This window comes from Hylobates moloch, unplaced genomic scaffold, assembly GCF_009828535.3.
Source record: "Hylobates moloch isolate HMO894 unplaced genomic scaffold, HMol_V3 SCAFFOLD_1, whole genome shotgun sequence".
Taxonomy (NCBI): domain Eukaryota; kingdom Metazoa; phylum Chordata; class Mammalia; order Primates; family Hylobatidae; genus Hylobates; species Hylobates moloch.
Genome location: NW_026652276.1, coordinates 216,922,109 through 216,994,197, shown reverse-complemented (window position 1 = coordinate 216,994,197; position 72,089 = coordinate 216,922,109). Strand labels below are relative to the sequence as shown.

Sequence of the window (72,089 nt, the reverse complement as noted above, 5' to 3'; positions counted from 1 at the left end):
TCAAAGACTATTCATCTCAACCAGAGATGTGCCCTAAAATTCAGGTACTGCCAAAAGTGACTAGTGGTGCCTGGCACCAGAATCCACATAGCTGTGGTTAATAAAAGAAAAACCAGCACACTTTCCAATTGGTTCTATTCTGTCTGTGACAATACATTTGCCTCTATAAACCAAGGCAGTAAGAATAAACCAATAAGACATGATCAATGTTCCAGGCAATGGATATCCTAAATACCCTGATTTAATCACATTAAATCACACTGCATATATGTATCAAAATTTCACATGTTCCATGTACGAATACATATTAATTTAAAAATAATTAAAAATTTAAAACACCAAAAAAGTGAAATATAATTTACAAAAATGAAGAAATTCAAACATCTTGGTAATGTTCTGCTCATAATAAACTTTACAAAAAGTCAGGATCCCCCTTATCTTTAAACTAAACATCTCTGTTTCATCAAGTTCACTCACCATCTTCCTAAAATGATTCATCCTCTCTCAGCTAAGCCAGCCATGCTCTGAGTCTGCTGCTGCCACCAGGACCCAATCCTTGGTAGGTAGTTTCTGAAGGATCAGAGCTATAATTTCAAAGCCCCTCACGGTCTCCACCTTCCATAAATTAGGCCACTGAAGCACAGCCTACTCTTGTTTTAAACATGAAGCTGGATCCTTTGAAGCAGAGGTACCTAGGCAGCTCTAGCTCCACATTTGATCATTCCAGTTGTTTGTCCAGCCCAACTGTTGTGGCCTTCCAAATTCGTAGCCACACACACACACACCAGCTCATCCCACCCCCAACAAACGCACACACAACATGGCCTGTATGCTAAGATCTCTGACTCAACTCAGGTCTTAGACAATTACTGCTCGCTGACTCAGCATCTGCTGCCTAGAACTCAGTGCTGACACTGTACCTTACTTTTAGAGAGCTTAATCAGCCATGGTGAAGAAAAGGGCTCTTTGAGATCTCATCTTGAAATTGTTTAACTAACTATGGCCAGGTGTGGTGGCTCACACCTGTAATCCCAGCACTTTGGGAGGCCTAGACAGGAGGATCCCCTGAGTTCAGGAGTTCAAGACTAGCTTGGGCAACATATCAAGACCTCATCTCTACTAAAAATAATTTTTTTAAAAGAAAGAAGCTGGGTGTGGTGGTATGCACCTGTAGTCCCAGCTACTCAGGAGGCTTAGGCAGGAGGATGGCTTGGGCCGGGCATATTGAGGTTGCAGTGAGTCACGATCACACCACTACACTCCAACCTGGGTGACAGAGAGAGGCCTTGTTTCTAAAAATTAAAAAAAGTAACTAACTATAAATGTCTTGGCTGTTCATGACACTGAATCTACATTTAGATTATGAGCAAACAAAAAAAGGAAAACAGAAAACTGACTTTTATACTCATGTAGGCTTTCTGTGTGGGTTTCTTGTTTTGTTTTGGTTTGGTTTGGTTTTGGTTTTTGAGATGGAGTCTCACTCTGTTGCCCAAGCTGGAGAGCAGTTGCATGATCTCTGCCCACTGCAAGCTTCACCTGCTGGTATCAAGCGATTCTCCTGCCTCAGCCTCCTGAACAGCTGGGACTACAAGCGTGTGCCACCACGCCTGGCTAATTTTGTATTTTTAGTGGAGACGGGATTTCACCCATGTTAGCCAGGCCGGTATCGAACTCCTGACCTCAGGTGATCTGCTCACATTGGCCTCCCAAAATACTGGGATTACAGGCGTGAGCCACCGTGCCTGGCTTCTGTGAGGTTTTAATACCATTTTAGCACTGCAGTTGCTCTTGCCACATTTGAAAACTTTGTCAATAATATTTTATAGGTCATACTTTTTCCTCTCAAGAAAATCCCTGCCAAAAGTGCAGACATTTCAATGTGTGTAACTACCATCCATTCAACAGGTTCACATTACTATCAGGACTTGCCTTCACAGATTTATGCCAGCTGAGTCCACCCACTCCCTGAATCAACCAAGCCTATACCTGCCTTGGTTTTTGCAACAGCTGTTTCTTCTGCCTCAAATGCTCTGGCTGCAGAGCGTTTAGTAGGTTGGTCCTTCGCATACAAGTCTCAGCTCCGAAGGCCCCAGAGAGGCCTTCTTTGACTGCCCTGTCTCGCAGATTTTGCTCCCTGACAGCATGTGCTATTACCATGCCCTTCTTTAGTTTCTTCATAGCATTAGATATTACCTGAATTATCTTATTGATGTATTATTCATAATCTGCCTCCTTTGTGACATATTTATGTCCATGAGAAGAGGGATCTTACCTGTCTTAATCACCATTTTCTTCTTAACTCCTAAAACAATGTTGGCACTGAATAGGTATTTATTGAATTACTTGTAAATTCTTCTTGTGTTGACTGTCTTGTAGGCCTACCTCATTACTCTTTCTTTGCACCCGACTTTTATAAAACTTTTTACTGCAATGACTTGAAACTCCTTCAATTGAATTGGACATAAATCCTGCTCTACATAAGTATAAAATTAGCATTTTTATATAGAAAACTTAGAAAAGCATCAGGAAGAAAGCAAATGAAAACCATAATCCCACAATTCAGTGAATGCCATAATATTTGATTCCTTCTAGCACTTTCCTAAGTACACATGTCTATACAATACACTTATAAAACAATTTTTGTTATGTTTTTCCTATCTCACATTAAGAGTTATACCATAGTTCATCAGTTCTGCTGAACGATTTCAGTGGCTATCTATGGGGAGATAAGTGGGGTTGTGCAAGGAAGAGATTGCGGACTGCAATAAAGGATATTTTCACTTTTTACTCGGTGTACAATGATGTTTTCCTAAATTTTTAAAAAATAAGCGTGCATTCATGCATTACTTTTGTAACATGAAAATAAAAGGACATGATCCCAGCTATAACTGTCATGGCCATCTTTTAAGAGAATTCTCTTTTTTTGGTGTTTTGAAGCAGACCTCAATATTCTTTGGGTTTGAGTAATATGTAGATCCTGTTTGTAGGTGTTGCCTTGGCCCATTGCCATGTAAAGGTGGAGTGACTGAATATTCAGGCATGAATCTTGATTAATTCACATTCTTAATTATGCTGAGGGAATTCTCCCAGGATACCTACAATAAGCACTCCCATTCAAAAAGGGAAAGAATGAGACACAGACAGCCATCATTACTCTGTGGCACTCGGAATCCTGCCCAGCAGACATTGCAAGGGTCCTCTCAACCAGGGTGGGAATGTTCCTTGATTAGGCCTCAATCCTGATCCATGGTACCCCCCCCAGCCCCACCCTCACCACTAGCACATTGTTTCCTGTGGTCTTAGCTCTACCTTCTACAGGGTTTTGTAGGGTTTTTTTTGTTGTTGTTGTTTTTTGAGACGGAGTCTCGCTCTGTCATGCCCAGGCTAGAGTGCAGTGGGACAATCTTGGCTCACTGCAACCTCTGCCTCCTGGGTTCTAGTGATTCTCCTGCCTCAGTCTCCCAAGTAGGTGGGATTACAGGCACCCACCACCACGCCCAGCTAATTTTTTGTATTTTTAGTAGAGACTGGGTTTTACCATATTGGCCTGGCTGGTCTCGAATACCCGACCTCAGGTGATCCACCCACCTCAGCCTCCCAAAGTGTAGAGGGGTTCTTTTCCACTATGAAAAAAAAGTAAAACGTGGGGCCTGATTTACTATGCCAAAAGAGAGAAAAAAAAACTTAAGCTGAAAGCTGAGTCATGCAAGAAGCTGCCTTTCCTGTTGTTCCTAAACCGATAGCTACAGACAAAAGGTTGAACATCTCCACACGTAGCCGCTCTATGTTCACCATATCTTATATAAAGTGCTGATTTACTGACCACAAGACAAATACACAATTAACTATTGCCACATCTGCTTCTTTTCTCTTGCAGCATGTGGACTATCACACACTCCCTCTTTCCCTTCCAACCACTTTTCACCTTTAAATACTGAAGCCCTCAAAGTCATCTTTGAAGAAAGGCACAGACCACAGACTTCCTGTGATTCCACGTTTATTTATTCCAGGTATGTCCTTAATCTTGGCAAACTAAACTTCTAAATTGATTGAGACCTGTCTCAGATACATTTTGGTTTAGAAATTGGTGACCAACATGGGAAACTCTGAATGGAGGTGGCCCTGACCTTTAACAAATCTATCAATGCTTGGTACCAGCTTGAACTATCTTTATTGCTCAAACCAATGGGACAATTTGCTGAGGTGCAGAGCTTTCCTCTCCAGAGAATCCCTGATCTCCCCAAATTTGGTTGAGATCTAAGGTTTATCTTGCTGTACAACTCCTTTTCTGGAGTTTCACTCACTTCCAACAAGGAAAGTTGTTCTGTTTCCATGTGGATGGAGTGCAAGCAACTCCTTTCTGGATTTTCAGCTTGCTTCCAAGAGGAAAGGCAAGTTTGAGGTTTTTTTCTGCTTCTAAGATGGTAGAAAGCAGCCTTGAGCCTGGGCCGCACTCCTAGTAAGTAGCTCAATTGGGATTTTGTCTTGAAAATTCTCCTTAATGACTAAAAGTTAAGATTGACAACCAGCTGGTCTTAATTCCTCTTTACCATTAGAGCGCTCAGTAATTATATTATTTGGTTTGTTCTCATTGCTTCAGTCTTTCTCCCATCAGATTTGACCACCTTTACCTGACTTGGTCAAATCTGAAGGAGAATTACAAATTATGGGAACAAGTCCTCTGAATTAGCTAAAATTCCTCACAGCTGAAAAACAAACAAAAAAAAATCACTTTTTCTGTTTGCTTCCTTTCTCAAAAAATTGTTCTTTTGTTTCCTTTTCTTCAACCCTATTCCTTCTTCCTCTTTTGTCACCTTCGGTAAGAAGTGGAAAAAAAATCTAGACAACGCTCCTAATGACTTGGACCTCTTAAAGAACTCAGAATAAATGTGCCACTCACCCTTTTCTGAGGTGTTCTGCTTTCTTTGTGGAGTTTCAAGAGTCATGGACAGATTATTCTCAGGTCTAAGGTTTTGCTTTCTTGTATGGCATTACTTGACCTCTTTGGCTTTTGGGGGATACCGGAGATTACCCTGTACTGTAAGAGGATTTGACCTTGGTGTGTGTAACAGTGGACAAGAGCTACAATGTTGGGAGTAGCTGAGGATTTTACAGAAAATGACCATTACTACAGCGGACTGCTTGTTTCTTTGAACATTCTTGAATATAAGAAAGTTGTACATGCTCTCTTGGCCCTGTTCCTTAAAAGGCTCCATCCTAAAGCCAGTCATCTAATGAAGCTACAGTTAAAATACCACCTATCAAACTAAGTTATTTTAATAAAGGAAATTTTTCTTTTTTTTTTTTTTTTTTTTAAACAGTCATTCCATTACCCAGGTGAGTGGACGGCAAATCACCCTGGGCTCAAGTGATCCTCCTGCCTCAGCCTCCCAAGTAGCTGGGACTGCAGGGATGAGCCACCACACCCAGCTAATTTTTGTATTTTTGTAGAGACGGGGTTTTGCCATGTTGCCCAGGCTGCTCTAGAACTCCTGAGCTCAAGTGATCCACCCACATCAGCCTCCCAAAGTGCTGGGATTACAGGCATGAGGCACTGCACCCGGCCAAAATCTTTTTTTTAAGAGCATCTATGTCTCTGCAACTAAACCATTAGGAATTTTAACTAAGGGGAAAACAATGGCTTAAAGTTTATATAACAGACCTTGCCTTTGTTTAGATCTAAGAATGTGCTTTTGAGATGTACATTGTCTACCTTGTTTTACCTAAAGTTAGGTCTTTGGAGATCCAAATTTCGTTAACAATTGTGTAGGATGTGGAAGAGGTAATCAATAAATTAATAGTCTAAAGTAGGGAAGAGAAAATTTTTGAAAACAGGCAAATGAAAAACTTTAAATCCATAAGATCTGTCTGTCTGAGTCTGATATGCCTATATGTTCATGTATAGCATGTGGAAATAATATTTCACTACCAATTATATAAAAGAGCTCTAATTAATTGGCCTAAAGAAAAGTAAGCATTTATCAGACTAATAGAAACTAATTCAGAGGCTTTTCAGTTCACATGACTTTAGTAATCTTTGGTAAGATTAATTTGGTAAATATAGTCTCAAAATTCCCTCCAATAATTTAAAATCTTAAAGTCATGTCATGTTAAATTAAGTAATTCTAGGTTTTTTACTGGGAGTAGGGTTACTAAGAGTTAGAATAGACCAGGCGTGGTGGCTCACACCTGTAATTCCAGCACTTTGGGAGACTGAGGCAGGCAGATCACGAGGTCAGGAGATCGAGACCAGCCTGACCAACACGGTGAAACCCCATCTCTACTAAAATACCAAAAAAAAAAATAGCCAGGCGTGGTGGCACACACCTGTAGTCCCGGCTACTCAGGAGGCTGAGGCAGGGGAATTGCTTGAACCCAGGAGGTGGAGGTTGCAGTGAGCTGAGATCATGCCACTGCACTCCAGCCTGAAGACAGAGTGAGACTTGTCTCAAAAAAAAAAAAAAGAGTTAGAATAACAGGAGAATAGGATGTTTTTGGTGAAGTTTACAAAAAAACATGAATATGTGGTTTTTGCTTAAGAAAATGTAATTTTTTCTAGTTTAGAGGACTTTTCTGTAACCAAAACACCACTTCAGTTTTTCACTGCTTACAGAGTCCAATTAACAAGCGCAAGGCCTGGTATAAAGAAAGTGACTTTTTATTCCAAAGCCAGCTTAGGAGAATAAGCTTCCTGCCTTAAGGATACCACTTTGCTTTTGGAGGCAGAACACAGACACTTTTTAAAGGGGGCTTGACATGAATGGCACACAGGGAAGAAAGTGAGCAGGTGGGGGTCCACATAACTCTTCAGTGCCTTATCTGCTGGGTGGTTGAGCTGACAACTGCTGGCACCTTCCTGGACAGAACTAGGTTGTAAAGGTGCCCAAAACTCTCCAAGTGAGAGAGATTTTCATAGCAGGTATACTGGGTTGTACATTGACCGTTGTCTCTCCAGCCAACCTCCTCATGGGTGAGAGTTCCACCCTGAAGCTTCTAAGCACACAGTTAGATGAACTTTCCCTGCAGGGAATGTCTGGTGAAAGGAAGGTAAAAGGTTATAATTCCATTTCTAAAGGGCTAAGCAGAAAGTAGAGGGTGGGAAAAATGGAGAAAAGATAAAAGAAGAGAAAAAAAAAACACAATAATAATTCATTCTCTTTTTCTTAGAAAAATGGAGATCCTTGATTGCATTGCTACTGGTGTGGAGATAAAAACCACTGTTCACATCCAACCATTTTTTTTTTTTTTTGTAAACTGGTGAGTTTGTATTGATATTTTATGGTTAGAGTTCCAAAGTAAAGGCTATAGGATCTTTATTTGTATGGGTGTGTATGTGTGCTTAGGTGTGTTTACATGCACATACATGTGTTTTGTTATGTGTTGTGGCCATAAGGTACCAAACTGGTTTAAAAATAAAGGAGTATTCATTAAGTAAATAAGCCCAAAGGATTCTCAAGTTTATATAACTTAAGTAAATCTTTAATAAATAGGCAGGCTTTAAAATTATTAGTAAAATAATAGTAGAAATTTCTTTAGAATTGTCTACATACATTATTGCAAGCTTGTCCAACCCACAGCCCCTGGGCTGCATGTGGCCCATAATGGCTTTGAATATGGCCCAACACAAATTCGTAAACTTTCTTAAAACATTATGAGATTATCTTGTGTGATTTTTTTTTTTTTTTTTTTTGGTCATCAGCTGTCACTAGAGTTAGTGCATTTTATGTGTGGCCCAAGATAATTTTTCTTCTTCCAATGTGACTCAGGAAAGCCAAAAGATTGGGCACTCTTGCATTATTGTTTAGATTTTTTTGGTCAAGTGGTTGTGTATTTATCTCTGCTAAATATTATAAGGTGTCAAGATTTTGCATATAAAGTCATAAATGCAGCCCAAAAGGGAATTATCTTTGTACAATTTTTTTGATAAATAAGGCATTTAATATTGTTGGATTAATGAAAACAGCTAAATCCTGAGTTGTTTGCAAAACACACACACACACACACACACACACACACACATTTATTTAACTTTAAGGTTCTTACTTAGGTATAAACACCTGAAATTCACAGGTTATAAAAATGGTTAACAGGGAATAACTTTAAATGATGACTATCACAATTTTCATAAGTAATCTAGGTAAACTACTAAAAAATTAATTAGGCAAATGTAATGGAATAAATGCTTGCAAATAAACTTGTAATATACCTTAGAATCTGAAATTAAATAATAAATATGTATTAAATGTCTGGGTCATTTCTGATTTTTTTAAAAATTACATTATAGGAAACCATTTTTCTAAAAGAAGTGTTCTTATTGGCTGGGCGCGGTGGCTCACACCTATAATCCCAACACTTTGGGAGGCCAAGGTGGGCAGATCACAAGGTCAGGGGTTCGAGACTAGCCTGGCCAACATGGTGAAACCCCGTCTCTACTAAAAATACAAAAAACAATTAGCTGGGCATGGTGGCAGGCACCTATAATTCCAGCTACTTGGGAAGCTGAGGCAGGAGAATTGCTTGAACCCAGGAGGTGGAGGTTGCAGTGAGCCGAGATCATGCCACTACACTCTAGCCTGGGTCACAGAGCAAGACTCCATCTCAGAAAAAAAAAAAGAGGTGTTCTTATTAAAAAAATAATTTTTGTCTAAGTCAAACATTATTTAAAGGTTATTTATAAAACAAGGTAAACAGAACCAGTAAATAAGAGAAATGTAAAGAAAATTATGAATATAAAGGGGGGTTTTTGGTAAAAAAAAAGTTAAAAAGGAAAAAAATTCTATATGAGAAAGAATCTTGTGTGATGAATTTTTTGTCCCAAAATAAAATGACTGGTTATTAAAGAAAGTGGGATGAAACCAGAAGTCCAACCATGTTATAAATGGTTTGTGTAAGTCATAATAAAGTTTATATAAAGAAATTATGAAAAAAAAACTTTCTGTGATCAAGTTGGCTATAATTAAAAGGAAATTATTTATACTAGTCTTTCTAGGGATTTGCCTTAATATTAAAATATATATTAATAAACTGAAGAATTGTTTAGAAAAAATTTTCTTAAAGTATTAATTTATTCTTATAAAATTATGAGATTTTAACATTTTTAACCCAAAAGCTCAACTTTTATTGTGTCTCGCTGTTTTCAGCTTTTTCTCCCCTTTGAGAAGGCCTGAGATAGTAACTCTCTCCTTCAACTTTTTCATGAGCTCTTATAATTTTTTTCCTCAGGTTCTAACTGTAGTTGTGGCCCAATGCTAAAAATGTTTTATCTCAAAGGTCTAATGAAAATGTCTTCTTCCAACATAACATTCTGTGCTCTTAGCTTTAAACTCTTCTATTAAATAAAAAACTTTCACTTATGACCTAGGCCACACTCTTCCTAATTATTCAAGTCCTAGAAAACTGAGATTTTAAAAACTTAAGGTTATTACATCCATGTAATTTTCTGTATTCTTTTTAAAGTCTTTGTGCTGTTAAGTTACAGGGGTTTGACTCTGGATCTAAAATGGACACCAAGTCTTGCTAATTCTTAAGCACTGACATCAGCTAAAGCCTTATCTTCAGACCTGAGAGAATATGACAATCAAAGTAAACTGCATTCATGAGACACAGGGTCAGAAGTTAAAACTATTCAACCCCTCTAGGCCCAGGAAGTAGTGTGAAATCTCACACTGAGTGTGTGAGATTATAGGGCTGATTTTGGGAGAGAAAATTAGTTCAAAGTTTCTCTGTAAATTAAAAATTAATATCAATGGCACACTATGCAAGATGAGCATCTGAGCCCCTGTGTCAGATTGACAAGGTTTTCTTGGAGCATTAACCCACTCTTTAATTTAAAAAAAAAAAAGGTTATTAAAAGGTTTATAGAAATTGTATCTTATGGTCAAGATGATTAAAGTATAATGGATTAGCCTGGTGGGGTGGCACACACCTGTAGTTCCAGCTATTCAGGACTAAGCTACTCGGGAGGCTAAGGCGGGAGGATCACTTGAGCCCAGGAAGTGGAGGTTGCAGTGAGCTGAGATCATGCCACTGCATTCCAGCCTGGACAACAGAGAAAGACTTTGTCTCACAAAGAAACAAAAACAAAACAAAACCAAAAAAAAAAAAACACCAAAAAATAAAATTTAATAGATTTGTTTATGAAATTTGAGAGACAGATTTAAATGACTCATGCTGTCTTTATTAGGGCTTATTGTTTGCAAAAGCAAGTTTCCTTTCTCAAAGAATAAAAGTTTTTTCCTTTTTTTAAAAAAAATCTTTGAGTTATCACTTTGGCTAAATAAATGACTTCTTTTACAAGACTTGTGACTCTATTTTGTGATACCAAGAGTTTTAAACTTTTAACATCTGACAGACTTTCCAAAATCAAATGATAAATTCAATCCTTTTGGCTTCATTAATGTTTTGATATTAGGTCCCCTGAAGTCCAAAAGAGACATATTCAGCTTATTTGGTATAATAAAATCATACAGGAGGCATTGTCAAATATAAAATGGTGTTTAAACTTCTTTGGATAATATTTATTTATTTATTGACTTATTTATGAGATACAGTCTCACCTACTCTGTCACCCAGGCTTGAGTGCAGTGGCACGATCTCAGCTCACTGCAACCTCTGCCTCCTGGGTTCCAGCAATTCTCCTGCCTCAGCCTCCTGAGTAGCTGAGACTACAGGCATCCGCCACCATGCCTGGCTAATTTTTGTATTTATAGCAGAGAGGGGTTTCACCATGTTGGCCAGGCTGGTCTCAAACTCCTGACCTCAAGTGATCCACCTGCCTTGGCCTCCCAAAGTGTTGGGATCACAGGCGTGAGCCACTGCAACTGGCTTGATTATATTTATATAAATGTGTCATTAGCATGTGTTCCAAAATTGTATGAGATTCCTGAGGTTCTGATATGTCTTAGTATATATCATCAGTAATAATTATAATTGCTATGTAAAACTGTTGTATGCCACAGAAGTAACCAAATTTCCTTGTCATTTGTATCTTTACCCATGACCATTCTAAGACTTTTGTCATCCATGATTGTTTTACTTCATCCTTTTATAGGGCAGTTTATAATCAGCTATAGAACTCTGAGGAGTACTCTTAAATATAGGTTTCTAATATCTTTAGAAAATATGCCATTGGAAAAAAGAGAAAGAAAACTCCCAGAACTCTCATGGAGAGCTGATGTATTCAGGAGGATTGCTGATCCAATATCGAGCAGAACAGGAATTAATTGCACGGACTGAACTAACAGAAGATTGAAATCCTCTTTTATGGCTTTTTGTCTAAAACACTTGCTGATTCTTTCTGTTTTGTTTTCTAGAGTCAAGGAAGTTTTCTCTTCTTTAAGCTGTTTACAGCTTTTAACAATTGAGTAAAGTATACTCTAATAAGAAAAATTTAAAACAATTCCATTGCAATTGCTTCAGAATTTGGAAACTATTTGGTGAATATCCTTAGTTTATGACAATGTAGTTCTTTGCATAAATTCGATAAGAATCTATTTTCTTTTATAACAGGACATAATTGGAGACACTGGTGATTTTATCAAGACTTTGATTGTAATGACATTTTCAGATGGCCTTGAGAAAATGAGGCCGACCTATAAAGCCAATAAAAACCCCTTGGAAAACCTGGGATCATACATTGTTATTTGCAGAGTCCTGACTTGTGGTAAGTAAAGAATGTCACTTTCTGACAGGCCCAGGAAACTCAAGTTTTCTTGGGACCTTGAAAAAAGAGGAATTCACCCAATTCGCACAGGTATCTGCAGGCACAGTAAATTCTTAGCTGGGCTCAAGACTTTTAAAAAGCTTAAATCTTAGATTCCTTATGAAAAGCTTCCAGCAAAGCCAATTTTATAAAGAGAAAGAGAGAGGCTGCATGGCAAATGATTATTCTTGCTGAACTTTATGCAAATAATCAAGCCAAGTAAATAGAACTAAAACTTATCTGAAACATAAATTGATCCTACTATGATTTTGTCTTTAATAAAATTTGAAAATTGGAGACAGAAAAATTACGTTTCAAACTAAACTATAGTACACCTGTTATTAGATTCTAGTCTTGCCTAATGTTTCTGATTTTTATTATTTTCCACAATTTAGACTGAATTCTAAAATTTTTCCTGACTACAATTCTCCAAACTAATGTTTTCAATTTTTTCCCTTCTTTTTTTCCTTTTTGTCCACTTTTCCTGACTTGAAATCACTAGGAATTAAGCTGTGCTCTTCTTAAAGCCATGCAAACTGAAGATAGACAACTTAAACTTTGCAAGAATATAACAGCAACCTATTTATCTACATAAACCACTTTTATACCTGCCTACTGATGTATGGACTTCAGTGTAATATGGCCTATATCAGTTTTCCAAGACTGTTTTCACTTTTTGTTTGTTTGTTGTTTTCTTTCTCTCTTCCTCTCCCATTTTTTTTTCTTTGTGGGATGCGAGACCTTACAACCTGCTAAAAATGAGCTTTCCTAACAATGTGGGACCTGTCTTTCTAGGAATAAACTGTCCTAGGCACCAGAGATCAGACAAAACCAGAGACTCATTTTCTTCTAAAATGCTTTCTCTGAAAGATTTTAAAAAGAGAAGGGCAGCAAAACATGAAAGGAAAATAAAAACAACTCCAGTTCACAATGCTAAAAGAAAAAAAAAAATTAAGCTGAAAGCTGAGTCATGCAAGAAGCTGACTTTCCTTTTTGTTCCTAAGCAGATAGCAACAGATAAAAGGTTAAACATCTCCACAGGTAGCTTCTCTATGTTCACCTTATGTAAAGTATGCTGGTTTACTGAGTATGAGACAAATACGCAATTGACTATTTCTCTACCTGCTCCTTTTCTCCGGCAACATGTGGATTATCATACCCTCCCTTTCTCTCCTCCAGCCCACTTTTCCCCTTTAAATACTGAAAGCCTCAAAATCATCTTTGAAGAAAGGCACAGACCACAGACTGTGCGATTCCATGTTCATTTGTTCCAGGTATGTCCTTAATCTTGGAAAAATAAACTCCTAAATTGATTGAGGACCTGTCTCAGATACTTTTGGGTTTACACCACATTATGCCTGTCCTTATCTTTTTTTTTTTTTTTTTTTTTTGAAGACAGAGTCTTGCACTGTCTCCTGGGCTGGAGTGCAGCAGCGTGATCTCGGCTCACTGCAACTTCCGCCTCCCAGGTTCAAGCGACTCTCTTGCCTCAGCCTCCAGAGTAGCTGAGATTTTACAGGCACCCGCCACCACACCCGGCTAACTTTTTGTATTTTTAGTAGAGAAGGGGTTTCACCATGTTGGCCAGGCTGGTCGCAAACTCCTGACCTCGTGATTCACCAGCCTCGACCTCCCAAAGTGCTGGGATTACAGGCGTGAGCCACTATACCCGGCCTCCTTGTCCTTAAGTGAGCACTGGAAAATGTGTTCTCCTTAGAGTCTGAGCAGCATTCTCAAACAACTCTGTCCACAGAAGGTTGAAGCCCCACTCCCACTTGGAGTCTATTTACAGTTTCCTTTAGTCTTGACTGATAGCTATTTTGGCATGTCTCTCAAAAATTTAGCCAGCTTCTTACATATTTGATTCGAGCTAGCTCCACATACCATGATTGTGTGTGTCTCCACTGCACTAAGTCACAACTTTCTCTTTTACTTCTTTCTTGTGGGTACCTTGAATCTATCAAGCTCTGTCATGGGAAGACCTGTGCCATGTTGTTCAACTGAAAAGATTCATGGGGTACCACTTTAATCTATTCGGAGGTTTTAGTCATGGGTGTGACTATCACACCCGTAATTTGATCCTTGCCAAGAGGTTGAGTTCTAATCAGCCTTTGTTGCTCATCTCAGTTTTGTTTTTAATGAATAATGATGAGAATCACTTGCATCTTCTAAACGTGCATGTCTCCAAGTTTATAGCTCCCTATAATCACTTTCATTCCTAACTGCAAGCTGGACAATTATTTTCTAAACTCATCATTTCCTGTAGTATTGAGACACGAGAATAGGGTCTGGAGGCAGGGAGATTAATTAAATCTTTTTTAATTATCTAAGGCCAATTCACACTGACTTCCTGAAACTAAATCAAAAGGAAAACCCCAACTTCCTATGCCCAAGTAACAAATGGACTCAAGGCTACTTCCTTTACAACCCCCATCTTTTCTGGGTGGCAGATAAAAAATTGTAAGTACCTCCGACTGGTTCCCTCCTGCAGCCAGTCGGGCTGGTCACAGGCCAAGTCTTCCTTTGCATAGGAGTATAACTTTGTAACTTCACTTCAGCCTCTGATTCGTCACTTTCTGCAACCAATTAGTCGTTTGCATAGGGTGTAACTGTAACTTTGCTTCAGTCTCTGATTGGTCCCCTCCTGAAACCAATCAGACTGATTGCGGGCCACTACTTCATTTACATAGGCTGTAAACCAAGTAACCAATGGGAAACCTCTAGAGGGTATTTAAACCCCGGAAAATTCTGTAACCAGGTCCTTGAGCCACTTTCTCCAGCCTGTTCCCATGCTACAGAGTGTGCTTCCATTTTCAATAAATCTCTGCTTTTGTTGCTTCATTCTTTCCTTGCTTTGTGCATTTTGTCCAATTCTTTGTTCACAGTGCCAAGAACCTGGACACCCTCCACCAGTAACAGTATTTTATATAGTCAATAGTTACTGATACATGGAACCAGCTTTCCATTTTCTGGCCTTTTCCTCTAGAACTACTAGAGCTTCCCCATATTATTAGTTTTGCCAAAGGTTTCACTCCTGTGAGTATGAATCACCATCTTTACGGCTTCTCCTATCACTTCCTTTGTTGTGTACTCCCCAGCCACTGAGCCAATGCCATTTATTTAAAGTTTTTGTTCTAGTAACATTCCCATTCTGACAGTAATTTCTGTGTTAGTCAAGATTGGTTCAGTGTTCCTCTAGTAATAAACACCACAATTTCAATGGCTGAAAACAATAAAAGTTAAATTCATATTAATCCTATATATCCATTATGGGATGGTGACAGAGCTCTGCTCATTGTAGTTACGCAGGAACCCAGACTGTGTAGCCACTATCTTGCGTGTTGCTAGTTGCTGTAGTAGAAGGAAAGAGTTCTGAAGGGTCTTACAATGACAAGCCTGGAAGTGACTCATTTCACGTCTGCTCATAACTAACAGGCCAAAATTAGTTACATGATATTATTCAACTGCAAGCCAGGAAGAGCAATTCTCTCTTGTGCCCAGAATGGCAGACAAAGGAATTATTTGTTTAACACCATGAATACTTACCAAAACAGGTAAACAAAAAAAGATAATTAAAATACTTGTGATATGTGCTGTAAATGGGGGAAAAGCTGGGCTATGTAAGTAGTCGAAGGACCTATTTAAAGTGGGTGGTCTAGGAGGTCTCTCTGAAGGTTTGCATTGAAACCTCAAAAGTCAGAAGGAATGAACAAGACTTAGATGAAGAACATTCCAGAGAAGAAACAAGAAGCATAAAGGCCTTAGGGTGGAATGAGCTTGGTTTAGCTTGAAACTGACAGAAGACAAGATATTTCAAAATCAAAGAAACAATGGGGGTGGCAAGGGAGTGTCATGAGATAGGAGATACTATCACCTACCATCAGCTGTCAGTGCACAGAAGGCCATGAAGGCCATATCAAGTAGTTAGGATTTTAACCTACTTGCAATAGGAAGCCTTTGAAAGGTCTCAGAACAAGTGCATGTTTAAATTTTAAAAGAGTAACTCTCAAAGTGGGGAATTATCTAGAAAAGGATGAGTGAAAATAGGACACCAAATGGGAGGCTATCACAGCACATAGCATCATAGCAGTGTAGACAGAGATGACAGTGGCAGGGGTGCAGGATATGTGAGGGTACAGGGAGTAGTAATAGTGAAGATGGCAATAAATGAACAAATTTAAGACATATTTTGAAAGATGTACTGATGGATTGAATAACAGAAAAGTTGAGAATGGGAAGAGCAATTATGACTCCCATGTTTCTGGATTTAGTGATAGGGTGGTTGGCAGCACCATTTACAGAGATGTGTGGGGGACAACTAGGTTTAACATCTACAGGAGTCCAGATCCTATTCTGGACATGTTAAGTTTGAGAAATCCAAATGAGTACGAAGTTAAATATAAGAATAGATCACAGACGAAAAGTCTGGTTAAAGTTTTTTTTTTTTTTTTTTAGATGATCTTGCTCTGTCACTCAGGCTGGAGTGCAGTGGTGCCATCATAGCTCACTGTGGCCTCAAACTCCAGGGCTCAAGTAATCCTCCCACCTCAGCTTCCCAAGTAGCTGGGAAGGCAGATGTCCGCCACTGTACCCAGCTAATTTTTTTAATCTTTATGTTTCGTAGAGATGGTGTCTCACTTTGTTGCCCTGGCTGGTCTCCAAGTCCTGGCTTCAAGTGATCTTCCAACCTTGTCCTCCCAAAGTGCTAGGATTACAGGCATGAGCCACTGCACCCGGCCAAAGATATAAATCAAGAGCTCTCAGCATGATGTAACTCAGAAATCACACAGGTGGGAGTCTGTTGGAGAAGAGATGGAGATTCTAGGACTTGCCTAACAAACTCCCCCTTGAGATTTGTTTCCAGAAATCATATCACTATTGGGTATGTGGACTTGTATTTCTAATTATCAGGGAGTAAAATTAACAAATGACAATCTAGGGAGCTGTTAATATTTGGAGGGATTTCTTTTGATTTGAAATCTATTTGCTATTCTATTCTAAATGATAGCAAAAAAAAAATACATTTCCAAACACTACTGACATCCCCATTTTACACATGTGGAAAACTGAAGCAGAAAGGCGTTCAGTAACTTGCCCAAGATGACACAAAATTAGCAAGAAGTGGGACCTGTATAGCAAACTAAACAATTTGGCTCCAGAGTCTGTTCAGAACCCCTACACTGTATGGCAATGGTGGTAAAGTAGCTTGGTTAATGTGTTTAGTGAGTTACAAATAATAGATTATATATATGAGTTATATATATAATAGTTATATATGTATATATATTATACGTATATTTCTAGCTCCAATAAGAGCTTTTATTGCATCTATGCTCATGTGCGCATGCCTGGATCATTAGGGTTGTGAGGAACAATTCAAGTGGTAGCTGTGCACTATGGCATTACAACTAAACCCTAGGAAGAACCGAACTGACCTCACCAGGACAGTCCTGAAGTTTCAAACCATTAAAAACAAACAGTAAATTTTAAAAACGCAAATTGTAATAGACAGTTTGGTTTGCTCCACTTTATGGCATCAAACTGAATGCCTGGACGTCATTTGCTGGTCAGGAAGATGAGTTAATTTTTTTTTTCCTTGCCACACACTAAAGTTTTTTGCTCCAGGGAACATTATACATAGTGTTAACACACTCAATTTACATTGTAGTTTTAGTGTTGAAGATTTCCTGGAGGGCAGGAATAGCGTTATTCCATCGTTTTTAGCCCAGTAGTACTGGATGACGGAGAGAGAGAGGGTGAAAGGGAGGGAGGGAAGGGGAAAAGGCAAGGAAGAAGGAATTCAAATCAAACACTCTTACTATACATTTTTAGAAGCTGAGCAAGATGCCCTCCAAGATTATGTTTTTTAAAAAGTAAAGTTTTTCCCATTAATGGTGGTGCAGAAGCGTCCTAATCCCATCGAAAGTACTCTCACTCTTCTTCCATTCGCTGTCTTGACCTCCCCTGAGCCTCCTTCATTCAGCCTCCCAGTCCCGCCCACTTGTCCCCGGCTCCTACCCTCCACTCCAGAGTCCCAGCAGCCTGTACATTGCGCATGCGCATTAGTGGCGCTCGCGCCGCGGACCCAGAGAGGGGCGTTCCGCGGAGGAGAAGAGGAAGAGGAAGTTGGGGGAGGGTCCTAGCGGGGAGTGAACCGGAAGTGTAAAGATTCCTGCCTCTCCTCGGCCAGGCGGAACCTGCTCTGCTGGGCCCGGTGGCCGCAAAAGAACTTTCTTTCTCCCGCCCGAACGGTCGCCGCGGCCAACTGCCTCGCCCGCCTGGCAGCCTAACCCGCCTTCTCTTCTTCTCCTCTCCGGCTTCGCACGGCCCTGCCTCCCTCTCGCCCGGCGGCATCCGCTTGCTGCTGCCACCGCCTCCTCATCTTCTGCCCGGCCAACCGGTCTGCCCCGCTGCAGTGATGTGCGACAAGGAGTTCATGTGGGCCCTGAAAAACGGAGACTTGGATGAGGTGAAAGACTATGTGGCCAAGGTAAGCGAGGATGAGAAGAGTAGGCGAGAACACGGAGGTGGGCTGGAGATGAGGCTGAGGAAGCTGATGGGAGCTGGACTGCAGGGATGGGGGTGGGCGGGAGGAGAGACTTCCTGGGTGGAGGCGGCACCAAGGAGAGAGGGGCGTCTAGGGAGGAGCTAAACTGAAAGAAGGGTCCAGGTAACTTGGTAGCCTTCTGTGTCAGGTAACTGCTGCGTTAATACAGTCAGGCGCTACCTGACTTCCTGGCCTCTTGGGGGAGGGGAGGAGTGGAGTCTGGCTCATCCAGAGTTTCTTCTGCGCACTGATCATTTGAGTTTGGCCCTCTTCTACACCAAAGTTACTTAAACCTTTCTTTGAATGAAGTAATTCTCCATCTTGGACTTACCCATTACTAAATGAAGTAACCTAAGTAATTAGGATCAGAGGAACATTTTTTTTTAACGCTGGGCCTGGTGTGAAGTTAAAGAATTCGTTGACCGTGAAAAGAGTACCGAAAATAGAAATAGTTAAAATTCTGAAACTGAGTATCACTTCACTGTGGTGTCTTAACTTTGGGTGTGTCCTTTTTCCTTTCCCCCACCACAACAAATACATATTTGCTTCAGGTGGTAAGGTTGTCAACTGGCATCTGGGAATGTTTAAGATATCTGAATAGTTTTTAAACAAGCATGTTAACTTCAGTTATTCCATTCTTCTCCCTGATTTCACCTAAAATGCTTACACGTGTAGTAAATAGCAATGCAGTTTAGTAGCAGTGTATTTGGGGGGTAAAATCATGATGAAGAAAGACAAACTCAAACCTCAGCCCCAAGTATAAAACTGAATCCACACTGGCAGAGTGGGAAACTTAAAATTCCAAGCTAGCCTGCCTTTCCATCCTGAAACTGTGCCTTTGTAATGATGAGAGAACTTAACATGTGATTTTAATTTAGTGATAATCTAAAAATAATCTTCCAAAACAAGTATAATTTTATGACAACCACGGATGGCATCTTGCTCACCTTCTAAAAGTGTGAGAACCCAGTCTAGATTTTAACTCTTCAAAGAATAGGACCTGACCTGGGTTTTTGCTTCAGAGGCTGTGTTAGGAAGCAAGTAAGCAGAAGCAGTTTCTTAAAACTTACAGGATTGTGCAAGGCAAACTGCTGAAGGTTTTTACTTTATTTAATGCCATTACAATTTAGACTTTTTCGATGCTGCTTACCTGCTTAGTTATTTGCAGTGGAGTTTTAGGACAGGCTGTCCTCTAGTCACTGCCTTCTCAGCTGGTAGCCAACTGAAACTTGACTTATTGGCTGTTTCAATATAAAGCTAAAAGGTAGAAATTATTTGATACACTTACCAGTGGTGGGACACTGCAATACTCTGGAAGTGAGTGGGCTTTTGTTTTCCTGTCATGGTGGAACCTAGGTTGTTTGATATACTTGAAATACAAAAAGTTGATTAAGTACTAACTGAACTTAGACCTACCAAAATAACACAATTTATTTAGTTTTTTCCTGACACATTATTTTATGTCATCCTTGTGAATACTGGGAAGTAAGTCCTATTATTGGTCCCATTTTACAGATTACTGAGATGCAGGATACCTAAGAAAAGTTATGGAGATGGTAAATTATGAAGCAAGAACTAAACTGCTGACCCCAAAACCGAAACTCTTTAACTGCTCCACGCACTATCTCTCAGTCTAAGATCTAATTGTGAAAGCGTATCATACCAAGATTTCTAGCAGGACATTCCCAAGGTCCACATTCAGGCAGGTAAATTGTGCCCAAAGAATTCTCCACTACACAAAAATATTTGTATGAAAATATGTGCCAATAAAGATGGATTAATTTATTTCCAGTTAGTTTTATAATTAGGTTAGATTATCATGTTCAATTTGATTATTTTCCCTATATTACTACCATAGCCTGTTCTTCATTAATGTAAAAAATTTGCATAAGAGGGAGGGTAGACATTCGGAAAAAGCAAAAGAAAGTATTGAAAGTTGGACTATCCAAAAAGATATGACTATAACTGTAATGTAATCTGATGTACAGAGCATTGAGCTTTATCCTTTCTTAGTTTTGAAGATTTCATAAAGTATCTTTCACTTTGTTAATGAGAAATAATAACAAGCACTGAAGTTTGTACTGACTCAGCTCCCTTATGGTGCCCATTTATACTTTCAGGTGCTTATTACAGTTTCTTCTGCCCCACAGCTATCTTCTCTGCTTATTTATTGACTCACCTTTTTCATCTACCAATTTGTGAACAATCACTTTTTGAGTTTCTGTAATGTGCATCTATCTGAGTAGGTATGTACAAAGAAAATACTAAAGAAACACTTAGACCTGTCTAGTCTTCATTCTCAGGGGTGAGAGTCTATTTAAAAAAAACTCCTCAACATTCCTGTGAAGATCTCTCATATTGTTAACATAAGAATCTACCTGTAAGAGTAAGATAAGCATTTTAGTATGCCCCTCCTCCTCCTCTTTTTTTTGGAAACAGGGTTTTTTTGTTTTTGTTTTTTGGAGACAGGGTCTTTGCTTTGTCGCCCAGGCTAGAGTGCAGTGTCGTGATCATAGCTCACTGTAACTTCGGACTCCTGGGCTCAAGTGGCCCTCCTGCCTCAGCCTCCTGAGCAGCTGGGACCATAGGTGTACATCACGACACCCAGCAAATTTTATTTTTTGTAGAGACTGGATCTCACTGTGTTGTACAAGCTGGTCTCAAACTCCTAGCCTCAAGCGATCTTATGGCCTCGGCCTCCCAAAGCTACTGGGATTACAGGTGTGAACCACCGGGCCCAGCCCGTTTTTCCTTTATAAATTAGTGTTTTTAAAAATCAATAATTACACTTTTCTACCTGCCTCTGACTTCTCTATTGAAGTTTGAAGTGTGAATATCCCTAAATCATTGGTTTTAGGTGAGTTCTTGAACTTAGAAAAGTCAGTTCACAGTTCCCAAACCACTGAAAATTGTATTTTGAAATGGAAAAGATAGTATTGAGAGAAAAATTTAGATTATTTAGAGAAAAATTTAGATTACTACATTAAATGTTTCATGTATAACTTTAAGACAATATCTGAAGTAATTTTAAAGTCTTTCAACACTACATTTGGCTTCTTGACTGACTTAAGGACCACATTTAGTTAATTCATTCATTTTTACGGGGCGTCTTTCAGGTCTTAAACTCTTTAGTAGTCCTGGGATGATAGTAAAGGAGTTGGACACAGTTTTCGGGAAACATAAGCATCTATATTTAGCAGATCTACGTGAAAAAAAAATTCAGACTTTTATAGTAGTATGCAAATTATAAATAACATCTCATTTTCATAAAATTCAGTTGTCCAGCTGGAAAACAAGTGAAAGCCAGAAAATAAGGTATTCATGAGCAGCTATAAGAGATATTCATGGCCCCATTTTTGATCTGGATGTTTCTTTTGGGTGACATTATTTTTGACTTTGTCTTACATTTCTGCCTTTATGTTCTCCTGTTGGAGTTAATTCTAGCCTCACCTGAATTTCAGACTGCATAAGCTCTGTTCAGACAAATCCCAAATTGAGCTGTTTTCCTCTCAAAAACTGTTTTTATTCCTCTTGTGTCTCCATTTTGACTAATGGCATCAAGACCCAACCATTTTCCCAAACTGGAAACTGGGAAATTTTCCTAGATTTCTGAGGGTTACCAAGACTACCTTCTTAGTCTCCCTCATCCATTCCTCACTCTCCTTTCTTCTTCTTACTACTTTAGATCAGTTGCTGCTGCTTTCCAGCCTGGACTATATTTTTCTTGACTATAAGAAAATAAGAAAGAAAATATAGTCCAGGCTGGAAAGAAGCAGCAAAAATTGACCCCTTCCTGGTCAGTTTACACAGTTTAGGTGGAGGGATCTTTCTGTAACATGAATGTAAGCATGTAATCTTTTCCAGCCAATCTCCTTCACTGCCCTTAAAATATTAATACTTTTGTGATTTCTCATTGCTTATTTTAAAAGGGCCAACTCCTCCTTGGTATGGTGTACTAGGCCACTATTATCTCATCTGGGCTTGCCTCTCTGTAAGCACTCTGCTCCAGATCCTACCATCCTGTTTCTTCCTTGTAGATCTTTACATGTGTTCTTTCATCCTCCTTGACCAAGTCTGCTCACCTCAATCCCTAACCCCCAACCTGGTAAACTCCTATTTACCCTCCTAGGGTGAGTATCACCTCTTCCAGAAAAACATTTTGACTTCACATAGAGTGCTGCTTCTTTTACTGTTTTGCTCATCAGATTGCTGTGATTTTGTTTACATGTGTCTTCATTAGGCTCTGAACTCCTGGAGGGTAGATAATATATTCTTTTTCATCTTTCTGTCTCCAGCATAGCACCAAGGAATTTTACACATTAAAAGCATGTTTCTAGTAAGAAATTCATTTTATTCTTAACTTAGCAATAATTTCAACATACTTCATTAATTACAGAATAATAATTACCATTGACTGGATGACTTGCATTGTCAGGTACTAGAAAGCACTCTGCAAGATGTTTTACCTAAGTTTTTATTTGCTTCTTACCACAGTGTTTCAGTATAGGTAATAGTCTCATTTTAAGGATGAAGAACCTGAGGCTTAGAGAACTGAAGTAACTTGGCAAGTTACAAACTAAGTTGTATAACTGGAATTTAAACCCAGAACTGTCTGAATCTACAGGCTGTATGTGAGTGTGTGTGTATTTATAACCATATCAGTTTGCTTTAAAAATTTTTTTTTTTTTTAGCTAACAACACTTTAGAATTGAGAAAACGAGAAAGAGGCTTGTAAGAAGCAGGTACGACTAATTAGCTCTGACTGTGAATGAAGACAAAAATGGCAATCATTTTAAAAATTGTAAATGTAACAATTCAGAAATAATTAGTATAGAGACAAACATCTCTGTAAACTTAAACTCTCATTAGAGACTGTCATTGCTCAAGACGTGTCCATAAGAGTGACTGATAGCCTGCAGAATTTTTTTTGTATTTATAGTCACATATAATCTAACCTTATAATTTATGTTCCTAATTGTGATCCTACACAGTCCAGAAAAAGTTAAATTTTGTTTGTTTGCTTTAGGAAGAAACAAAAATAACTAAATTATTGAGATTGCTATTCATAGTTATTTAAATAAAACAAGTAATACTTTGAAAAAAGTATGTTTTTAAAATTTTATGTATTTGAGGATTGTGATGCAGTATACAGGTATTATTTCATTTACTTATCAACAGTAAGCCATGAGCATTATTAATAATGTTAACCCCATTTTAGAGATTTTAGAGGCAGAGATTAAATAACTTGCTCAAGATCATAAAGTTCTTAAGTGGTGAAGCTGAGATTTGAACTCACTTCCTTGGGTTCTGAAGGAGTTTCAAAGCCCCATGCTGTTAACTACTTCAGCATACCCTTGACCTTCATTTCTCAATAAGGCCAGAAACTAGGGGGGTACTATAGTAAATAGTGAAAATAAACAATCACAGCAGGATGATAATTATCCATTGAGACTACTAAAAGGTGAGCTTTGTGGTGGATTTTGGGGATCCAACACCCTTACAGGTGAGTGCTTGTGAGTTGCATTGATAAATAGCCCCTTATAATCTTCAGCAGGTCTGATGTATGTACTCTCTTGTTTACATGTACTTCTATTTCACTTGCTGTGAAATAGAAGCCTGGTCTCTAACTTCCCTTTCTCTGTGGTTTCCTTTCCCTCCAGCCTCCATTCTAATTACATCTGCCGTTGACACTCTAATAGGTTTGAAAAGCAACAATTTTCACATGCACCATGTGAAAGGATAGAATCTCTTGAACCTGAGAAAGATATCAACTCTAATCTTTAGAAATTCCAAGACTTATTGAGATCACTTTTCACTTTCCTAATAAAATAGCCAATTTAAAAGAGGCCCTGATTCAATCTACTTTGCATTTATTGGTTTTAGGCAGCTTCCTTTTTTTTTTCTTCTTTAAATTATTAGTTCCTTTCTTATAAAAATGTATCACTATGTGTTGCCCTTTCTACAGAAGGGCTGATGACCCATTCAGAAAGCATATGTCAGCTTGTATAAGATACAGGTGCCCTCAGTAGACAGAGAAACATTAGTATAGATTCTTTTCTAATTATTAATGCTTTTAATCATTTTAAAAAACATATAAAATAGAGGAAGATCTTTTTTTACATTGGAACATAAATGTTCATTCAGATGTACACAGGCTATATAAAGTGTTTTGGTTTGAGAGTCTAAACATTTTCCTTTTATTAGTGCAGATAATTAAAAATTTAATGAATTAAAGCTGGTTTAAATTATAAAAATATTATGTGCTTGTTATTTAGAAAAGCAAAGCTGTATTGGATAAAGTAAAATATCCCATTGACTATATTTCCTACCTATGTGGTTCCTCTCTTTAAAATATAAAATTGATTAGGTGTTTTTAAAACAGAAAAGAATAAAGAAGACAAAATTGGCCAAAATTTTACTATTTAGATAACTCCTAACTTTTAAAAAGTAAAATTAAATTAATTCAGATGTGGATTTTAAAATGCCACAGTTAGGACTGAAAGGTAGAGATCTCCCCTCCCCAGTGCCTGTGAACAAATCAGCCATTCTCAACAGGTCCATATAATTAATTTCAGAAAAACATTGAAAATTTACTTACTCATCTGTTTTTCCCGCTTAAAAAGTTCTGTAAACACTTCTGCACTTTGCTTTCCACATTGAAATGTATTTATTCTTCCCTTTTTAAATGGTGAATAGTATTCCATTTTCTGGATGTTTATTTAACTATTCCTATATGATAAACATTTTGTTTCCATGCATCTTTGCAATTAAACAGGATTGTAGTGATCACCTTTGTACATATACCTTGACAACTTTTGAGACTATATCTGCATTACTCTCTTCATGTGTTTCGTTAGCTTAGGCACACATTGGCAGACATGAGACCGATGGTTCCCTCACACCATCAACAGCACTGGGCATCATCAGACTTTTTAGATTTTGCCATTTGGGTAGGTGAAAAATGATTGTTTATGTCTTTTGTTTATTTTTCTTTTAGTTGGTTGGTCTGTTTCTTATTGGTTTGTATAAACTGTAAATTAGGGAAATCAGTTTTTTATCATGTTTTGCAAATATTGTTCCCAGTTAGTCTCTTGACTTCATTTATTTTCTTGTTCTACAATGGCCTTTTACTTTTTGTGGGGTTAAATGTATCGCTTTTTTTCTCTCTTGTGACTTGGATTTTGTATCCTGTTTACAAAGACCTATTCTCCTCTGTAAAATTACAAATAAATTTGCTCTTCTGGAACTTCATTTTTTCTTCCATTTTGGACATTTGACCTTTCCATTATTTATTTTGAAGTAAGGCATGAAATAAGTACATAGTTTTTTTTCTGACAGTTCTCATACCATTTATTATTATAGTTCCTCTTTATTAATAATTTGAACCATCATCTTTATCATAAACAGATTTCTTTTTCTATCTATACCAAACTGATTTAATGATGTGTAGTTTCAAAATACGTTTTAGTATCTCCCTTTCACATTCTTTTTAGGATTTTTGCAGGTGATTCCTTAAAATATTTTTTCCCATAATCTCAAGAAAAATATTAGGATTATTTGAACCTACCTAAAACTTAACCTGTATCTTTTAATAAGCATTAAGCTTTTTTTTTTTTTCCTGGAATGCTGGGATCGTGTGATCTGTGGAACATAATACTTTAACTTTTAATTCTGTATGAATCATCGTAGGATAGGAGGATGTCATGCACTGTGAGAATGTGCCATATCAAAGATTCAAAACAGAGGGAGTGTGTTTAGATAATCAAATCACAGCAAAATTGGTAAAGTTAGTGTATGGTATTACATCACAGTCCACCTTGTAATAAGAAAAATGGCTGAAAGTAATTTTTTTGCAGCTACATCTTTACTAAATAGTTCTGATAAGCTTAGAAGCTTGATTTTTTTTTTTCAGTCCACAGAAACTTACCAGTGTAAAGAGGAGCTGTGATTACTGAAAGGAAAGAAACCAAAATGTAAGAAGTTGACCCAAGAAAGTGAAGGGCAAAGAGCCATATTTACCTTAAAGTTTCAGAGGCCCCAGGCAATAATTAATACATATAAGCGTAACATTGAGCTTCACAAAAAGTTTAAACTTGGTTACTTTTCCCTTATTTACAAAGTCAGAGACATAACATTTTAGGAAAATTTCAATTTGACATATAAAAAATAATGAGCATTTTGATACTTAGGCCTAAAGTAAGTATCTGAAAAATACTGAAAAATTGAGGTATTTAAAAAAAATTGTAGGCCAGGCATGATGACTCATGTCTGTAATCGCAGCGTTTTGGGAGGCCAAGGCAGGAGGATCTATCACTTGAGCCCAGGAGTTCAAGACCAGCCTGGGCAACATAGCAAGACTTCCATCTCAACAACAAAAAAATTATAGGTAGTAAACACTTTAAACATAGTACAATAGATGCTCGTTATGGCACTATCCTTTAGGGATTTGGAATTGCATTATTGGTGAAACCATAGCATAGAGGCTAAATGTGTTGGCTTTGGAATTAGATGTTCCAGGTCTGGCCTTCTTACTAACTAGACACTTTGGGTGAATTAAGCATTCAGAACTTGAGTTTCTTCAACTGGTGAAAATGGGAATGATTGTAATACCTACATGGTAAGTGTAAACTGTGTACCATTGTGCCTGGCATATGGTGAGTGCTAGTAAATATTAGCTGTTGTTACTAATTAGCATCCTCATAAATTTGTTTAGAAGCAAGATTACTTACAGAGCAACTAGTCCAGCTCCCTTATTTTATAGATAAGGAAAAATTAGGTGTGAAAGCCCTTGACCAGTATCATACTGCTAATTGAGATTGAAATTTAAATTCAGTTTTCCTGAACTTGGATGAGGGTTGGGTGGTTGGTTGGTTGGTTGGTTGGTTGGTTTTCCACTACACCATTGTGTTTCCTAATGAAGTCATCTTATGCTAGCTGTTACCTCTAATAAATTATTCTTTTTTGTCCCACAACATCTGCTTGGCAAATTTCTTCTTCTTCTTGAAGTTTTATATTCATGTCTGTTTTGTTCTGCATAGCATTCCTTGACTGCTTGTGCAGTTTATTGTTTCTTGGTGACATCTAATATAGAACTTTTTTGTTGTGTTCATGTTCTGTTGTGGTTTCTAAAATTTGAGAGCTTATGGGCTTCTGGCTTGACTAACAAGTTATTAGACTTGAATTTGAAAAACAGCGGCTTAAGAAACTTAAATCTTGTTCTGTGGGGTATGTCTTTAATTTTTGAACTGCTAAAGTGAGTTTTGTCTTAATGACCGGTTAAGAAAAAACCAAGGGGCATTTATAAATATGGATCAGTTATTACCATTTAGTCACTTGAATAGTGGCTCACAAACTTGAGAATTCAGAGGTTCTTCTCCACTGCCCCCTCCAGCCCCCTGAAAAGTCTTCAGATCTTTAAGCTACAGTGCTTATAGTGGGGCATTTTTCTGTTGACAGGGGTCATAGCACTTGAAGCTTCTTCCTGTGCTTGAGGAGTTCCCTACTTATGTAGTATGAATCTTGATCAAAGGCAAGGTCTGGTGCTCACTGCAACAAAAGCCAAAAAGGGCAAATAAATTGCTTTCTCTTGCCCACACAGGAAAAGAGCTCATAACCCAAACATGACTAATTGGATGTGTCTATCTAGAGCTGATACAAATGCTCAGGCACAATAAAAGATGTAGTGGCAGCAGTAAAACACCACTTTCCAAAAAACAGCAGAAGTCGTTATGTGCCACTTGTAGCATCTCTTCTGTGCCCAGGTGGTTCTTGTGACAGATTTTGATTTCACAGACAGTCCCGGACTTAATTTTTTTTTGACGTTGTGATGATGCAAAAGTGATACACATTCAGTAGAAACTGTACTTCGAATTTTGAATTTTGATCTTTCAAAATCAAAGCTTTCAAAGTCAGAATCATATCACTGCTTAGGGATATGCATGATGGTACTCTCATGGTGCAGGGAGCTGCAGCTCCCAGTCACCCACTCAGTCATGAAGGTAAATAACTGGTACTCTGCTGTGTATTGTAATGCCAGCTGTTTTTGCCCAATGGTAGGCTAACGTAAGTGTTCTGAGCACATTCAAGGTGGGCTAGGCTAAGCTGTGATGGCAGGTTAGGTGTATTAAATGCATTTTCAGTGTAACCCAGTCATAAGTAGAGGAGCACTTGTATACTTGCTTTTAAGCATCCTTGTTTTCTGTCCATTTACTGAGCTTTGTTCTTCAATCCTCCTGGCAGTTCTGGGAGCTACTTTTAATATCTGTTAATGTATTACATGTCTATTAATCAGTCTGATTTGGTTTCTGTTGCTTGAAATTAAGAACCCTATATTAATTTTTACCTGTTTATCTCACCTAATATTCTGTGGGTTTGTTGAAGATAGCAATTATCTTTGTATCCTCAACAGTTATCACATTGCCTGTTATCTGCCATACAGTTTCGTTACATTTGTATTTAATTGGTATTTGCAGAAACTATCCCTTCCTTTGTTGTTTTCAAAGTTGGTTTACCATATACCACTTTGTATGTTAACAGATGTTCTTAGTGTAAATGATGTTCTTTCATTTCCTCTCTTAGAAATAGCTCTAAATTTTCAAGCTCTTTGTTGTTTTAAACCCAATGAACTTTGTCCAACTTTCCACACTGTTGTAGTGACAACAGTTGTATTAGTATAACAGCAACTTCCACTTGTAACCTCTCATGACTATCATTTTAGAATTTCAGTCAAGAATTGTTAACACTGTACAGTCTCACTAAAAGTAAAGATAGTTTTGTGCATGTTTCCTTGTGAAAAATAAGAATCATCAGTACTTTTACCTTGGTATTAAGAAACAAATGTTAAAACCTGTACTTAATGCCACATTACTTATAACAATATAAAAGCATATGGACCCTAAAACTAAGTCCTTAGAAAACATTTTTTATTTATTATTTTGAAGTTCTCTATAAGAGATATTACACTTTCATTTTGGATTTCGGTAGACCTTGGTTTGATTCCCAGCCCTGTCCGCTTACTAACCTTGACCATGTTATTTAATTTCATCAAACCTCAGTTTTGTATCTATAAATAGGGATTGTGATAATAATTCATGTTGTGTACAAGTTTTAAAAGATAATGTAAATGTAAAATTTGCAAAGCAGTGCTTAATACACTGAAATTCTGTAGTAAGTATTTGCTGTTTGTATAATAATAATAATTGTCTGTATAGATCTAAGAGGAGGTTGAGGGAGGCCAATGCTTAATAGCAAGAGTTGGCAGACATTTTTTGTAAAGGGGCAGCTAGTAAATATTTTAGGCCTTGGCTGTCACACAGTCTCTATCATAACTATTCATCTCAGCTGTTGTGCAAAAGCAGTCATAGATGATACATCAATAAATGAGTCTGTCTGAGTTCCAATAAAACTTTATTTACAAAAACAGCATGCTGGCTTTGACCCATGAGCCATAGGTTGCACACCTCTACATAACATTGAAGTTAGTAAAACTACTTTGTCTAATATAAGTTTCACTTTATTCTCAAGTTTTTGAGATACAAAAAAATTAAAATGTATAATATAAAACTTATTTTGGAGGTCAGCATTTTCAAAAACATTATTCAGAAATCTTTATGATTCAAAGATGTTGAACTGGAAAAGCAAGGCATGGAAAGCTGCTTGTGGATAGAGAGAAGAGAGAGGGAGTTTGAATGAAATTCTCTAAAAGAAAATGCATAGAATTTCTATACTAAATTTGAACCTTAGGCAAGAGGCCTAGATTTCTGAAAATGAGGAATCACTTGTAATATACAAATAGGAACTAATTTAGATTCTTAAACCGAAAGTAGATTCTGCGAAATCCTTTCAGCTGCATGAGATCATCCTTCACCAAAAACGTTCCAGAATTTTCTTCCCAGCCCTAATGTGAGTCCTGACCCTGGCTTGATTTCCAACTCCAGAAGTGAAAGAGAAGGCTAGTTAGCAGGTTTCACTGGTTCATTCATAATTCATGCAGCAAATACCATTTGAGCACCTACAGTGTCAGCCACTGAGATGAGTTTTCTTTGGTAGGTTTAGTTAAAAGGGTTAGAGAACAAACAGCAAATAAGTTGGTTGTATGAGTTCTGAATACATTATTTCCCTTATTTAATACATGAAATATGGATAACACTTAGAAAGCAGCTATACAGTTTGTTAAGATAAAGCTATATTTGGTTCCTTTCTCCTCTCTTCCCTCCCTCCCCTCCAACTGTGGAGCCGTGAATTAGAATCTTATAAATGAAGCTACTTTTTGATTGTCAGTGTTTTTTCCAAATTGACATATTATGACATAATGTTTTAAATGGATTTTCTTAGTTTTGATAGTCTTTCTTTATATAAGCACGTGCTTTGTTATTAAAATTTTAATTTCCCACAAGTAAGCTTTTAAAAAATACTTCAGCATTTTCAATTAGAAAATGTCTAAGTGTAATTAATTGCTTCTAAACCTTCCAAAGAAGAAAAATTGTGTGTATTTAATAAGTAAATCAGCTGAAAACTAAAACTAAAATTTCTATAATTTGAATGACTGAAGTAGTCATTTTTGAAAGAAAAAAAATGCCGAAGTTGAAGTTTCCAAGTAAATGTATAGGTGGGATAAGAATACATAACAAATGTATTGTTATTCATTATTTAAAATGAGTTCATATTTATATCATTGAAAGTTTGATGCATTTGGGAGGATGACATCAGCAAGAGAAAGTTCATTTAGTGTGATGTTAACATTTCAGAAAATATATCAAGTAAGAGCAGGTTGATGTTACACTTTCATCCTTTCAGACCTTTCTTTCTTTCTATTGTGCCATCTGTCTGTTTTTCTGTATTGTAAAGTTCCAAATAAAGTATTAATGTATTATCACCTTTCTTGTTTGCTTTGCCCCCTCAGTGGTAGAGTTTACATATAAACCCATTGCTGTGTTGTAATTTATAATTGTGGTATTGTTTCACACACTGGTATCAGTCACCAGTACAGTAATAGGTGCTTCTTTTTTGCAAAGTTATAACCTAAATAAGGACTTTTAACCTGGGGGATTGGGTAGGGAGGAGGATAGAGAGAGAGTATTAGGAAAGGAGTGACTATATTATAACATTCATCTCAAATGGATCTGTCATTTTTAAAATATTAAACACTGCAGTCTTAAGGAATTCTGAATTTCCAGTGGGGAAGGATAATACTTAACTGTAACTGAAATTATTGGGGACATCGACTTAACTATATAGAATTTTGTAAATTTAATACTTTTGCTGCTTTCTACTGTCAAGTGTCCAATATTTAGTTTACATGCTGTGGTACAAAGTGGTGACACATATGCTAATTTAGTCTACTATTTGCTAGGTAGCTTTTGGGACACTGAGCTCTTGTGACAGTACGGTATGTACCTATACCTTGGAACTCAGTGGCAGCAATGTGTACATATCTTACAGATCAAAGAAAGAGTATTATTTGTTTCTTTTCACCTGAAGAAAGGTCTAAAAAACATTCTCTGTAGGAGTCGACCATTTCATTTAGTAATAGCATAAAGAGTACTATTTTATTGTAGTGTTTATTATTCAGATAAACCTAATGCCATGTAATAGAGGCCTGTAAGAAGTACTAATCCATTGAATAATCCCCACCAAGCCACACAGTGGAGGAGCATGTAAAAGATTTTGCTGTTGAAGAGAAAATCTGAAACTACTAAAAACATACCCCTTATTTGTTAATATGTTTATGTTTCATATTAAAACCAGTTAGGAGAGTAAGGGAGAAAAAATTGAAAACAGCTGGGAAAAATCTAGTGAACAGTGGCAGTCTTTTAAACCATGTAATTTCATATTAATTTAACCACCTCCAGATTGGTTTTTCACAGATTTGGTTCTGTCCATAAGTAATATTCTTGCTATTAATAGAATACTTTACTATTTTAACGTTTATTTTCAAAATGGTCTGCAATTCTAGTATTGAGTTCTTCTTTGCTCCATCAGTAATTGAGGAGATTTAGTATTGGTTTGGTTGTGTGTATGTGTTTTGTGTGTTATTTTTGTTCATTCATTTTTTTTCTTATGTTTACTTTGTGCTAATGCTTTTGGTATTAATTTTGCTTTATTGCATTGGGATTAGATAATGGGTTCTGTAAGTATTGAACTTTTCTTTGTTCTGTTATAATTATATTTTGTTGATATTCAGTGAAATAGTAACGTACAATTTCCATAGAGTACAAAGTTTGATATACATTAACAATCTCATTAATTATTAATCATGCCTGCTGTGTCCTTACCTACCAAAGACTGAGATGATTATGATAGTCTCTCTGTACAGTGCTATTTTTGTCAGTTGTTTTCTTGCCATTCTTCAGATAATTCATAACTAGCTTTTACATTTTTTCATGTAAAATGAACATCTTTCCCATTTACTTTTTTTGCTTTGATTCTACTTTATCATGTACTAATATTACTCTTCCTAGCTTTTTAGATTTATGTGCCTAGTATATTTTTGACCATTAAACAAATTTTTTTCACATTTTCATATTTTGCTTTTAGGTATCTCTCAGTAGCAGCTTCTGGTTGGAAATTTGTTTACTTTTCTTTTTGTTGTTGTTTAACAAAATTCAAGATTCTTCTTTATCTTTAAATTTGACGTTAAGAGCCTAGCACATTGAACCTGTAATCCCAGCTACTGGGGAGGCTGGGTTGCTTGAGCCCAGGAGTTCAAATCCAGCCTGGACAAGGCAGTGAGATGTTGTCTCAAAAAAAAAAAAAAAAGAAAGAAAAAAAAAGATATATATCTCAAACTCTCTCCAAATATCATTGCTATAGATAGTTTCTCTCTGTAGTCCTCTGGAATTCGGCGTTCTAAGGAAGCCACAAATATGAGACCAGTTTAATTTAATTTTTTTGGTGTTAATGTGATTTTGACTTTTTAATTTTGGGGGTCTTTTTGCTTTATCTAAAGAAATTCTAAAACTGTATTTTTGGGGGGGGGAAATCAACTGAATTTTTGTCTGCAATACAGTGAGTGCTTACAATCTATAGGCTCAGGTCTTTCCTGAGTTCAGAAAACTTTTTAAAACTTGTTACCGTTCTGGTTATGTATCATTTATAAGTTACAGCTTTACACTCCTAATACCAATCACCTTTTTCTTTAAACATTTGTACTACTTTATTACCTCGGTATTCTGGGAAAATTTCTTAAGTTTGTTCTCAAGTCTTTACTTAATTAAGTTTTCTTAATTTGAATAGTGTTTCCCAACTCTACTGACTTCGGTACAAATTTTAATTTTGCAATTGCAGTTTTAATTTCCTTGCTATATGTCACTTTCTCTGCAGCTTCCCTTTCCTATCAGCCTGCACCTCAGTTTGTTTACTTTGTGTGTTTGCCTATTCTCTTCTTAAGACACCCTTACTTATTGAGCCCATGTCTTTTGGATTCCATTTTGATTACTCTGTAGATGTTTTCTAAAGTTGTTTCTTTTTTTTTTTTAATTAAAAACCAAAAAAATATGGACTGCTTCATGAATTTGCGTGTCACCCTTGCAGAGAGGCCGTGCTAATCTTCTGTGTATCATTCTAATTTTAGTATATGTGCTGCCGAGGCGAACACTAAAGTTTCTTATATTAAATCATTTCAGAGGTATGTATTTCCTTAGAGTTTTTTTCTTTATTTTCTTTTTCTACTACATTTTAGAGGAAAGAATTTTCAATATATTTCTTTTGCCATGTGATTAGTTTTTATACACCTATCTCCATATTGGTTTTCTTTGTTACCTATCCTTTAAAGGGGAAATACTATTCAGATTTAGGGTGTGCTAGTGGTTAGGATGTGAGGATTGCCTCTGACCACACTTAAAACCTGCTTATTTACTAGAAGAATCCTAGTGCTGGTGGTTTTGTTCACCTAATCTTTTATATTCTCTATTGCCTAAGGCATAACTTCATTACATTGTTTTAAAAAACATGAAATCATGAAGGCTGGAAGAGAGAATCTTTTTTTTTTTTTTTTTTAAGAAAAAATGTTAGGCTTAGCCCAAGCTTAATTATCTCTTCATGGTAGCTTGATTAGACCCCTCCCAGGCTGAGCTACATCTCCTTTTCTGTATTCCCAAAACAAACTCATAGCCTGTACTGCAGCTTTAATCACATGATATAATTTAATCACATTATATGAATAGTTTACTTGTTGTCTTGCCTTTTATGGCTACAGATTCCTTGTGGGGAATGACTCCTTTTTCATCACTATCTCAGATGCTTGCCACAGTTCTCAAAACTTCATAAGCTATCAGTAAATGTTTTGTGAATGATTGAGTAACCAAATTGATGTCTTTGGGAAAATATTAGAATAAACCATTTCATAAGCATAAAATACTAGAAGGAAAAAACAACTTGGCATTGTAAAGAGGAAAGTATACTATATAAGTTTGATTTCATTCTATTGTTGCAGTAAAGCAGGAGGCAATACACTTAGTTTATCTTGATCTTAAAAAAACAGATGTTCCATTAAAAAAACAAACAGATGTTCCTCCTGAATAATACTGACAAACTAGAAAAATCTTCCCTTGCTTGTAGTACCGTTAAAAAAGCAAATAACTCAGTGGGGATAGCCAGGTGGCATATATTAAAAAACTCCAGGGATATTTCCTATACAGCCAATAACATTGCTCTCAGAAATTAGATCTAAGACATGGTCTATTTAATATTTAATTTCTCTTCTCTGGATGAAAAATAGTTGATGGCACACTCACCAAATTTTCATGAGAATAATATCATCAGGTAGAATCAGTGAATTTCACCATTTATTTTCTTCAGTCAGCTTAATCTAATTCTATACTTTACACTCTAACGTCTTGACCCGCCCGTGTATAGGTTTCAGTAGCAAAGCCAGGCATAGGCAATGATTGTTAGTGTTTACACAAAGTACATAATCAACCCATAAGTACTTTTCCGCCAATCTCCAAGGCAAAGGGTATCTGTGACCCAATTTTAGGGACATTGTAATACAGAAAAATGTGTGCTTAGGAATCAATGAAATAATGTAACTGTTACGTTCTATAAAATAAGAATTTTAGTGTTACCGGGTATTTGATATTTATTGCATGTCTAGAATTAGAATAAGTAAACTATGGTATATGCACTTGATAGGATATATGTATCTTTCAAGAATGATGTCTCATGTGAGAGAATACGTAGTGTGATTACAACTTTTTAAAGCAATTATTTTTATAGAAAAGGATTAAACAGAATTACAGCAGAGTGGTAACAATGGTTGTATTTTGGATGGTAGGCCTTGCTAAAATATTTTTTAATTTCCAGATTTTATTTTATAAGTATGTATGTGGTGGCAGTGGGGTGGTTTATAACACTTATCAGGAGATCAGTTAGAAATCATGCTATATTGATTTCCTTTCTTTGAAGTTTCTAGACTGTTACAATCTGAAATACTTTACTGAAATTTGAATGTTTGAAAGATATCCTTGAGGGAATGATGGGGAAAGATGATTGGATGAAAGTGTCATGAACTAGATTAGGGATCAGCAAATGATAGGTCTCTCTGACCCATTAGTGACTCAAATTCAGGATAATAGCAAATCAATGAAAATATTTAGTTGTAGTTACAGTGTGTTGTGACTGCTAAACACAAGTAATAACCTAATGTAAAAATAAGAATTGCTTGTGCCATGTGCCTGCAAGGGATAGAACCATAACTAGTAAACAGTGAATTTTCCAGTACTGAGAGCAGGAATGGACTGATCAGCAAGGTTCTGAATTGCCTTTCATTAGAGGTACTCAGTTATAGGTTGGGCAGACACAAGCAAGGATTAAAACACAGAATGGGCGGCTGAATTTAGATGACATTCAGAGCCCCTTCCAACACTGAGATTGTATAACTTTCAGAGACCCTAATAAGGTTTTAAAAATACCGCTTTGTGAAGTAGTAGCTGTTTGGTAGGCAACAGGTTGCACTGTGACAAAGCTGTTATAAGTGACTGTAGGAACTATTAAAATAAGACTGTTATGCACAAGTCACCCACAGACATTGTAGGCAGTATATAAACAAGTAAGACATTGTTCTTTCATTGTCCTTTCTTTAATGAAGTTTTTATTAAAGTATATAAATAACATACCTGATCGAATAGAGGTAAATGTAATGAAAGACATAAACAAGAACTATGAGGATTAAAGGAAGGGAATTATATATCAAGAATATCAGCAAAATACCAGTAATACTTAATTTTTTTAGGTTGAAAAACCTGTCCAGTGCCCAGTCCTAAAATGCCACGTATTTTAGTCCGTTTAGGGTTGCTACAAAGGAATATCTGAGGCTGAGTACTTTATAAAGAACAAGGTTTATTTGGTTCATGATTGTGTTATCTAGGAAAGTTTAAGATTGGGCACTTGCATCTGTGAAGGGTCACAGGCTGCCTCCACTCATGGCAGAAAGTGAAGGGGAGCCAGGTGTAGAGACATCACATGGTGAGAGGAAGCAAGGGAGAGAGGAGGTGCCAGGCTCTTATTAACACCAGCTCTCACAAGAACTAATGGGATAAGAACTCACTTATCCCACACCCAGTGAGAACATTAATCTATTCATGAGAGATCCCGCTCCCATGACCCAAACACCTCTCTTTAGGCCCCCACCTCTGATATTGGGATCAAATTTCAACATGAGATTTTCCTGGACACACATCAAAATTATAGCACTATGCTTTGGCATTGGAATAAATGATATAATAATTAGGTTCTCCTCTGACGTGGAACTCACCAACTGATTGATGTAAACTGGTCATGCATTGTCACTTTTTGTTTTTTTTTCTTTCCAATTTTTTAACACTAAGAAGAATTCAGGTTAGGACCAAGAAGGACTCAGAGAAGCTAATCTCGGGTTGTCAGAGTGTAATCTTAAGGCCTTTCTTGGGTTCCATTTGGTTTAGAATTTCACGTAGACTTTCTCCTTTCCACTGTAATCTAAATCCTCATCTTACTCTTAGAAGCACCAGAAGTCAACCCATCCTAAAGCATGTTATGGTTTCTATGGTGGTTCCAGATAGAGTGTATGTATTTAATTTAAACTACTCACTAGAATATACTATGAAGTAGTAGTGTTTCATATGTGTATTATGTGTATACATTATATATGTTGCTTAGATTACATATATGGAATACCATATTTAGAGAAAATAATAGCTTCAAAACAACTTAGTATTTTTTAATATAACACAATCTAGGTTGTGAATTTAATAACTGACAGACTTCATGTTGCAATGAAAAGAAAGAGTTTTAAGAGTAAAGGGAAGCTTTGTATTTGCAACATGGAGACCCTTGACCTCGGCAAAACGGTTATGGTAATTGTGTTGAAGGTGGAAGCCAAACTAGAGTGGACGGTGAAACACTGGAGATAGCAAATATAGACAATCCTTTTGTAAAGTTTAGCCCTGGAAGGGAGGAAAGAGAACAGTAACTGAAGGGCAGATGTCAAGTCCAACAAGAGGTTGCTGCTGTTTGCTTTTTTAGTGGAAGAGCTGTGAATGGCACATGCTGGTGAGAAGGAGCCAGTAAAATAGGAGAGGTTGAAAACACTGTCAAGAAAAGAAATAAACATGAAGTTTTCCCTAAATAAAGGAAGAAGGGACAATATACAGAACATAGGTGAGGGATGGCTTTTGATAGGATGAGAGGATGAGTCAGTTCCAAGAAGGTGTGATAGAAGGTCCTGAGGGAGATCATGTCTGTAGGCAGTCTTCTGTATAAAGGATATGGGCTCATCTGCTGAGAATGAAGGGGAAGGAGGAGACAGAAAAGTCTAAGGTCTATAATAAGTAGAAGAGGTTTAAAATAGTATCTGTGGAAAGTGGAAGAGCCAGAGGAAAAGGAAAACATGGTAACATTTCCATGTGAGCTAAGGAACATGTTAGGATTGTGTATCTCTCTTCTCTATCCCCAGAATTTGGGAAAGAAAATTAGGGTTTCATTTTTCTCTGTAGCTGGTAATGTTTTATGAAGTTAGAATGAAGATTACAGAATAGGTATCTTTATCTCTGCTGATGTCACTAAGGCCTAGAGTATAGGCTGGAGGCAGTGAAGAAAGGAACTATATAGAGCCCTATCTTCCTTTCCTATTTCATTACCACTGTTGGACCTACCACCCATCAAGACTGCTGAAAACCTGGTGAAATTGTCATTCAGCACCCCCCTAACCACAGGATCTACAGATAAAGACAGCTTTAATTCTTCCTTTTCGAAATGGATGCCTTTTATTTCTTTTCATGCCTGGTTGTACTGATTAGAACCGCTAGTGCAACATTGAAGTGGTAAGAACAGACATCCTTGTTTTGTTCCTGATCTTAGGAGGAAAGCATTCAGTCTTTGACCAATTAGGTATGATCTTAAATGTAGGTTTTTTGTAGGCCAAGGAAGTTTCCTTCTTATCCTAGTTTGCTAAATTCTGATGACAAATGCGTATTGGGTTTTTTTTTTTTAATAATCCATTGAGATGATCAATCATATGGCTTTCTCTGTTTGTTAAAATGGTAAATTATATTCATTGACTTTTCGAATATTAAATCAACCTTATTCCTGGGATAGACCCCACTGGGTCATGGTGTATTATCCTTTCTACATAGTGTTGGATTACGTTTGCTAAAATTTTGTGTAACATTTTTCCATCACTTTTCATGAAGAATATTGGCATACAGTATTTTCTTATAACATCTTTGTCTTGTTTTAGAACCAAAGTAATGCTGAACTCATAGAATGAGTTGAGATAACATCCCATCTCTTCCATTTTCGGGAAGAGTGGGTAGAATTGGTATTATTTCTTCCCTTAAATGTCTGGTAGAATTTACAGTGGTGCCATCTGGAATCTGAAGGTTTCTTTGTGGGGAGGTAATCTGTTGTCCGATATTGGCACTTTGTGTCTTCACTCTTTTCCTGATGACGTTTGCTAGAGGCTTATCAGTTTGTATTGATCTTGAAGAATCAGCTTATGATTCCTCTCATTTTTCTATTTTCTGTCTCTTTGATTTTTACCCTGATCTTTATTCTTTTCTCTTGCTTATTTTGGATTTAATTTTTTTCTAGTTTCTTATGATGGAAATACAAAGATTATTCATTTGAAATCTTTCTATTTTTCCAGTACAGGCATTTAGTGCTATAAATTTCTCTATAAGTACTGCTTTGCTAAGGCCCTGCTGACAAGGATTTTTTTCTGTCAGTCACACAAAGCCTTTTCAGACTCATCGTCTTTTTGTCTGCTAAAATAAGAATTGTAATGTAAATGTCTGAAGGGATAAAGGAGAAAGTTTAAACTCACAACTTCATTTCATAGGCATTTTGCACTCGTATTAAGAGTGCAAGGGAGGATATAACATTTTTTATTTTTTGAGACGGAGTCTCGCTCTGTCGCCCAGGCTGGAGTGCAGTGGCACAATCTCGGCTCACTGCAAGCTCTGCCTCCCGGGTTCACGCCATTCTTCTGCCTCAGCCTCCCAAGTAGCTGGGACTATAGGTGCCCGCCACCACGCCCGGCTAATTTTTTGTGTTTTTTATTTGAGACGGGGTTTCACCGTGTTAGCAAGGGTGGTCTCAGTCTCCTGACCTCGTGATCCTCCTGCCTCGGCCTCCCAAAGTGCTGGGATTACAGGTGTGAGCCACCATGCCCAGCCCTGAAGGATGTAACATTTTTGATTCACGGAAGTATCTTTGACAAAGATCTTATTGATGATTTATTGCACTTATTTATTTGCTTTGCCTCACTCTAAAGACTCGTCCAGTTAATCCTGTCCAGCTAATATTAATAGAAAGGAAATGTTAATAATGGGTGGAAAACTAATTTTATTCGAATTGTTAAGCATTCTTTTCCTCAACAACATTTTTGTAGTTGTGAATAAAGACTAAGGTGGTATGCCAGTTCGCCCTTACTATTTAAATTTGATTTTGAATATAAAGCATGTTACAATAAATGTCTTTAATTATTCATATTTCAACCATTATGCAGAAACCTGCCTTAATCCTGTTTTGAATAATCTTTTTTCTAGCATAAGCCAGTACCAGGAATCCACAAAAATAATAGTGAACCTTTATTAAATATAATAGCCTTCATTAAACATTTATTAAACGATGTGTCAGGCACTATGCTAAACACTTTGCATGGGTTATGTCTTCCAGTGAAACACTGAAACCCTGTGAAGTGTAGGCATTTCTATTCCCATTTTACGGATAAGGAAACTAAAATTTAGAAAGTACCTGGTCTCTGGTCCCACAACTAAGTGGTAGAGTTGGAGTGCTAACCTGGTCTCCAGTGATTTTAGGCACATTATACATCCTTATATATACATTATATGTATACATTATATTACATATATACATTATACATTCCTTCTATATCCTTCTGATTTACAGGAGGCCCTGTTGTGATGCATGTATCACATATTGACTTAAGTAAACAATCCATTAGAAATTATTGCTTTGAATTATTGAAGTAGTCTTAACTTAGATTGTTTTATCATGTAATATTTCAGAGTAGGAAAATGCTTTCTGATGAAACTCTTGATCCTCCAAAAAAATATGTATTTGAAATACACATGTGGGCTGGAATTTGGAAACACTCTATAATTTAGTTCCCTTAATGCTTCACTGACACCATTGGTTGCCATGGTAGACAGTTGATATCACCCTTCTCTCAGAATGCTTAAAAATAAGTAAATTCATATTTGAGTATACCTATTATGTACGTAGATAATATAGATAATAGCTAACCGTATTTCTACTAATATTAGCTAGTGTGATATTTCAGTGCCTGACATGGACCATGTAGTTTAACCCCCACAACTCCATGAGCCGTAGGTACTGTCATCTCTACACATAGAAAGTAAGTAACTTGCCCAAGGTCTAACAGTGATGGAGCTCCTGTTCTTAACTCCCACATCATACTGTAGGAAAATATAAAGAAGAAAACATATAATTTCTACTCTCAAGGAATTTGCATTCTGTTGGGAAAGAAGGCATACACAAAGTTGTAAGGGTACCATATATTTAAATACTAACTGATTCCTGTGAGTTTTACAAGAAAGAGAGCTTACCATTATCATGGAAAATTTCATAGACAAAGTAAATCTTAAATTTGATTGAGGCTTGTAGGACCTGTAGTATTTAAATTAATGGGAAGGAAGAAGGGAGCAGGCATAAGCGACAAAGGGGAAGGGGAGTTTGGGGGAGTTTGGAGTATGTGTGTTTGAAAGAATGGTTTATAGTGGCTATAAAATGATAGGGCTGTGAACATCTTGATTCAGGGTATGGCTTGACGAGTTGACCAAACTATGCTAAGTGAATAATATAGTTGTTGAGAAAATAAACTTTGTTTGTCTGAGCCAAGGTCTCCTATCACCCAGGCTGGGGTGTAGTGGCAGGGTCATGGCTCACTGCAGCCTCAACTTCCTGGGCTCAGGTGATCCTCCCACCTCACCTCCCAAGTAGCTGGACCATAGGAGCATGCCATCACGCCTGGCTAATTTTATACTTTTAGTAGAGATGGGGTTTTGCATGTTTCCCAGGCTGGTCTTGAACTCCTAGGCTCAAGTGATGTACCAGTCTTGGCCTCCCAAAGTGCTGGGATTACAGGTGTGAGCCACCACACCCGGCTGAGAGAATATAGGATATTTTGCTCCTCAGTAAAATCTGAACTCTCCTAAGGGGGAAGGGGCAAATACCGAATTAGAAACAGCATGTTGGTACAGAAAGAGAATGGGTTTAAATCTCTGCTCTGTTACTAACTGAACCACAGTAAAAAGTTACTTAACCTCTTTCAGCTTTAGAGTTTTCTTATATTAGATGGAGGTTTTCTCTTCTTGGGGTAGTTTGAAGATTAGAAGTAATGGGTGTATCACAGTGCCAGATGTATTGCAGCTGGTCCATAGAGAAGGTAGTCATCATTTTTAGTCTCTGTTAATCTTCAGTGAATGAAAATGACTTTTTTAGACTTAAGTTCATTTTTCTGGCACTATACCTGCATTCATCACCAAGATTGTCATGTTCTTCTGAAAGCCCTGAGTTCCTTTTTTTGTAGCACTTCTATTTTGAAATTATATGTTTAATTGTATGATTATTAATATCTGCCCCCCAACCCCAGATGGTAAGCTTCATACAGTCAGGAGTCATGTCTGATTTTGCTGACCACTGTCTTCCTACTGTCTAGCACAGTGCCTGCCACACAGTTGGGCTCTACTGAATGTTAAATGAAATGAATTCATAATACCTAATACTGAAATTACATTGTGATATTGATGGCTGCCTACATCAAAGTGGGAATACTTCCTTTGAAGAATTAAAATACATGTGATATGAACTGTGTAAAATCTCAGTGCTTGAACTCACTGGTCTTTTGTGGTCACATATTGACATTATGCTGATTGAACTCCTTAGAAATGGAGGACAGTAATGTATTTCGTTACATTTATCATTATTGTATATTGTTTTCAGCTTAACTAATTGGCTTGAATTTCCATCATACTGTATGTTAACTCTTGTGCAGAATTTCATTTCAAGTTTTTGGTTATTTTATTTTGCAAGAAATGTTAATTGTTTCATGAAACTCTTACGGCTTTAAGAAAGTAAAAATATCAGGTGCCTCATTTCACTTCTTCAGTCTTCCATTCATATAAATATTGTTTTCATTTGCTTTTCTTACAAGGGAGAAGATGTCAACCGGACACTAGAAGGTGGAAGGAAGCCTCTTCATTATGCAGCAGATTGTGGGCAGCTTGAAATCCTGGAATTTCTGCTGCTGAAAGGAGCAGATATTAATGTACGTAGAGGACGTGATCATTCTTGAAAAAATTTTCTGTTAATATGCTATGGGTAATTGTTTTCTATAGATTATAAAATAGCTATTTGTAGAAACTTCATTCTAAATAAGAATACAGTCAAATTATGCCAAATTGCCTATAACTTAGAAATACAGCAGTGGGATTTTTAAAAATAAGCCAAAAAAGCTGACTTTTTTCAGCTGACAAAAATCAAAGGTTAGGATGTTTCCCCTGTGGCTGTTACTTTTCAAGTTCTAAAGCTTGGGGAGTTAGCACTATCTGTGGGTAACAAATGGCTATGATGTAATACAGCATAGGACTCTGCAGTCATAGGCTAAATCTAAACTGGATTATTGGACAAAGGTGAATGGGCAAGTGGTCAGATAAGCGCAGTCATCTCCCAACTTTAGCCTTTTGTATCTTCTGTATTTCAAGGGATGCCATGCTATCCGGCCCTTTTACCTCCTCTTTGGCTGTGTTTTACCCCTGTCTTCCCTTACTGGACCACACTGGCATTTCTACAGTTGTGGGGAATCAAGGCTTAGAGAGGCTAAATAATAGTACCACAGTAAGTGGCAGAGCCACTTTCCTTTTCCTTACAAAGGAAAGACATTGCTCGTGGGCTTGGGTCTCTGGTAGCTCTAAGAGACTAGACACTTGACTCTGTGGATTTATTTATTTTATAGAAAGGCAAATAGGTAAATCTAGTAAGAGTTTTCTAGTTAAAACTAGAAAGTAGGAAGAAATGAAAAACAGATAAGGTTATCTCTGTTTATTATTTCATAGGCTCCAGATAAACATCATATTACTCCTCTTCTGTCTGCTGTCTATGAGGGTCATGTTTCCTGTGTGAAATTGCTTCTGTCAAAGGTGAGGTCAATTGCTAATAGTATTGCTTTTTCTATTACTGTGTTTAAGCCAAGTATTTGATTGTTAATTTATTTGAATTTTGTGTGGCAGCAGGGACAGAAAAGTGGAAGCAATATACAAAATTGAGGTGTAGTGTTACTCAAAATAGCTGGCCCATAAACTGTTACCAGTTTGTGGTAGGTAAGGAGCTTGGGTGAATATAAATCAGCAGTCTTCTTTGTCAAGAAAATATTTTACACACACACACACACACACACACACACACACACAAAACCAGCTTGAAATAACCATTGTACTTGATGATATAGAAGAATGTCATTTTGGACAGTAACACTTTGTGGACTGGCACCAAGTTCATACACCATGCTTTGAGTAGCACTGGTTTGAAATGTATGTTTCATTTGCTGGAATACATACCAAGCAAAATGGTTAGAGGTAGTTTGCTGTAAGTAAGGACTCTCCAAGTTATTTGGTTTCTTGATATGCTTGAGATAGTGGTAAATTTGGAGTTTTCCTACGTTTTTTGTCTTTGCTATTATAAGCCCTTAGATGGAGTTCAAAATCCAGACTCAGAAATTAACCATTTAGTTGCAGCCATTCTAGCTGTATTAGATGGATCCTACAGATGTTGGAAAGCAAGAAAACTTCAGAAAAATTACCAGTTACAGTATTATCACTAGTATTTAATCCCAGCCTTGTCATTTTATGACCATACTCTGGAAAGTGTTGTTTATAATATTTCATTTGGGATCTTAAGCCCTGCTAAAAGAAGCAAGAGAAAAACAGAAATGAGTAGATGTATATAAAGCATTTTGCCACAGTGCCTGATACATAGTAAGCACTCAATAAGTAGTAGCTTTTATTATAACTAAGGCCGAAGAGGATTTTATGCTTTGTAGTGTCAGCTTCAATAAGATATGAAGAAAATTGGGAAAGAAGATAGCACATTTATCTCTTAACACTTTATTGACAACTTTGTAAAGATTGGTTCTAAAAGCAGTTCATTTGGGTCCTCTAAATAGAACTAGGGTTTTTTCTACCCATAGCTTCATGTTAACCACAATTACTGGATTTCTTTAAATATGTTTGTTGTTGTTTGGGTTTGGGTTATATATCAAGAGCAATTTTTGTACCTTACTGATATGAATGATGCATTTGTCCAAAAGCCAAAATAAATGGAAATATTACTCTTTGCCGCTAGTGGATCCAGCATCTGTGATAGGGTGTGCTCACAAAGATTTCCAGTCACTGGCTTTCTCTTTACTGTTCATCCCTCCCCAAGATCCGTGAAAGGATTACAAAGTACCTTTGAAAACTGCTAGATAATTTCATCCCTGGGAAATATTTTTGCTTACTGTACCAAAAACAGATTTGCTGTTTATGAAAGATTTATATAATTTCAATATTGTATTAGTTAGGACTGTCTTGCAAGTAACTGAACCCACCTCAGACAGGCTTAAACAGTAAAGAGATCTTATTAATTTATATAACTGTACAGTTGAGGCACAGCTTGACCCTGGATTTAAGACACATGACCATGATCTGATTTTTTTATTTTTATTTTTGGCCTGTCTCAGGTCTCTTCCTCAGCATTGGCTTTATTTCCATGGCTTCAGCCTATCTGCTAGCTCTCAAAAGAAATGGAGGACTCCCTCCTTACCCTTCTTTCGCTCTTTTTCCCTGACCTTTTTTTACCCAGCCAAGGGTTTTGTTCTCTGAAAATAAAAACCTCCATGGGATCGTTTTTTGCTTAGGTCCCTGGTCATTTACTAAATGAGCTGCCCTAAATGTACTCTTTCCTTCTAACCATATCTCAAACTGTAGATCAGAACAATTTTTCTTTGTGTTAGACCTCTCTGTCCTCCTAGGAAAAACAAAACAGGATATAATTTTTATGCTATAAAGAACCCAAACCATTGTTCTGTATTCCTTATTCCCAAAACATGAGGCTTCAGGTCATTGAGACCTTGTGGTTGTAAGTTTCCATTGTTAAAGAGTTGAAAACATTAAATGAGTTCCTGAAAAGTTGGCTTGATTTGCATGTACGTTAGGCACTAAGATGTCATCCCAGAAGGTTCTGTGTGTGTGTACTGTGTTGCTAAATTATTGATTGTGAGTTGTCTTACTTTTAACTAGTTTTTTTCTTTTGCTTATGCCCATTTTGTTCTTTTGTGTCTGAACTTTGACTTTTTTTAGCCAAATAAGTGACATTTGGAGATAGCTATGTTGGTAGCAGACCATTTGTAACCATGTAGAGCTGTTGTTTTATGTGAAAGAGATTTTCTTCTTTTTGAAATCAGCATAGTACATTTTAGTTCTGCTTTTTCAAAATTAATTACTTTGATTTTATTATTGCATAAGCTTCTTTAATGGATACCCTGTAGTTTTGTTAGGCAGATTTTTTTTTGAAAATTGATTATATTCTTTCAAAAATTCTTAGTTGCTAAAATAGAGCTATTCCAGTGCATCTTTTGAAAGTTATAATCAGTGTTTATATTAAGTCTAATTTGTTCTGCCTTTTATCAAAAGTAGAATTCTTATGGATTATTATGAATTCACTTGAAAAGACTTGGTTTAAGAACTTTCCAGATTCATTGACACTTCCAGTACATTATCCAGTTGATTTATCCTTAGCATAGGAATAAAGGCAAAATAATAAACAGGGATTTAGAAACTCAGTATTATCACAACTAATAGGGGAGAAATCAGAAAAACAAACATGATTGCTAGAATATTTGAAATCAAACTTTATATGATATGCTGTATCATTTATAATTTATTATAAACCCAAATACTTAGGTATTATTATCTCTTTTAGGGATAAGGAAACCATTTATCTCAGGGCGGTCTTAACTGCTTGAAAGTCAAATACAATGTAATGGAATCAAGATTTGTTCCAAGATGTAGGATTCAGCAGCCTGTGTTCTTACTATTACTTGAAATTGCCTTTCAGAATTACTGTCAGGACAGTTAATGAGAAATGGAACATGTACATATCTGCAGGTAAAAAGACTTGTGGCCTCATTTTTAATTGGCAAGCTGGTAAATGAGAAAACTGTAGAGATCGACAGATGGGAGGCTTCCATTTCAAAGGTTAGGTCTGAGCACATTCTGTGGTATTCCCTTTTTGCCCCCAATGACAGAAAAGATGTTTTTAAAGTGAGTTGATCAGTATCTGCTTTGGACCAGAAGAATTGGATCCATCAAACAAGAAATTATAAAGAAACCTTGAAAGACAGAAAACAGGCAGGGTAGGGCCAAAGAAGAAATTCCCAAATATGAGCAAGAGAGTATTGTTGCAAAAGGTAAGAGCTGATCCAAGGCCACGCCCAGAGGTGCCCAGTATCCCCAAGCAACAAATGGAGTGATAAGTTGGATGCATTTCAGGAAGAAGCATATTAAACCCAAAAGGAAAGACTGAGATGCTAGAAGGGGAACAATAAGCAAGAAGTTAGTATGAATTAGTATGTGAATAACTCTAAACAATTATTTAACACTGACGTTTTTAAAAAATAAGCTAGAACCAAATAAGGTAAATAATATGAGATGATCAAAGCTTCTGGTATTTTCACCAAATCCAGAGTACCTGAAAAACATGGTAAAACTAGCAAGAAGAAACAAGGGAAAGGAGGCAGATAATTAATGCAGGCTCAAGAAGCATCCTCGAAGAGGTAGCAGCAGCAGAGGAGTAAGAGTGTGAAGAAGCTGATGTGAGTGTATGAAACAGACACTCATAATAGAAAAGTGGCAACTGACCAGTACAGCAGTCTGTGGAGAGGCCAAGCCCAATGCCTGTTTTTATCAAAGCAGTAATAGGCAGCCTGTATAATCATGTGTCATTTAGAATTATAATTATCTCAGTGAAATAAGGTTCCCCTTTATTTGCCCTAAAAAATCTTAACCAGGAAATTTTTGGAATGAAAAGGATACTTAAAAGGTGGTATTAAAAAGTCCTTCAGTTCAAAAGTTGGCAAACTTTTTCCTAGGCATACCCTTTTTGCAAAGGTATGCCTTTGCAAACTACATGGTCACTGATGTAACATTGCCACAGACAATACATAAACGGATGGGCATGGCTGCATCCCAGTAAAACTTCATATACAAAAACAAATATCCAGGCCATAGTTTGCCAACCCCTGCTCTAGCTCATAAATAGTTTGGAATTTATAAGGCACATTGTTTTAAAACCCTAACCCTCAGTGGTAAGATGATGCTTCCTAAGTGCTACAAGGTGAGTGTGTATCCTTCTGGATGCTTTTATTAGAGTATGCTAGCACTTATTTTTGAAAAGATTTTTTAATGTAGCCAGACAAGAGTTTATAGGACACTTATCTGGGATTTTCACTGCTCATTACTAAACTGGTGTTTCTGATTAAAATCTTAAACACTTGAATAATAGCAAGGTTGCACAAACACATTAGAAGAGGGCTAAACATGAAATCATATTCTTGAATAGTATTAACTGATGGACTTTCCTAAGTTCAGAGTTCATTTACAGTAGTCCCCCTTTTCTGCAGTTACCCATGGTCATGGTGAGTACGTTACTAAGACACTTTGTAAGAGAGACACCACATTCCCATAACTTTTATTACAGTTAACTTTTATTAACATGTTATAATTGTTCTGTTTTATTATTATTGTTATTTCTTACTGTGCCTAATTTACAAATTAAACTTTATCATAGGTATGTATGTATAGGAAAAAACATAGTGCAGTCATGTGCCATATAGTGACATTTCAGTCAACAGTGTGCTTATGGAGATGCTGGTGTAAACAAACCTTCCTCACTGCTGGTCATACATAATACTTGGTAATGACTGTGTTATATGTTTATGTATTTACTATAGTATGCTTTTTATTATTATTTTAGACTAGAGTTTCTTCTACTTATTAAAAAAAAATTAATGTAAAAGAACCTCAAGCATGTCCTTCAGGAGGTATTCTAGAAAAAGGCATTTTTATCATAGGAGTTGACAGCTCCATGTATTCTCTTGCCCCTGAAAATCTTCCAATGGGACAAGATGTGGAGGTGGAAAAAGTGATACTGATGATCCTGACTCTGTGTAGGTCTAGGTCTAGGCTCGTGTTTGTGTGTGTGTTAGTTTTCTACAAAAAAGTTTAAAAAATTTTTTAATTAGAAAAAAACTTATAAAGATATAAAGAAAGAAAATATTTTTATACAGCTGTACAATGTACTTGTGTTTTAAGCTAAGCTTTATTACAAAACAGTCAAAATGTTAAAGACATTTAAAAGTTTATAAAGTAAAACAGTTACAGTGAGCTAAGGTTAATTTATTGCTGAAAAAAAATTTTTCTTAAAAATTTAGTGTAGCCTAAGTATACAGTGTTTGTAAAGTCTATAGTAGCGTGTAGTAATGTCCTAGGCCTTCACCTTCACTCACCACTCGTCTCACTCAGAACAACCTCCAGTCCTGCAGGCTTCATTGATGATGAGTGCCCTATATAGGTGTACCATTTTTATCTTTTATACTGTATTTTTACCATACCCTTTCTATGTTTAGATACACAAATACTTACCATTGTGTTACAGCTGCCTATAATATTCAGAACAGTAACATACTGGATATAGGTTTGTAGCCTAGGAGCAAGAGGCTATAACATATATCCTTCGTGTTTAGTAGGCCATACCATCTAGGTTTATGTAAGGACACTCTATGATGTTCACACAATGATGAAATCCCCTTGTTAAGTGACATGTGGCTGTATATATTAGGGTTCATTACTGTCTGTGGTTTCGAGGCATCCATTGGAGGTCTTGAAATATGTCTCCTACAGATAAAAGGAGACTACAGTATTTTTCACAGTTACATATAATTGGACATCTTAATCTAGTTTTGACAATTCTGTAAGAGAAATAATAGTAGTTTGCCTATAGCATTAATACACTATCATGTGGCACATTTATTTTCATTTTATTTTATTTATTTTTTCGAGACAGAGTCTCCCTCCGTCCCCCAGGCTGGAGTGCAGTGGCTTGATCTCGGCTTACAGGTTCAGGCAATTCTCCTGCCTCAGCCTCCCAAGTAGCTGGGATTACCACACTCAGCTGATTTTTATATTTTTAGTAGAGACAGGGTTTCGCCACGTTGACCAGGCTGGTCTCAAACTCCTGACCTCAGGTGATCCGCCTGCCTCGGCCTCCCAAAGTGCTGGGATTACAGGCGTGAGCCACCACGCCTGGCCTCATGTTGCACATTTCTAATATTAACATAATACATATAATATTGAAGATTACATTTTCTATAATACTCATTAAAATTCCATATAATGTACATAATTCCTTATAATTTTAATAATTTTAAGAAGTTCAGTATTCCTAATCCTAAGGAATACTATTTCTAAATAATCAACTATGGGGTATTGTGGGGAAATATCCTAAATATTTACTTCTTTTATCAATCATTTAAAGATGTTATATTTGCTGTAATTTAGAATTTAGACAGATAAGCTTTCAGTCATTTATGCTGGTGTGTTTACACTCCATGCCTTACATGGTATATACTGCTATTAAAAATGACCTCTCAATCGCCTATAGAAATATGAATTCTTATAAATAAATAGAAAAATTTGTACCCCAGCATGAGAGAATCAAAATCCCATGAGTTGAGAATTTAATGAAAGTTTCAAAACATTGTAGTTTTATTCTTAGATTACAAAAATAAGCTGACAGCATACTTAATTTGTTATTGTAAGCTATCATTTTGTTACTAGTGATATTTAGCATACTGAGCTATACCTGAGAGGAGAAAGCCCAGAAGAACTGCATTTTTGTTTTCCTTTTTTTCTCTGCTTCTGTGTCAAAAGAATTTATCTCCTCAGGAAGCCAACTCTAATCTTACAACAACTATATATAATATACCACTGATGGTTATGCAACGCTAATTTTAGTGACTCAGCTGCTTCAGACCACTCTCTAAGTTAACTATTCCTGGCTTGAGAACAAAGGTATACTCAACTGCATTCTTATTTAAAGGAAGTCAAAATGTTTTATGTTTTATGTATAATTGCTATAGAGATTTAAAAATACTGAAATTCAGTCTGCTGAGGAAATAGAAAAAACCACCTTGTCTGGTAACATTCATGTTTTTGATAAATGTATTTTCTGTGCTTTTTCTTTTTAATCACGCAGCCAGTCAGTAAAACTTGAATATCCCTCTCAAGTATCAGCATTGTTGACTCCTCAGGGAAGTGTCTGTGGTGCAGAATGTGCTACTTGAATTGGGAATCAAATGTGTAAGATATAAGGGCTGAAAGTCAGCCCTTTTCAGCATAAGCAAATTGGTGTGCCTGCAGGCAGAACAAATATTTACTTGAATTACTATTTGTTACTTGAATTACTACCATACCTCCAATAAAATCTGAATAGCTTCAGATATTCCCCCACTCACATTTTAGGATTATTTGGAACCCCCAAATTCTGTTCCATATAACATGGTCAAGTTGGGTTTCAAAGTTTTTGGACTGGTATTCCTCAAAGAGCTCAGCAGTGCCTCATTGAATTGTCTTATTTTTAAGAAACTGTGTCATAAAGGGCCTACCAGAGTGATATATCTACAAGATTTACCCCATAAATAACTGAAGAACCAATTGTTAGACTGTTTTGATAGGTTTCACAAATCTCATACACAAGTATGCCCACGGTTCATTGTCGTTAACTATTTAGCTCTTTTAGACTACAGTACATCATTTTAGCTTCTGTTAGTGATCTATGCTATGTGCTGGGGTGCCACACACCTACACACACACAAGTTTAGTTCTCAGTTCTGCTTCTTAATAACTCTGTGGGTTTGAGCAAGTTTCTTAATATCTCAGCCTAAGCTTTCTCTTCTGTAACACAGGCCTGTACTTATCACATAGAGTTGATACGAGGATAAAACAGCTCACAGTTAGATGACATTTCCTATGTACACGTATAGTTTTGAGGGCTTTGTGTATATTAACTTATTTAATCACCACAGTAGTCTTATAAAGTATTTTTTTAAATCCATTTTACCATTGGGGAAACAGAGGCACAAAATGATTTAGGAAATTTGCCCAGCATCACACAACTAGCAAGAAGGGGAGCTGGAATTCAAATCCAGTCAATTTTGCTCTAGAGCCTGTGTCTGTAACCATTACATTATACTGCCTCTCAGTATAGCCAAGTACTCAAGTGAGATAATGTGTATAAGCCATTCACTGAAATGCTGAGCACATCATGAATTCTCAGCAAGTACAAAGACTGTTTAGGATTGATGTGCTTCTCAGGAAAGGAAAGACTTGCTCTAGGAATGAGGGTTCCCTGAAGAAAATAAACTTTATGAGAAGAACTTTGTTTCAAGTGTGGACATACTTTTTTGTCTGAAACTTAGGATGTACCACCTCTTAAGTAATATAACAGTGGCCGGGCACAGTAGCTTACGCCTGTAATCCCAGCACTTTGGAAGGCCGAGGCGGGTGGATCACCTGAGGTCAGGAGTTCGAGACCAGCCTGGCCAAAATGGTTAAACCCCATCTCTACTAAAAATGCAAAAAAAAATTAGCCGGGCGTGGTGGCAGTTGCCTGTAATCCCAGCTACTCAGGAGGCTGAAGCAAGAGAATAGCTTGAACCCGGGAGGTGGAGTTTGTAGTGATCTGAGATCATGCCATTGCACTCCAGCCTGGGCAACAAGAATGAAACTCTGTCTCAAAAAAAAAAAAAAGTAATAGCTCAATATGTGACTGTCCTTGAAGAGGAATAATTTGAGGGCTCATTTGTGCTTTAACTCATCCTATTTCCATAATGAATTTTTCTCTGAAACCTTGAAATGATCTTTCTATTCATGCTAAATATGATTGCTATAGTGATATTAAAATCATATTTTTACTAGGGGTACCATAAGAACAAATCCAAGACCATTATATATGCAACTGAAAATGAACTATAGTTAACTGTGTTCAAATAAGGAATAAAACGAAACATAAAATGTCTCATTGCTCACATGTGTGTGAGTCTCATTTGTTAGTTTTTGTCATTTAAGTAAGTTTGAGCAGCTGCTTGGAAAACTTGAAGTACCTGCCTCTTTAGATTTTAATTGACATTGTAAGAATTGACTTTTTGGAAAAGTTAAAGAGATTAGACAACAGCGTCAACACTTAGCCCACTTGGTAAATTAAAGTTCTCAACAAATGCTTTGGTTCATATGACATTCCCCATTGCATACTTAGCACGTTGTTGGACAAGCAGAGTGGTGCAGATAGAGGAGCTTGGCAATGAAGTTAGTAAACCTAGATTTAAGGCCTGGTTCTGTAACTTCATAGCTAGTAAATCACTTGACATCTGAACTCAGTGGGTTTAATAGTATTCATACCCCAGGATTATTCTGAGAATCAAAGAAGGTAATGGTCTTTCCTATTTTTAGTGCTTGCCACACTATGAAATATATGAGAACTAGTCTCTGATTCTCCTTAATGCCCTAGAACAGTGGGCAACAAACATTTTCTATTAAGGGCCAAGTAGTAAACATTTGGGGCTTTCTGTGCCTTATGGTCTCCATTACAGCTTCTCATCTCTGCCATTGTGATGCAAAAGCAGCCATAAGCAACATGTAAATGAATGAGCCTATGTTCCAGTAACATTTTATTTACCAAAGCTATATCTGCCACTTAATAGAAACTCAGTAAAGATTCACAGAATGGACTTGTGAATTGAGTGTCTATGAAAAGATGCTGTGGTGTCAGAGTGCGCAACAGATGACATGTCGTATGTGTGCCATCCCACAGTTCTTTCATTTTCTGTAAGATACAAATAAGCTGCAGATATCTAAAGGTAATAAATTCCAAAATCTAGTCTTCTCCCTAACATTTTGGGGGGAGAGGCCATGGGTAATTTTCAACTAAATGCGGTATAGAATACAAAATTTGGAGTCAGATGGTTCTAGTTTTCGTATTTGTTGACTGACCTTGGGCAAGTTTCTTAACAGCTTGAGAGCCTGTCTACAAAATGGAGTTAACAATGCCTACTTCAGGGGACTGCTGTGAGAAAAATGTGGCTACGTATTTTTACTGTTACATTAAAAACTCAAAACTGCTACGAAAAATGTAAGGGAAGTAACAATCACTGTGTTTTGTATTGTATTAGGCCTTATAGCGTATCCAGAAATTGTCTTTACTCTGTCTCCTGTATCAATATGTAAATTAAAATATGAAATTAAATGTGCTATGAAATCATCCTGCACCAGTCGATAAAATTGCAAAGTATGTATAATTGTAGGTATTTGAACAATTTTTAATGTCACTAAATACCAAATCCATTTTTAGTAGTTTCTGAAATTGAATCATATGTTTAAGTTCTATGGTAATGGTAATATTTAAGTATATATTTAAACAGTGTAAGGTTTTCAGATTCTGCACATTTTCTCATAGTACCATGGAACTACAAACAGTTGCCTCAAATCATGAGATAATGGAGTTCTTTGTGAGTATAGCACAGTTTCTCAAGACAGTTCTAAAATGCATATAAATTGATTCAAAATAATTGACAGTATTCTTTCTAATGATACAGTAGTACATACTTAGACAAGATAGTATTTTTAAAAAAATAATTTTTCCTTTTAATTTGGACGCTTGTGTTCACTAAGGGTAAGATTTCTGTTACTATGACCCAGATGTGAATTTTTTTCATTTGTTTAATATTTATTGAGCATCTGCTGGCCACCAGGCATTATCCTAGGTATTAAAGCCACAGGGACAAATATAACAGGACCCCTTCCTTCATGGAGCTCAGCCTAATTTGGGGAAGACATACCTTTAACAGTTAATTACAGACTGTGGTAAGTTCCCTAAGAGAGGTGGAGTTTAGCCATGAGTAACAAAAACTCTTACTACAGTGATCTAAACAAGAAAGTCTGAAGGTATGCAGTCCAAGGCTAAGTGACTGGCTCCACTGTGTATGTTGTTGATATCCCACACTGGGCACCCGCCCCGCCACCCCCCCGCCTTTTCCCCAATCCTTATGGTCACAAGATAACTACTGAACCGCCAGGCATTGTGTCTGTTGACAACAGAAAGAGCGGGGAAAGAGCTAAGGCCAAAATTAGGTCAGATAGTCACCTGTAGCTTTAAGGGAGTATGAGGATTTCATTTATTTTCAACCTCTGTAGTAGAGGAAAGCAAAGAAGAACAGGTTGAAAGTGGGTTGTGTCAGATGCTGAGTGAGCTACAGTATTGACCTGTGATCTCCAGGGCACCAGCTGCCTGGGAAATCCCAGCAGGCTTCACAGAGAATCTAACAATTGAATGAGAGGAATTGGGTGGTTCCAGGGAAAGAACAAAGAATGTCTTTGATCCTTTACATTTTTTGAAGTCTTCATGAGACATTTAGTATCAAAAGGAAGTACACACTGTACTCATTTAAATACTGGGGATATAGGAGTTAACAAGGTAAACAGATCCTCCGCTCTTGGACACCTCATTTTCTAGAGGGAAGACAGAGTAAACAGGTATACAAATAAATGTAACTTAATTTCAGGTAGTAATATACTGTGGGGGAAAAAAAAGCCTTTATAAGGGTAAAAAATAACTATTTTGGATAGAAAATTTCTTAAGGGTATTACATACTTTTCTCTTAAGCAGCGTAACAAGACATGATGATTTCCTTGAAGCCTTACCAGCATCCAGCCCTCGGGGGTCTGTTGAAGCTTTGGTTAATTGTCCTTACACTAGCTAAGCTTTAGCCGGGCTCAGTCTTGGTTTCTTTCTTACTATAGTCGTGTCAAGCTCTTGTCAGACGTTACTGTTGTTAGTGTGACTGTCTTCAGTAGGCCTTCTCTCCTTTCTATTTGCTGTTTCTGATTTTATTTTGACTGAGAAAGTCTGTGTTTGAAATAAAAATTTCTGAGTGAGGACACCAGCATGCTTCTATGGAATGATAAAGAGCTTGAACTCTGTAAAGCTGTTTCAATGGTTTTTTAAAGTTTTATATTCACTTCCTGTCAGTTCAAATCAACATAAGGTTGCTAGAATCCTGACCTGATAAGTATCTGTCATAAAATGTTAAACTAGAAACATTGCAAATATTCCTTGAATTGCCTTTAATCCTCAACTGCAGTCTTAGTCCTTTCAGACATTCGTTTTGTATTTGATTCTAAATTGCTTTTTTTCCAAAGTGAGTTGACCATTCAAAACCATGGTTGCTAAAGAAAATTTTCTGAAGTAATTGGTTATATTCCAATGGGGAAAGGAATGTGTGTGTTTATCTCTGTGTATATGTAGATAGGTAAATCCATATGCATATATAGAGATAACACGCAGTTTGCCCTCCATAGCCATAGGTTTTGCATCCATGGATTCAACCACAGATCAAAAATAGATTCAGAAAAATAAATTAATAGCACAATAATTAAAAATAATATAAATTAAAAAGCAATACAGTATAACAACTGGGTGACCCTTGAACAATGCAGGGGTTTAGGGTTGCCAATCCCTGCACAGTCAAAAATGCACATAGAATTTTTGACTCCCAAAAAACTAATAGCTGTTGACCGGAAGCATATGGATGACATAAACAGTCAACACATAGTTTTTGTATGTATTATATACTGCATTGTTACAGTAAAGTAAGCTGGAGAAAAGACTATTAAGAAAATCATTACAAAGACAAAATACATTCACTATTCATTAAGTGGAAGTAGGTTACTATAAAGACCTTTATCCTCATTTTCTTTGCTTCAAGTAGCTTGAGGAGGCGGAATTGGGGGTTGGTCTTGCTGTCTCAGAGGAGGAAGAGGTGGAAGGAGGGACAGGAGAGGCAGGCACACTCCATGTAACTTTTATTGAAAAAAATCTGCTTATAATTGGACTTGCACAGTTCAAACCCATGTCGTTCAAGGGTCAACTGTATTTATATAGCGTTTACATTGTATTAGGTATTATAAGTAATCTATAGATAATTTAAAGTATACAAAAGTATATAAAGTGTGTATGTTATATGCAAATCCTAAGCCATTTTATATAAGGGATTTGGGTGTCCAAGAGGGAGTCAGGAACCAATCCCCCTCACACACAGAGGGATGACTATATATGTAGTTGACTGTATTTATATTTGGTTCGAGAGAGAGAGAGAGAGGTGTGTGTGTGTGTGTGTGTGTGTGTGTGTGTATCCAGTTAGCACTTAGATCTATATATATATATATATATAGAAGGGCTAATTTTTTGCCTGATTTTATAAATTTTGTATGGAAACAAAGCTGCTTGTTATTCTGTCAATTTGTCGGTATAACTATAATCAGCATCTTCAAAACCTTGACAAAAGCCTTTTGTCAAGATAATGTCAGATAACCTCTGTAGGAGTTTGAGAGTTTCATCCTTAAAATGTTACTAATCCAGTTCTCTTGGCCTATTTTTACGTGCTAAGAACTGATAATGTACAGGGGAATTAGGCTGTCTGAAATAAGAAGTAGATAAAGGTGACAAGCAGGTAAAGATATGTTCTTGTTGTTTCAGATGGGTATATCTTATCTTTCCAGCTAGATTGTAAATTATTTATGGGTGGAGATAGCATGACTTGAAGTTTTTTTAAACATTTTCCGTGTTTGACCTCACGCTATCAAATAATACTTGATTATCTACAAGTGTGGCATTTGAAGATCAATAAATTACTTGCAATGCCTTAAAAATGTTTACTCCCTAGAAGGACAACCTGTTTGGGTCATTTTAACTTGGCCATAGCAACCTTTTTCTCCTCCAGAAAACTTCAGAAAAATCAGCAGAATTATGCTCTAGGCAAATGAACCTAGTTCGGATTCTAATCAGATGTCAGCAATAAAGGGACTTCTGTGTTGAAATTACCTGAAAATAAGTGAGTATGTTATATAATGTGCTAGTAGGCAGGCAGCCTGTTCACAATGGAAATGCTTTGTTGATCTATTCACAGCAGTCTGTCTTTAAATCTGCCTGATTTAATACTATAATTATTTTATCAAGTTCCTTATTATATATTTTTAGTTCCTATTTGTATTTGTTTTTTTTGTTTGTTTGTTTGTTTGAGACGGAGTCTCACTCTGTCACCCAGGCTGGAATGCAGTGGCACAATCTAGGCTCACTGCAACCTCTGCCTCCTGGGTTCACGCGATTCCTCTGCCTCAGCCTCTCCAGTAGCTGGGATTACAGGTGCCTGCCACCATGCCTGGCTAATTTTTGCATTTTTAGTACAGACGGGGTTTCGCCATGTTAACCAGGCTGGTCTTGAACTCCTGACCTCAGGTGATCTGCCCACCTTGGCCTCCCAAAGTGTTGACATTACAGGCGTGCGCCACTGTGCCCGGCCTGTATCAATTAATTTAATAAACATTTATTGATTACTTCTTATTGGGCCTCTGCAAGGCCTTGGGATCGCAAAGACTAATAAGCCTTGTTCCTGCCCTCAACGTAGTTAGTCTGGTAAAGGGAGACAAATATGTAAAACAATCAGTGCATTGAAGCATTGTGGTTGCTGTGACAAGAGTTATATGCAATGTGTAAAGACCTGAAGGAAGAAGAGGGCAATTGTGGTCTTGGAAGTTAAGGGGATAGTGTGTTATGAATAAGAATGTCATTACAGCTCCAGGTACCACAATTGTAATTTCATAAAGCAGTTGACACTTGAGCTGAACCTTAGAAACTTAGTGTCTAAGAGTCCAGTAGAGAATTGGGGCACCATCCCAAGCAGAAGCAACAATGAGAAAAGTCACAGGGACAAGAAAGAAACCATGATGTACTAGAGTACAGTACGTTGTTTGGCACAGCCACACAGTCAGGTAGAAAGGATTTAGCAAGGCCTATGACTAGAGAGGTAGGTAGTGAACAGATTATGCCTTTATGTGTCAAGTTATTTATCTTTATTCTATTTCATGAGAGTGTCATTAAAGGCGTTTAGGTATATGAACAGTATGATCAGACTGGCATTTGAGAAAGAACACCCAAACATGTGGAGTCTGAATTAGAGTTGTGTAATAAAAAAGGCCGGGCGCGGTGGCTCACGCCTGTGATCCCAGCATTTTAGGAGGCTAAGGTGGGCGGATCACAAGGTCAGGAGATCGAGGCCAGCCTGGCTAACACAGTGAAACCCCATCTCTACTAAAAATACAAAAAAATGTAGTCAGGCATGGTGGTATGCACCTGTAATCCCAGCTACCTGGGAGGCTGAGGCAGGAGAGTTGCTTGAACCCAAGAAGCGGAGGTTGCAGTGAGCTGAGGTTGTGCCACTGCATTCCAGCCTGGGTGACAGAGCGAGACTCCATCTCAGAAAAAAAAAAAAAAAAGGAAAACATTGCATCAAAATGTTTATACCTGAACTACAAAAGTGATGGTAGCAATGGAGAACCAAGGACAGATGGGAAATGTTAATACTATGGTCTGAAGACTAGATAAACAAGAACTGCATACTGTCTCCACAGCTTCTGGAAGATGGTAGTGTTCTTCACCTTGTTGGAGAATCTTGAAAAAGGAGCAAGGTTTATAGGAAAAGATTACATATTCATTTTGGGAGAGGTTGAATTCAAGGTGTTTATGGAACTTAAAGTAGGTAAGTCTCAAAGCCAGTCCTCAGAATGAGGACAATAAAGGTTGGACATGGATGAGATGATTAGGAAGAGCATGTTGAGCAAGTTATGAAGAGTGTTAAAGACCTGAATCCTGTATAAAGGACAGCCAGAGAAAGTAAAGGAAGGCAGGGGAGAGAAGACAGAGTTGGTGCGGGAGGGAGAGGCAGGCTAGACAGGAGAATGTGGAGATAATACTGTCTTGAGAGTTAGGACTATAATGAGTTAGGAATATCACTGTTCACATACCATATATGTTGACTAGACTTGGCATTTAGAGGACATTAGTGACTTATTTCAAAGTGTTTTCAGAACAGTATAGGTCAGGTTGCAAATTGTCAGTCATGTCTGATTTTTCCTTGTGCTTTAGAAAGAAAAGCCTAGGTTGTAGTCCACGTGGCAGCCTAGGTAGTCCTTGTGTCTCAGCTTTCCTTGCAGTAATTATGGCTGTGTGTCTAACTTTTAGGCTAATGTGATATGCACAAATGATGTGTGTCACTTCCAAATCATTACAAAATATGAAACCACTTGCTGTGGACTTTTCTCCCTATCTAGAAGGCTAGAAGCAGATGTAGGATGAGCCAGCTCCAGGCATAGGATGAGGAGTGTACCCATGGGAGATCAACAGAATGGAAGGAACTTAGGTCCTTAGATGACCTTAAAGGACAGAGCCACCTTGCCAACCTCTGTGTGCTTGGCACTAAGACTGTTTTATGAGCAAGAAATAAATTAACTTAGTTCAATTCATTGTGTTTTAGGTTCTCTCTGTGGTAACAATTTACCTTAAGAGTAACAGATTGCTTCATGAATTAGTCTGTTCTCACACTGCTATAAAGAACTACCTGAGACTGGGTAATTTATGAAGAGAAGAGGTTTAATTCACTCACAGTTCCTCAGGCTGTACAAGAGGCATGGCTGGGGAGGCCTCAGGAAACTTACAATCCTGGCAGGAGGCAAAGGGGAAGCAGTCATATCTTCTCATGGTGGCAGGAGAGAGTGTGAAGGGGGAGGTGCTACACACTTCTAAGCAACCAGATCTCATGAGAACGTTATCACAAGACAGCACAAGGGAGTGAGGGGTGGTGCCAAACCATTAGCACCCATGATCCAGTCACCTCCCACCAGGCCCCACCTCCAACATTGGCAAATATAGTTTGACTTGAGATTTGGGTGGGGACACAGAGCCAAACCATTTTAATTTATAAGTTTGTGGGACTGGGGAAAACTCAGACCGCTACTGTAAGTGTTACCTTCTGATTAGTCATTTGTGAGGATTGCATAGGGTTGCAATATTGGAACAATAGAGAGAAAATGACTAGTCATATTAGTCTGCTAGGTGCCACCATGAGCAGTATTTACCTAGAAATAATTTGAACATCACTTACTGAAGAATTGATAAAAACACAGTTTTTACAGACCAGGATATAAAAGTTAATCTTGACAAAATAGAAAAGCTGGCAAATTAGGAGGTGGAGAGAGTGATGGGAAGGTTGAGAAAGTATCTTATAAAATTACTTCCTGAGAATTGATGGAACAAGAAATACAGGTTTAAATAAATATCGTTTACATTTGTAAAGAACAAAATATTGTAAGTATAAGAAATTGAGAAGGTCTGGGGAAGGGTGGTAGTGGTGAGCTAAAGGCCTATCTGTGTAGCAGGAAGTCAAAAGATAAAATCTAAAGTTATAGCTCAAATATCAGCATGAGTATATTACTTAAAGCTATGCAAATAATTAAAAACAATTTAAAAAATCGTTTCTTCAAGGAAGGGATAGGGCCAAATATACTTAAATTCTTCAATTACTTCAAAACTGGTTCATTTTTTTTTTTTTTTTTGTGAGACTGAGTCTTGTTCAGTTGCCCAGGCTGGAGTACAGCATCACAATCTCATCTCAGCTCACTGCAACCTCCGCCTCCTGGGTTCAAGTGATTCTCATGCTTTAGCCTCCGGAGTAGCTAGGATTACAGGCGTGCGCCACCACACGAGGCTAATTTTTGTGTTTTTAGTAGAGATGGGGTTTTGCCATGTTGGCCAGGCTGGTCTCTAACTCCTGGCCTTAGGTGATCCACCTGCCTAGGCCTCCCAGAGTGCTGTGATTACAGCTGTGAGCCACTGCGCCTGGCCCTAAATTTATTCTTCAGTATTTTATCCTTTTTGATGCTATTACAAATGGAATTTTTAAATTACATGTTTGAATTGTGAACCTTTTATCATTATGAAATGTCCCTCTTTGTCTCTAGTAATATTTTTTTATCATAAGGCTTCTTTTGTCTGATATAAATATAGTCACTCTACTTCTAATTACTCAACTGTTTTTAAAGAAGTATATACGTATACATATTTAGAACAGAAGAGTAGAAGGAAACACTAAGATGTTAACATTAGTTGTATCTAACGTATAGAATTATGAGTTTTCTGCGATAAGTTTGCATCATAATTAGGAAAAAGGTGACATATACATTTTAAAAATATTTTATCTAAATACTTCTGGTTGCAAATAACAGAGATAGTCAACAAGCAGAAAAGGAATTTTTGAAAAGATACTGGCCTAGTTGCAGAATCAACAGGAAAAGCTGGGCACCAGGTTGAGAAGAGATTGAGCTGTGGCAACTGCAGGGCTCTGGGTAGCAGGAACTTCTCAGCTGTTTCATCGAGGTGGTGCCCCAGAAATGAGCTCTAACTTCTTATATTCTCTCTTTTGATCTCTTCAATCAAGATTCAAAATCTAGGAGAGAGTATTCCGCTTTCAAATCTTTGAAATTTGGTGAGGAAAATAAGCATCTCGGTTTTATAATCCTAGGACTATAGAGGACACTGGGAATGGTTAAGGAGAACAGAAATACAGTTATAATGAATATGATCTAGTATTTGGTAGCACAACAGGGCTACAGTAAATTGTTAACTATTGTTAACAACTTACTGTTTACATTTGTTAACAATTTACTATGTATTTTAAAATAAGTAAAAGAGCGGAATTAGAATGTTCTAACACAAAGAAATGATAAGGGCCCTGATTTGATCATTACACGTTGTATGCCTGTATCAAAACATCACATACCCCATCTATATATATAACTGTTATGTACCCATAATAATTAAGAATTAAAATTTTAAAAAGCAAGAAGGGACAAATGATTCCCCAAGATGAAATTAGGGTGCTGCCATCAAATGGAGGGAAATAAACTCTGGTACCTAAAAAGCAACAGAAGTTCACTATAATATGGAACTGTTAATGCAGAATTATAGTTGATAATGCTAGTCATAAAAATAGCCATCAAAATGAATAAGAAATAACTTTTTTGAATACAGTTATCCCTTAACCATTGTGGCAGGACTCACAGCACTGAAGTTCTCACGCACTGACGTCTCTCCCACTTGACCCTGAATTCCATGTCTTCCATGAAGCAGTTAAATTCATTTAGAAAATGAGGAAATAGAGACTTCTGTAATAATACTGAGGAGGACTTTGTGATAATTTAACATTTCCTAAAATGTCATCTCCTCCTTGGTTTACCTAATCAGCCTGTACTTCCTTGTCAAGACAGCTCAGGCATTTTACCTCATCCCGGAAGACTTTCTCCCTTAAAACGCCCTCCTGCCACATCCTGTTCTGATTATGGGCCACTCATCCCTGTTACTGTTCCCTTCCCATGGTGTTGTGTTGGTTGAGTTGTCTGATTCTCATACCAGCCAGACTGGCAGACTCTTGTCTTATTTTTCTTTGATTCTCCAGTCCTTTACACAGTATGTGCACATTAAACATTCAGTAAATATTTGAGTGAATGGATTTCCCAGAGAAAAGGATAAGGCGTCCCATCTAGAGCCCACATGGATAAAGGCATGAAACACGGCAGGAACTGGTGAGAAATTCTGTAGGATTAGAGCATGGAGCGGTTAACTGGAGAAGAGACTGGTAAAGTTGACCAGCGTTAGCCTCTAAAGGACCATATATGCCAATTTAAACAATTTTGTAGGTGTCAGGAACAAGCAGAAGAATGTGTGAGATTTGGCAAGGGGAGTGGGTCAGGACTCTAGAGATTGTGTGGTGAATAAATACTGGCTGGAGCTAGAGCTGGTAAACAGAACCCTCAGATGGTAGGATGTTGTCTCTGGGAGTTAAGAATCAGACCTGGTTTGGGAGCAGATTAACCTACCATGCACCTAGGCACTTTTCCAGGTGCTGGAGTACAGTGGTGAATTACTGCTCCCATGGAGCTTTCATCCAGAAAGGGCAGACAGATAAAACAACATACAGGCACAAAAGGGCACATACACACTCTCAAAACCAGAATGCCGTGTTGCAGATAAAATGTTCCAAGGCAGCACTCTCCAGGTTAAGCGTTCAGAGCAGTCTGGTGTCTGCACTGAATATTTCCCTACAATATTGCAGGGAACCTTCTTATAGTCCGCATCTCAGGCATTTACTGTGAAGTTTTTACAAGTAAAATGACGAATACAGTATATGTTCTTGATGTATATAATACTTAATGCACTCTACAAAAAGTGTTTCAAGTAAGAAAAAAATAATTTGTCACAGGAATACTTTAGCAAAGTGATTTACTTTTTCCCCGTTTCATACTGCACATAGGGATATTATTTTTAAAGCCTAATTAGATAAATATATGATAGTATAAATAAAAGCCAGTGATTGCCTGGGTTAATTTTGTACCTTACAATTCTTAGTGCCTGAAAAATAATGTGGCATTTTTACAATTAATCCATAACGTTGCTAACTTGTTTTTCTGCAGTAGAATAGACTCCACTAGTAAAGGAATTTTTAATTCTTGATGTAAACATTAACCTGTGCCATGCGATCTAGTCTTACATTCCCTTCCCCCAGTTGTGGGCTTATTTAATGATAAGGACCCTTTCCTCTCTTTTCCAGGGTGCTGATAAGACTGTGAAAGGCCCAGATGGACTGACCGCCTTTGAAGCCACTGACAACCAGGCAATCAAAGCTCTTCTCCAGTGATGGATGGATGGACTGATAACTCCGGAAGAATGACTCTCCTGTGGCCTCACACTGCTGCCTGTCTGTCTGTCACTCTCTATCTGCCAGCTTCTTCAGCTAAATACTTTAAGAGGGGTGAGGGGAGAGAGAAATTCATAACAAATCAGACTACCAGAAAAAAAAAAAAAATTGTTTTGGAGGAGGGGCAAAAAGAACCATGATCAGGCTTTTACTGGGATTCCTGATCAAGTAAGCCTCTTCCCTTTCTAATAAAAATACACCTTATACCCAAGGGAGAGCAAAGACAAAATATACCAGTAACATTTGACCTTTTCAGCTCCCTAGCTAATTTATTAGATTGTGTTGAGGTCTGATTCCACAAAGGCCAACTCTACATATTTGGTAGCCCTAACTGTCTGAGCAGTAGGGGCTGCTGTGATGTAAACTTAGGGTGCTGAGATAAGCAATTAGCTCTAGCCTTCTGCCTTAAGAATGCACTCTACTGGGGATTTCCTGGCATAGTTAAGAACGCTGCCTATAAGGTTGGTGACCAAATCTTTCCTCGGTGACTTTAAGCTTTATGTGAAAGCTTAGTTAAGGTGAGGAGGGGCATACTCCTAAATTGCTGGATGACTGAACTTTGGATTTTCTCTCCCCTTTCACATGGATTTCATATCTCTTTAGATAAAACTGACTAGTTTTATTTATAAAATCTTAAGTTTTGGAAGTCTAAAGGAGAAACCATTCCAGTATGCATATTTTTTTTCTCCTCTAGATTCATACATTTATATAGCATTGAAACACTTTCAAACTCCTGCTGGTAGTAAAAGGGGATTTAAAAATAGAATCATAGCCATAAGCCTGTTAGTATCATATAAAGAGAGAACAGTTATCTTAGTACCTATGGATTTTCTTTATTTGCTGTTTGAATGGATTGACCTTGGTTATGTGTTGAAAATTAAGGAACATTCTTTGGAATGCCTCTCTCAGACCCATCTTGGAGGCTGATTACTTATTGCACCAAAGCCATCACTGGGGTGAGATTTACTGTTTGGACAAATTTAGCCCCATCCCTTCAAAAATACACTTGTAACCAGGTTTCCCAGAGTTGTTGATAGGCTTCTGCTGAACATATGCCAACCCACCTGCATCATATATTTTTGTTGCTTTTATAAATCATGCATCACGTAAAGTGTGACAACTTCAAAATGTATTCTCTGTTCTTGGAATACAGTGCCCTAAAATGGTGTTCTTACGACCTGCAGAAAATATTTACACATATTTCCAAATATTTATTTCATGAGCAGTACAGCTAATTAAAATATATCAGCTTAAATTTTATATCTTACATTTAAAATATTAAGATTCCTTTGACTTGCCATCCATATAAGCTTGCTAAAAATATTAAGAGTTTTTTCTTAGCCAAGTCATGCAATAATTGAATGTACCTCAAATTTTTAGAGAGGGGAGGGTGGGTTAGGGACTGATATTCAGAGTGTGGATAATAATTGAATTGATTTTTAAAGGCAACGTAGCATTCTACAGCAGGGTTAAACTATTACCAAGAACAGTCACCCTGGTTAATAACAAGTTTTACTGATCAGTTGCTGGTTGGTTGGCTGGTTGGCATGTGGGTGTGTGGGTGTGTGTGTATTTTTCCCCATGAGTCCTTTTTTTAATCCTGTGGCTTTTTTGCTTACAACTAGCCTAACCCTGTAATTTTCCTACATCCAAGAAAACAATCACAAAGTAGTGGTTTAAATACTTTGTTGTATTTGGCTAATTTTGCTGTCTTAATGCAGCCTATTAAGAGTTGGGTTAAAAATCAGTAATCAGTACTTTATTACATCACTGAACTAAAATATGGAGACATCCTCATTGAAAATGGAGGGCACTCTATCAGTCTATAACTATCAACGTAGTGCAACAGGGTGTTTTGATAACTTTGTTTTCACCTCTTGACATAATGCTATTTAAAGGCTTGAATTTTTCCCTTTACATAATTTTCACCTTTACTTTCAAAGTGTTTTGTTGTAGTTGGCTGTTGCAGAGAGTGCATTGTCCTATCATTCCTAAACCTGGTCTGCTTTCTACATTCATGGTATGGAAACCATGTGATTCTTTGTACAGTTTATCCTGATGTTCCTTGTAATGCAGTAGAGGCTATTTCGCCTTCCCTCTTCTTTCTCAACCTTTTTGTAAACCCTATAATTATGAAGCGATTGCTTGAGAAAATAACATATAAACATAGAATAGAATAGACTGACCAAGATGGTTCACAGTTTCTTTTTTTAACTAGGTTATTTATAATGTATTTCTGAACCACTTGGCAGACAAATTCACAACACTTAATGTTCATATTTTGAGTAAAGGAAGCTAAAACCATGTTTGCTTTCTGGTACTACATGTATTAGCAAAAGGTTAAGTAAGTTTTGTTCTCCACTGAAGTAATACTTAACATCTCAGAAAAAATTTTGCATGTTCTGTAGTTTTGTATTAAATCAGTCATTTCATATGCACTATATCAAGTACAAACAGGTAGTTTACCTGTTTATAGTAGTGTACTAACAAAGTCTCCCTTGCAGCTTCAGACTGGTATCTATAGGCTTATCGTTCAAATACAGCACTTGAATATCCCAAGTAGGTCTTCGACGCATAGCTCACCTTTCTAAACCCAGTTAGTTAAGCACGGAAGAGAGGTAGTAGGTAGGTGCAGTGTGTGGAAGCTGCAAACAAGTAGGCCTTTTATTCATTGATTTCTTTTCCCAAGTACTGGATTTTAAATCTATATGTATCTGTTTGATTTTTTTTTCTAATATTTCAATTGAGCTGCTGTTTTCTTCCATGCAATATTGTATACTCAATTGTGTATAGAAGAAGCTGGTGAGAGTGCCCTCCTACATAAATAAGCAATTGCAGTGTTTTGCATGCAAAATATAAAAAATTTAAATTGTCCTGATTCTATTTTGTAAATGGAGAAACAATCATATCTTTCTAAGCAGTAATGGAGGAAGACTAGTGCTTTGTGCATTTTGATATATTTGAGTTCATTTTTTCCACAATGTCATACTTTTGACGCAATTGGGTTTCTCATAAGTATCCTAGTTCATGTACATCCGAATGCTAAATAATACTGTGTTTTAAGTTTTGTGTTGCAAGAACAAATGGAATAAACTTGAATTGTGCTACAGCTAATGTGTCAGCAGCATTTTTCTCAGCTATTGTCACTTTCCTTTTGTAGTCATCTCTACAACTATACCAGAAGCTTGATTGACTCAAACATTTAGTTAATCTTATCTCCCTTCTAGAAAAAAATGAGTGGAGGGAAAATAAAACATAAAGATTTAATTGAAATAAACCTTACCAGTCTTTGAAAGGATTTGCTTTTGTGTCAGTCTCCTGACATTATTTTACTATAACTTCAGTAACGCTCCTGGTTGACGGGGAGCAAGGTGCAGCCAGCACATCCCAGATCGTCAGGATCTTCCGAGGGGTTGAAGAAAATGGAGTCGTGGTTAAACCTCTGATCCTTTCATTGCTCATCGAAGTTTCTCCCCATTTTTTGGAGATCTGCATTTCCCAAACTCAACTATGAGCACTTTTTTAGAGTGTAATTTTCGGGATGAGTGATAACTTTGAACCTTAAAACTGAACAAAATTAAATCCAAAATCAGTTTGATTGTGTTGTAATCCTGTCAACACCAGAAGACTATTGTGCAGTTTACTTTTAGTGATAGAAAAAAAAAAAATATGTGCAGATACTAAGTTACAGCAAAAGCTCTATTTTAGAACTTTCACATCGTTGACTGAAGTATAAATGGGGACCATGTGCGGCTTTAGGTGGAAGTGTTTACAGAAAATTTTTTTAAGTTCACATTTTAAGAATTGGAATCTAGGACCGGCACAGTGGCTCATGCCTATAATCCCAGCACTTTGGGAGGCTGAGGCAAGGAAGATCACTTGAGCCCAGGAGTTCGAGACCAACCTGGGCAACAGAGGGAGACTGAGTCTCTACAAAAAATTAAAAAACAATTAGCTGGGTATGGTGGCAAGTGCCTGTAGACCCAGCTACTTGGGAGGCTGAGGTGGGAGGATTGCTTGGGACTGAAAGGTTTGAGGCTACAGTGAGTGAGCCGTATTTGTGCCACTGCACTCCAGTCTAGGCGATAAAGCGAGGCCCAGTCTCGAAAAAAGAATTGGGGTCTATAAAGAAAGTTTAAATCTGGTTAAAACATTTTAAAGGGAATAGAGTCCCCTTATGTAAAGATTGACGAACAGACTGGCATATGTGGATGGAAGGTACACATCTGATGGAAAGAAAGAGCTTAGAGGGAAATTAGTTTGCCGTTAGAGAATGGCTGTCATAGAACTTTCATGCAGCACAGTATACCAGACCACCATAAGATTTTTTTTTTCTCTTTCTCTAACATCAGTGATTCTCAAAATGTGTTCTCTACACCAACAATATCGCCATAACTTGGAAGCTTGATAAAAATGCAAGCTTTTGGACCCTAGCCAAGACCTACTGAATCAAACTCGGGCTGGACCCAAGAGTCTATGTTGTAACAAGCCCTCTAGGTGATTTTGATGCGTGCTGAAGTTTGAGGACCATTGAATAAGACCCTAAGAGCAAGAAATAGTCAAATAGCCTATAGATGCCATCAGGCATGACTTCCTAAAGAGAAAGTAAATGGAAGCCTTTAACACGTGAAATGTAGCAAAACTGGCCAGGTTTTGAAGCTCCAGATGCACAGGAAAATCGTTAAAAATGAGTTTCAAAGGTATATTCTGGCCAAAAGAAGTCAGGGTAAAATGTAACAATGGTTCCAAAGATGTAATACTGGTGAAAATGATCCTTAGTTATTCTTAGGGGGTTTTTCCGCCTTATGTCCCCAAAGCTGGATTCCTGAGACTCAAGCCTTACCCTTACCTTACCTTTCCTTGAATTCCAAAATAAACTGAAGGATGGAAGCCGGGCACAGTGGCTCACGCCTGTAATCCCAGCACTTTGGGAGGCCAAGTTGGGCAGATCACTTGAGACCAGCCTGGCCGACATGGGAAAACCCCATCTCTACCAATAATACAAAAATTAGTTGGGTGTGATGGCACACGCCTGTAGTCCCAGCTACTTGGGAGGCTGAGGCACAAGCATCGTTTGAACCCAGGAGGCAGAGGTTGCAGTGAGCCGACATCGCACCACTGCACTCGAGCCTTGACAACAGAATGCAACTGTCTCAGAAAAAAAAAAAAAAGTGGAGGGCTGGGAGAGACATGCAAAGAATTCTTGGGACCTATGACATGAACTGCAGTCTCATGCTTTTTATATGCAGGTCATTGTGGGGTGCAGGACTGGCAGGCAGAGCCACTGTGGGAGGAGGCCAAAGGCTGCTTTCTCAGCCTAATGCCCCGTTTGCCATCACAGTGTGCTGTGAAGATGGATTCCCCGCTGCAATGGGTGTGCTGCTGGCTTGGAAACAGCAGCCTTGGGGCCAGGTTCCCTGGAGTGGTGTGTCCCAATTTCTCTGCACAGTGGAGTGGCTTTTACCCTCCATTTTTCTTTATGGATGGCCACTCATCCTATCCAACTAACTAGGTCCCGTGTCAGGTCCATGATCTTACCCAGATACCAGCCAGATCATCACACGTCAGCCATGGGATATTTTTCTCCAAGGCTTTTACTTCCTTAAAATATGATTGCTGATTGAGAAGAGAATTTAACAACAGCTTTAATAGCACCTGGCCCTCGATAGACATTTCACTGTGTTTGTTCTGAACGATGATGTAAAACCATTATACAGTAAAATGTGAAAATGGCTTTGATTTAGTAAATCCTGCCCTAGAAAAGACTATTAGAAGAGCCATGAGGCTATCTGTGTCCATGTGCCCAAATATTGACCATGGAGCCTCATAAGTACTACTGATACTGATTGCAAACTGAAATCAATGATGTGAAGACAAATATCACAGAGTCACAACAACTCACTGAGGAAATGCTGAGCATGGGTCAAATGCAGGTCACTGTGAGCCATCATGACACATACTCAGGCACAGCTATACGTGACAAAGCAAAACAAAGCATTGTCTGGCCACTCCAGCAACTTCTATGATTCAGCAGCTGAAGCAGCAAGGATGGTCTTATTTCCACTGTTTTGATAGAACAGTGGATCACGTGTTTGGCAACACTCGTAGCAACAGCATCTTGTCACACAAAGGAAAATAATACATAGACAATTCCTAGCCATCAGATGTTGGTTTTGAGAATACTACTAGATAGACTTTTTTTAAATAAGCTATATTTTTCTTCCTTTTTTTTTTTGAGACAGAGTCTTGCTTTGTCACCCAGGCTGGAGTGCAATGGCGCGATCTTGGCTCACTGCGACCTCTGCCTCCCGGGTTCAAGCGATTCTCCCTGCCTCAGCCTCCTGAGTAGCTGAGATTACAGACACCCACCATCACGCCCGGCTAATTTTTGTATTTTTAGTAGAGACGGGGTTTTGCCATGTTGGCCAGGCTGGTCTCAAACTCCTGACCTCAGGCGATCTGCCCGCCTCGGCCTCCCAAAGTGCTGGGATTACAGGTGTGAGCCACCACGCCCATTTTTCTAAGGTTTTACTTACAAATCTGGAAGTGTCTTGTATATCTATATCCTCTTCCTAGTATCTAATAATGTTCCATATGTTTATACACATCCCCTGTGGCAAGCTACCAAATCTAACTACGTCACTGCTACTTTGTGATTTGCTAGTCAAATTTCATTAGGCTTGAAAGTCTTCAGATCAAAACTAATTTATGGTAATTTTTCAATTAATAGTTAGTTCATGAGATTAGACCACAATACTATGAAACTAGAAACTCTGTAATATAACCATTCATATTTAAAATTATCACTTAAGGGAGTTAGGGTTTTATGACATTTTGATGTTAGTTTCACCATTTTAATTGAACATTTACTATGATCTGGGGACCATTCTAAATATTTTATGTGAACTGACTCATTTGATCTTCCTAATAATCCTATGAGGTGGGAATATCGCCATCCCTATTTTCAGATGATCAAACTAAAATGAGAGGTTAAGTGACTTGCTTGTGGTCACACAACTAGTTAGTGGTAAAGCCAGGCAATCTGGCTATAAAGTTTGTGCTTTCTACGCTTACATTGCCTCTCCAACTCTCACTGAATCAACTAATTACATTTTATTCTATGAACACAGCTTTTTCTAAGACTCTTTAAAAGATACTTGGAAAATATTATATGGACTTGTTTATGATTTTAAACAATTACAAATCTTACGCATTGATCTGGATGAAATCAGATTCTACAAAGATGACATTTAATTTTCAAGTTTGAGAAGTAACAATACTTTAGTGTAATAAACAATTTTTTTGACAGTCTAGAAAATTGTGATATAATCAAGAATTGACAAACCATGGTCCCCAGGCTGAATCTGGCCCATCGCCTGTTTTTGTAAATAAAGTTTTATTGGAACACAGCCATGCTCATTCACTTACATATTACCTGTGACTGCTTCCACACTTCAACAGCAAAGGTGAGCAGTTGCAACAGATACCGTAGTTCATGAAGCCCGAAATATTTATTATCTGGCCCTTCACAGAAAAAGTTTGCCAACCCTGAGATATAGATGTTTAGAAGGCATAGGTTGAGAAATACTCCC

At 37.4% G+C, this 72,089-nt stretch overlaps 1 protein-coding gene and 1 non-coding gene across 2 annotated transcripts; one reads left to right on the top strand and one right to left on the bottom strand.

Moving 5' to 3' along the window:
• The first annotated feature begins 17,846 nt into the window (after window positions 1-17,846).
• Window positions 17,847-67,606, top strand: MTPN (myotrophin). Its single transcript, XM_032761859.2, has 4 exons — window positions 17,847-18,191; window positions 42,922-43,035; window positions 43,823-43,906; window positions 64,351-67,606. The coding sequence occupies exons 1-4, from the start codon at window positions 18,120-18,122 to the stop codon at window positions 64,435-64,437; spliced, it is 357 nt and encodes a 118-aa protein (XP_032617750.1). The 5' UTR covers window positions 17,847-18,119; the 3' UTR covers window positions 64,438-67,606.
• LOC116809801 (U6 spliceosomal RNA) lies at window positions 33,737-33,843 on the bottom strand. The gene has a single exon (XR_004369986.1). It is a non-coding gene; the product is annotated as a U6 spliceosomal RNA (small nuclear RNA).
• Window positions 67,607-72,089: the final 4,483 nt, after the last annotated feature.

What these genes read in the sequence shown, in the direction of transcription:
- MTPN (XM_032761859.2), top strand. Translation starts at nt 18,120, where the DNA reads ATGTGCGACAAGGAGTTCATGTGGGCCCTGAAAAACGGAGACTTGGAT. An exon ending in TGAAAGACTATGTGGCCAAG is followed by an intron (nt 18,192 to 42,921) that starts GTAAGCGAGGAT and finishes TTTTCTTACAAG; the next exon opens with GGAGAAGATGTCAACCGGAC. An exon ending in TGAAATTGCTTCTGTCAAAG is followed by an intron (nt 43,907 to 64,350) that starts GTGAGGTCAATT and finishes TCTCTTTTCCAG; the next exon opens with GGTGCTGATAAGACTGTGAA.